Source organism: Pempheris klunzingeri, chromosome 6 (genome assembly GCF_042242105.1).
Source record: "Pempheris klunzingeri isolate RE-2024b chromosome 6, fPemKlu1.hap1, whole genome shotgun sequence".
NCBI classification, from domain to species: domain Eukaryota; kingdom Metazoa; phylum Chordata; class Actinopteri; order Acropomatiformes; family Pempheridae; genus Pempheris; species Pempheris klunzingeri.
Window position 1 is genome coordinate 13,323,242 of NC_092017.1, and position 69,458 is coordinate 13,392,699.

Genomic DNA, 69,458 nt, shown 5'->3' on the forward strand with positions numbered 1-69,458 from the left:
CACACACTATTCATGCATCAATTAGTTTCCTCGTTAAACTGCCGGCACGAGTGTGTAACACAACCTCTTCATGTCACCCTTGAATAGAGAAATAAAATACTGCCTTCCCCAGAGGTACACTTCTCCTACTTCAGTCTTTCTGCGGCTCTTTTATGACCTGACTGTGTCTTTAGTGGGAGACTCGTAAAAGACTGAACTCCCACTGAGGAGCCTTTCTCTCTTACTTCCCTGCCTGGCAAATCTTTTTCCTCCTCTAATGGATTTCTGAATGGGCAATTAAAGCTAAAATCCACTCTGGTGTTTGCTAATTAGGGCTTCCTCTTTAGCTTTCATTCCACGAGTGAAATGTGAAACAAAAATCATGATTGTTGAAACCATGATTCATTAGTTTTTTGTTTTCTCTGGCATTATTTGCTCTCTAGCTGGCTTCAAGGTCTCAGCAGGAATTCCTGAAGGCCCTTTCATGTCCTGATGTGTCTGGACAGAGATGGCAACGAGAGAGAATGGAAACACTCTGATAACAGAGAACACAATGTGATGACTGTCAGTAAAGTCATGAAAAACAAGAGAGGATGGCCTTGCACAGGCAGCAATGCGCAAGGAATACTGTTTTAAGCAAAGAGAAGATAATAACAATATAGCCCCACATCAAAATCAAACCATGATAGTCTTAAAAGTCACCAGAAAACACTCAAGAAGCTGTGAAAATCAGCAGCCCCTTCTCATGTCTCCTGGCTGTGGATGAAACCCCCTCTTTAGCATCAAAGCCACATACTGTACACATATGGTGCAGCTTCTCTGGAACAAGGGGGCCCCCTGCTATGTTGCCCGCCAAAATAGTTATGCTGCATTGTCCTGTGAAACCAAATCCCTGTTTTCCTTTTTCCCAGAATCAGCCTCCTGGGTGAGTCATCAGAATGAACGTTTATCTTGAGGATTTCACCATTTGCGGAGTGTGTGAGAGTGTTTGCACGGCTGCTTAAACATATGTTTACAGGGTTTGTGCTTCACTTTCAGAGAATTCTTGTGAGCGTGACTGACTGCATATTGTTGTTATTTGGGATTTGGATTACACCTGTGACTACACCTGCGTAGACGTCACCTGTAAACACATGCAAATACGGGGAGCCAAGAGGTAAAGAAAAGGACACACATGAGGACACAGATGGAGCTTATTTACAGAGGATTTAAATATTTGCAATCAGGTTTGAAACTTCTTTTAATCAAACTGTCAGAAGTAGTGGCTCTGCACTCTTCTGTATGTTTGCCAGCTCTAGCCGACATCGCTCAGAAGTGCAAACAGAGGAATGTGAAACAAATGTGCAGCCTTTTAGGTTCACAAGTCTCTAGAAGAAAAAAGCAATGACAGGAAAGTGAAAGAATTCATCCCCAGCAGGAAATCTATGTTCCTTCAGCAGTGATCTTTTAATTTCCTCAGCAGGTCTCTGGTCAAAGCCAAAGTTATTTGGAGCACAGAGTGATTGAATCGCATTAAACTGGAACATGTCAGATCTGTATACAGCCCAGTACACCACCAGCAGCCTGTTTGTCTGCTGCACCGTCTACCTGTAGGTGCATTTTGTCAGCCTCAGACTTTCTGCGGTGACGCCAAGCATCACTTGGATGAGTCTGCCTGGGTGTGTCTTATACAGGATATGACATTCTGCCCTGTAGTTTATCACTGAGGGACTCCCTTGGGGTCAAGTACAGTAACTGCAATGAATGCAGAGATGAAGGCTGAGAGCGGATAGGCGTTGCTCTTCTCTCTAATCACTGGGTTGGGCCTGTTGGTCTGGCCATAAGCATCACCTTCCTAACAATCACTGGCACACACATACATAACACACACCTAAACAGACATAAGCATATGTATCCTTAAATGTGTAAGATGAAAGAAACAGCAGACTATATTTACAGAGGGCAAATATAGAGCAGCAGCTGATTACTGAGGACGGCTCAATCATGCAGAAAAGTTGGTTTTCTATGAAGGAAAATGAACCCAAACTTAGCATGAAATCCAATGACCTGTTTGGTTGATTTTTTATGTCGGACCAAAAACAATGATGAGGCAAGGCCATTGTGAACAGAAGGGTTAAAATGTATTGAATATGTTTTTCTACACGGTTGAAGCTGTACCATCTGTGTGTGAAGAGAATCTTTGAGACGTTCTTTAAGAGACCTTAATAAATCTTTAGTTAAATTTTTTTTCAACACGGAACACTGGAAACAACAAAGCCCTCCCTCTGAGTCAAGATCCACGTGTGATCATCCAAATCTAGAAGAAAAATATTTCTGTGGATTAAGCAACAAGGGGTCTGGGTGTGTGTCTGTAAGCAGGGGGGCGGTGCCTCACTCAGAACAGGCAAATGTATATCACGTTTAAAAACATGGAAACTTTATCCTTTCATATCAAACATTATGTGGTAGGAAAGTGAGAGATAACACATTGCACAATAATAACAGTATGATGGAAAAATATATAGGCTATAAGTCAGCCTATTTTGTTTCCTTCAGTTTGGAGAGATAGCAGAGGTGTAACGCATTCTTGCGCAGGTGCTTTGGCACGAGAAATCATCATAAAACTCAGACACATGTGCTCACACACATTTCTCTCATGCCTGTTCCCATCCTACATGTGTCTTTGATTTCTTTGGGGTTACTGAGATTCTTTGGTGCCCCCAAGTGCCACAAAAGGGCTTAACTGCCACCATAAAATATGCACAGAGTGTCTTCACATCTTGTTTTCATTTAACATGAAATGATATGAGGCGGGAACCTACTTTTCTTTGTTTCCTTTACTCTACACTTCCCTTTTGCATGCGAAGAGAGGGCATGGGGCAAGCCAGTGTGGTATCATGAGTGTTGTGCAATCTAATGCGGAGGGGGGGGGGTCACATCTGACCCGGCTGTGAGTGCTGATATTTGAAAAATAAGACACTGATTCAATTTATGATAGAAAACACATCTTGAGCTGGAGAAACTGGGTTTTAAAATGACCAAGTTTGTCATTCTTTAGCTCGCAACATGAAAAGTAGACACTTCATCAGCAGACTGTGTATTTATTGTGTTTTAATTCTTTCATTGTTTCATGGACTCCCTAGTGAGCTGCGCTCATGTAGCAGACCCACAAATTAGTTGGTATAACATATATGATCAGAGAAGGAATGCAACTTGGTCATACTACTTAACTTTGAGGTACTTTTACTTCACTTGAGTATTTCCATGTAGTGACACTTTAAACTCCTTCTTATTAACTCAGAGGTAAATACTGGACTATCTACTGACATTTTACTTTTGGTTTTTTTTACTATTTGACAACTATGGTTACTTTACAAATCCAGATTTTACATAGAGAACTCATGTTAAGCTTACATCAGTACAATCTAACATGTAACAGTATATCACAAACAAGTTTCTGCATTGACACCTCAAGTACATTTTGCTGATAACACTTTTACACAAGTAACACTTTCTATGCAGGACTTTTGCTTATCGGCTTAAATGTCTGATAAAACATTGAACAGAAATTCTTGCTTCTCTTTTCTTGTAATTTTCCTGTAATCTCTTATTTTAAATTCTACCAACCTAATTGGAAGCTGATAGCTGACGCTGTAAATACCATGATAAATCAGACTTCATGCTGAGTCCTGTGCCCTGCAGTGGGTTAGCTTTCCTGTGAGGGAGCTTGTGAATGATTTCCCCTCAGTGATTCAGAGCTGGGACAAAGTTTAAACCCCGCCCTCTCACCTCCAGCCAATCATGTTTGAATATTCAAATGAGCCACCCATAAAGATGACTTGTAGCGGCATCTGTGACAGACCATAAGAAACTTTACTCTTAACCCGCAACTCCATACCACTTTCTGAGTTTTAAAATACACGTCTGGATATACAACTTCTCCACCGACATCCAGAGAGCTTTTTTATTCAGGATATTTTGGGGGAAAACTTCTCAATAATATGGGAAAAGAAAATATCTGCTTTTTGACTGTATGGATAATTTTGGGGAACATCTTTGCAACTTTTTCTTCTGACCCTGAACCCACCACCACCAGCAGCAGCAGCAACAGCACTGCGTTTGGTAAGACGGAGCTCATAGTGAATGTATCTCGTGACAAGCTGGTAGGCAGGATTTGATTTTCATGATTCATCCGCAGCTCTAATAAAGTAAACAAGCAGGTTAGTTAATGCACACTGTTTGACCGGGAGTAACCTCGTCAAACGCCTTCAGAGCTCAGGTCTGCAGGTCCTGCATCCCATATCTCATAGCATTCATGAGAGCATGAAGAAAAGCCGCTGCAGCAGGCCTTTTGTCTGGAGGAAGAAAAGAGGAAACAGAAAACAGTAACAGTGAGGAGCAGAGTATTTTAAATTCAAATAAAATCACATACATCTCGAGGTCAAGACACTCAAACATACCAGGCTTGATTGTTTAATTAGAAAGACGTGACCTCACTTTTAATGGTATGTATCCACTTAAAACCATTTAACCTTATTTGAGATTGAAAAACTGAACTCGCTGAATGAATTAGTTTAGAGGAAGATTTTTATCAAGTTTTTTTTTTTTTAAATCAATGTAACTGAACTGAATGTGAGGAAATCCAGGCTTTAAAACAATATTTAGAGATGTGGCTCAATTTCTGCTGGTAGAAATGCAGCGGAGACAAAAGGGGGCGACACCGTCCTGCTGTATGCCCCAACTGGGCACACTGCTGAGATTAGTGGTCATTTAATGATAAAAATGATAATAATAGAGATGAGCAGCAGTGGTTCATAATATTCATTAAAATGTTGTTGTTTCCCAATGTCAGTGTGTATGCTATCTTCTGCTTGTTTTTTCTTCTTTCTTTCTTTTTATTTTTTATTTTTTATAAAACTTTATATAAAACTTTATAAAACATCTCCCTGATTGTTGTATAGATTCTCAGACTTTGAACGTGTAAAACCAATGTTAGTGTTTTTCCTGCTCAGAATCCCTCATTGTTCACGCACCCCTCTACACTTCTCTTACACCATCATAATCTAATAATCTACTGCACCCTGTTTGTGTGTGTGTTTTAACAGTAAACAGTACCGTCACTGCGACTCCCCTGCTGACCACTACTGAGTGGATCACAGACTACACTGACATCGTGTCCAAGTTCTCCCTGCGCACAGCGGACATCCCAGATGATGACATGTGCTATATTGTGGCCGGCAGGCCAGACACCATCCAAGAGTGCGAATTCAACCGGGAAACACAGAGCTTCATTGTGATACATGGCTGGACGGTATGTCACACCGAATGTATTTCATGTCATCTAGTCATCAGTACGGTTCACTGTGGGAGCACATGTTAAAATCAGAGCAGGGTCTGTTGGCATGAGTGCCTCATTTATTTGTTAAGTATCTATTTCTGAAGTGCGCACGCAGGTAATGTGCACACTTCTTTGAATGTTCTTCTGGCTCTGAGATACTGATGTAGTGAAATTATATCACAAAGACCAGCTGATATAATGCTATAAATGTTATGTTGCTTGGACATACACTGAGTCTTACCAATACTATGTTGAAATAACCAACTCTCTAAATATAAGTTCATATACACAATGTTAAGGCCAAAAAATATTAATAGATACACATTTTAGAGTGAACAGGCTGAGAGCAGTGAGTAAGTTCTGCAGACAGTCCGTGAATCTCCTCCTGTAATCTGATTTAGAGCCAGTCATGCAACAAGATTTGAACCTGATGACACCTTGGCTACTCTCCAGGACACAGAATGAGGGCCAAGGCCACAATATATCACGCTAAACTGCAGCTGACCCCAGACGTGTGTGTTTCTGTGTGTGTGTGTGTGTTAACTACAGGTAACAGGGATGTTTGAGAGCTGGGTGCCCAAGCTGGTGTCTGCTCTGTACGAACGTGTGCCCAGTGCCAATGTGATCGTGGTGGACTGGCTGACCCGCGCCAACCAACACTACCCCACCTCTGCAGCCTACACCAAACTAGTGGGCCGCGACGTTGCCAAGTTTGTTACCTGGATACAAGTGAGTAGTTTCATTGAACAGTGTCCAAGCTGGATGACAGCTGGCCAACAGCTGGATCATTTGTTTCACATCCTCTTTTTTTAACAAGTGGATTTGGCACACTGCTTTTGGATGACCAAATCATCAAAAATTATCAACGCACTCTATGTTAATCTGCCAGCAAAGAAATTATAGCAGACAGTGAATCTGGGACACGTTTGTAGCTGATGAAGTAATATTTTTGTATCCAGTGGTGCTGCTGCGGATATGTTTTCCCTACTTGTTATGATTTTAAATGCCCTATAAAGGTGTTTTATGGCTGTGTTTGTGGCTCACAGCAGCCTCTTATTACAAGGCTCAGTATTTAGTGGAGCAGTCTTTGTTTGCGACATTTCAAGGCAAAGAGGGGTGCTGGCATGAATAACTCTTTCATTTATTTGTCCTTTGTTTATGTGACCCCCGAGTTTAAAGCTAGAAAAGTTTTGGCAAAGCGTAAAATTACAAATTAATCCTTGTCTTGGATTATGTCCCAGACTGCGTTAAGACTTGAACAGAGTGCCGCAGTGCTTTGCCAGGTACATCCTGCTATTAGTTGTAATCCCTCAAACTAGTCCGCAGGATTCACTTCAAGCTGTTTTAAAGAATGTCAACATGTTCTTCTTGCTCTCATCCATCTTCTCCATTTCAGAAAGAGCTGCAGTTGCCCTGGGAGAGGATTCACCTGCTGGGTTACAGTCTGGGAGCACATGTGGCTGGAATCGCCGGAGATCTCACTGACCATAAAATCAGCAGGATCACAGGTGAGAACATTATCTCAACCAATGCATCATCATCATCTGCTTACAGTATATATATATGAACAATATAAGTATTGATATAGTTCACTGGAAAATCCCTCACTTCTTGCAGGTAGAGTCACATTTAAAATGATAAATTAGACAAATCTGCACCTTTTTCACTTATTATTATTGATTTAAGAGCAAAAAACCTTAATTATGACAATGTGGAAGCATTTTAGCTTATGTGATCAATATTTTTAATGTCTCAATTTAGTCTCTGAGACGCTGAATTTCATGCAGGCAAACACGCTATACTGTAATGCAATATATGGGCACTAGTCTCGTAAAAAAAACAACACAGAGCACCAATGAAATATAATCCGTTGGCCGTTGCATTCCAGGCCTGTATTGTATGTGTGCATGTAGCCATTCGTGCCAGTTAGCGGGTTCATTGCCCCTGTTTGTCACTGTGAGGTTTATCCAGCTTTGAAATCTCTCTGACCTGCTTAGAATAATGGTATTTTTTCTGTGATCTGAGGCAGAAGCCCATTAAGAACCCACAATCACTGCCTCACATTGTTCTGAACTTCAGGGGTTCGGCAGAGCTGCACATGGGGGGACGAGGCCAAATGAAACACACCAGCAATGTGCAGTGACATTTTGAGCAGCTATTGCTCAGATGGTGCCTATCTAGTCAAAGGCAAAACAGACAGATGTGGGATCACCACCTCGGGTCCATCTGTGCATGTGCCTGAAACACACACTCAAACATTTTAATTTCCAGGTCTTGATCCTGCTGGTCCCACCTTCGAGCACGCAGATGACCAGAACACCCTGTCCCGAGACGATGCCCAGTTTGTGGACGTCCTGCACACCAACACCAGGGGCTCCCCGGACCGCAGCATCGGCATCCAGAGACCCGTGGGCCACATCGACATTTACCCCAATGGAGGCACTTTTCAGCCGGGATGCGACATCCAGAATACATTGCTGGGGATTGCATTAGAAGGCATCAAGGGCCTCCAAAGTATGTACTCCAAATACTTCTTGTTTGGTTGTTCCTTAAAGCAGTTGATGCTTTGGGTTAGGTTTCACTTTAGTAACTGTCAGTGAGGAGCTGATGCTTCAGCTACATAACATGGATTCTTACTTGCATGTTGGCATGTATCTGCCCTTATTATGAGGCTCCAGTGCTCAGTAAGAGACTCTGTGTTTCTGAAGTGTTTTTCACAGACAATTTTTGCCCTTGGATTTATATTATGTGTTGTGGAACATTTAAAGTTATGTGTACGTGATGATAACTCCATGTTCGAGGGAAAACCTGCTACACCAGTTGCTCAGACCAGTGATACCAGTCTGTGTGCACTATATGCATTATCGTGAAAGATTTGCATCAACAATGTTGTAAATCATCAAGATAGGTTTGAAATATGTTTTCAAATATGGCTTCAGGCATAACAGACACTGCCACAGGTTTACAGTTTGTCACAGTCGTGCTCTGTTTTGTGTGGAGATGAAAGTCTTGCTTGGTGTTTTGCTCGTGCAAAATGCCATCTGGGTCAGCATTTAGTCTGACATGTCAAGAGTTATAAAAGACACACATGAGGAAGACATTATGTCTGTTGCATTACGTCATGTGAGAGAAGACACAGAGGTTTTACAGCTCCTGTATCCTGTGTGCGCTGCAGATATGGACCAGCTCGTCAAATGTTCCCATGAGCGCTCTATCCACCTGTTCATCGACTCTCTGCTGAACACCGAACGGCAGAGCATGGCCTACCGCTGCAACTCCAAAGAGGCTTTCAACAAGGGTCTGTGCCTCAGCTGCAGGAAGAACCGCTGCAACAAGATCGGCTACAACATCAACAAGGTCCGCATGACCCGCAGCACCAAGATGTTCCTCAAGACCCGTGAACTGATGCCATACAAAGGTAAACACTAAGAAATAGGACATGTAGAGGGGCATTTGTAGGCTTTGTGATGTGTGCAATGCAAGAAAAGATAGGAAACGCATTGAACTACTGTAGAAAAATGTGGCTGGGTTTATCCACTTTACTGAGGACTAGTGTGAGTTGAGTTAATTCATGCACATGCCTTGACCGGAATAATCCTCAGTGTATGAGCTACTGTTGTTTAATGTACTTAGTGTGGATGGGGCTGTTTGGAGCTGGAATGAATATTAGTGCAGTCAGTGTTAATACGAAAAGACTACACACACTTTTCTGGGAAACTCATACAGACTTACTGGCAGACATGTACAACAAGGAGGTCACATGCAGAAGAGGTCATGGGTATTTTAGTGGCTTGGGGTATGTTCAGGTAATACGACACCGCTGCATGTTATGCACTAGCAATGGAAAAGTTTAAGAATTAGAATTTGGCACGGTCAGCAGTTTGTCAGATTGTATGAAGCCTGTTTATATGTTAGAGATGCAAAAATGTGTTGAAAGATTAGCGTGTTTTATAAATAGCTACATAGTAATCAACATATATATGCGTGAATGAAACTAAATGAATTTAGCACAAATCTGTGTTTAAATGCACCACTGTGACAGTCACATGAAGACAGAGAGAGAGATCAAGGTTACATAAGGGCTATTCTAGCATTAAACTAACTTTAAGCAGTGGTGTGAGAGTTGCTGGGAACGTGTCAAGCTGTGTTGAGAGTGTCCAAAGTGTGCAGCTGGCCCTCAGTAAACTGTCTGTTTGTTCTCTCGTAGTTTTCCACTATCAAGTGAAGGTGCATTTCTTCAGCACGGACCGACTGAGCTTCACAGAGCAGCCGATGAAGATTTCTCTGTACGGAACCCTAACGGAAAAGGAGGACATTTCCTTCGTCCTGTACGTACATTTAACAGTCCAAACGTCCTGCATTTGAAATCAACAACACATAGATAGGCAGGTGGAAATACAAGAAAAAATAAACAGATGGTCAGCAACGGTGTTTCCATCTATCCTGGCTCTAAATAAAGACCAGAAAGGCTGCATGTGTCACACACATGCATGCACACACATACCACAGACGCCTTTATTGCTTTATGTCCACTCTGAGCAGCTGACCTTTGTATGTTGCCCCTGCAGGCCGGTCCTGAACGGTAACAGCACGCTGTCCTTCCTCGTCACCACCGACGTGGACATTGGAGACCTGATGTTCGTGAAACTGCTCTGGGAGAAGGACACAATCATCAGCTGGTCAGACTGGTGGGGCAGCAGCAAGTTCCACATCCGGAAACTGCGCATCAAGTCTGGGGAGCGCCAGTCCAAGTAAGTTCTTAAACTTAACCACAGCGATATGATTATGGAATAGATTCAGTGGCAGTTATGTACTATGTGTGTGTGTGTGTGTGTATGTATATATATTATATTTTAACTGTTTTTTTTCCCCTTATGTGACTCCAGGGTGATCTTCAGTGCCAAGGAAGGAGAGTTTGCCTACCTGGTCAGGGGAGGAGAAGATGCAATCTTTGTCAGGTCAAAAGAAGACAACATGAGTCGTAAAGAAAAATTGTAAGTCGAGGAGAAATACCTCTATATGGAGCCTGGAGTGTTCCACTTAAATTATTATTTATAAAAATAATGTATAGAGTAACAAATTATGAATTGTGCAAAAATTAGGAAATATTATTACTTAAAGTAACTATTTGTTACAAGGCACACTCCAGACTTCAGACATTTTCTCACATTTATTCACTAACCTTGAATGAATACAGTGATTACAGTGATAGTATTATCAGAAGTAGAAGCCCTCCTGTTCACTGCTGTCTTGTCCTCTGTCTAGGTTGCACAAGCTGAAAATGCAGGGCAGTCTTTTTGGGCAGAACGACGCTTGAAGTTGCACATGAACACACCGTCACCCATCACGCGCATCATCCATCTCTACATACATAGCCAAAGATAGACAGCACACAGCAAACGCTGGGAAAGCCTTTGCAACTAACTGGACTTGTACTGAATGCTGCGTTTTTCAGTGCCTCATGACTTCAACTCCCAGTGCAACAAACACAACCTCATTCACAGTGCTGGAAGTCTGCTCTCTCCTGTCTCTGCAAACTCTGCTGCTAAAAATGTTACAGGTTTCTTTGTGATGATGTGCTCACATTTGACAAACTTTCACTTTCAGTAGCTTTTGCTGTAAATCTTTTGTAATCATTTGTTTATGCTTTTGTAGCCGTTATGTACTGTTTTTACTAATTTTGAAGTGTGTGGAACCCCCAAACAGGTGTGTTTTCTTTGCCTATGTGAACTTGGATTATTGTAAATGTATAAATGATTCAGAGTGATAGGTATAATTTAGGCACATCTTTTGCTTTTTGTTTGTTTTACATTTTTAAAATGTGCAAAATGATAATTTTGTCCCTAAAGTTTGTCTTTACCCAACAACTAATTGCCAACAATCAACAGGGACCAAAGAACTATCTACTGAACAGAGAATCACAGCGGTCTTTGTAAATACCTTTTTTAATCAGTATTATACATATATATATATATATTTTGAATATGAGTCATGTGTTAATATCTGATCTCTTGAAGCCTTGCTTTTTCTTCGATTGCGTTTTGGTTATTGTGTCACTGGTCACTTTAAAAGGCTTTCCGTCCCCTGCAGCCATTTAGATGTTAAGGCCATTGAGATTGCGGTCCAACAGTAATATGCATTCCTCAGTTTTACTAATTTTGTCATGAAACTGAACTGAGGTTACTTTTAAAACGTTCCAGTAATGGCTAGGTGCTCCTTAATTACTTCATGAAAGGGTCAACAGTGTTTCACCTGCAACAATTTACCTCACTCAGCCTACAACATTATTATTTAATTATTATTATTAATTATTTGGAAACCTCAAATAAACACGCAGGCCTTTGTGATGGACTGGCCTACATAATAGCCATAATACATCTAAAGAATACTTCATATTGTATTTATTGAATGTACATTTATATATTTGTATATTAAGCTGTAATATATTTTTGGCAGGCTTCCATTGTCATCTGTATTTTTATAAATGAAGCGTTTAGTGACTTTATGCACGAGGCTTCGGAAAGATCGATCAAATTGGTCTCCATGCCAGCTGTTCAGTGCATTTACTTTTATGAACTGAAATGCAGTGCACTGTATAAATAAAGGGCCCGGGATGGTTTAATAAAGACATGAAAACATATATTTCAATATTTCTGACTGCTCACGTTGCTTTTAGACAATCAATTAAAAAAGACTGTGGACCTGCATTGGAAATGAACTTACTACATCATCCTCATGCAGAAACGTGTTCATTATAAACATGGCCAAGAACTTCCACATATCTCTGTGTCCAACGTCAGTGCAATCAGATACAAAACCTCTGCTTGGTGGCAGCTCAGTGGTTTTAGAAGCAGGTGAAAGTACATTTAAATGTCCTTGATGGCCGCTGGTCCCTCGGTGGGATATAATGCAGCATCCAGTTTACAGCTGCGTGATTGAAGCTGATATTGATGCTGAGGAAATAAGAATAAATGAAAAACAATAACATGACAAATCGTTTTAAACTAAATGTGCTGAATTTTCAACTATAATTCGTACAATGCCAGTTTTGGTAATCAGAATGTATTTATATGTTAATTGTTGAAAAAAATTACTCTTTGTCAATCAGCGTCTACACAAACTTATGTTTTGAACCAATCACAGTATGTAGATGTAGATTTATACAGCTCTTTGGTAACACGGGATCATGTCCCATATTTTATTCTGCTTCTAACTTCTAGCTTCTAACTAATATGTATGGAGGTGAGACATTTTATTGGTAGTATTGTAAAGTCTTCATGAGTTGAATAGAGTAGAATAGAGTAAAGACAGACCTGATTCCAGCTCCTATAAAGAGAGTTTTACAAAGCTATAAATAAGTCCTGCTCTTAAATGGTATATGCAGCATTTCAAACAAACAACACATATAAAATCACATGTAATAAAAACCACACTGAACAGCTTGACACCACCATTCAGAGTTAAAGCTACCCTGTGGAGTTTTATTCTTAACAATCACATGTTTGTTTCTCACCAGAACACAATGTACAGAATGAATTGTGAAACATGTTGAAACATCCATTTCTGTCCTCATGTCACATTTCAAAAGCCTGTTTTTAATTAATTATTCTCACTCCATGCTCACGATGGTTTGCCATCTTTTTCTCACGTAAAATATGTGTTAGTGTTAATGTTTAGCCACACTAGTGTCATGGTCCTAGGGCTGGCATTGTCAATTGGTTCCAGTATGAAATATCATGACAAAGATTGGATTGGCTGTGATTAAATTTGGTACACATCAGCCCATCAACCCTGAAGGGATAAATCTAAATGAGTTGGTATGCTAATATGCCAACAATAGCAGGGGTCCAACCAAAAAAAGCCTGGGCTGATGTTGGACCCTGACAAGCTGAGTCTGAGGTCCAAACTCTACTTTCTGCATCCACATCTGTGTGAACCCCAAAATGTATGACTGCAGGGACAATAAAAGTCTATATCTATATATCAGCCCCTTGATATGTTTAATATCACTACGTCATGGGTCTGTTCATAGCACATGCAGCAGATGGTGAGACGTGTGTGACCTTCACAGCCACACAGATGTGGAAAGTATAATTTGAGGATGAACTCCCCTAATTACAGTCTTTTGTCTGACAGGAACAGACTTTACATTTTTGCCCCCCAGGTGTCAAGGACAGAATATAAAAGAGGGATCAGACTTATCCATTCAACATCCATGTTTTCTGGGGATATTGTAGCTAGATACAATCCAATATAAGAAAACAAATTCAAAACTCATGTTTCATTTACACTTGTGCACTTTGCTGTGACCCAAAGTGTATTTTTCCAGTGTATTTTCCTCAGTTTTAAGCATTTAGATCGATACATAGATAGATTCTTTAATAATCCTTTACTGGAAATTATAGTGACACGGCAGCTTTCAAAGCAGACATACCATCACACATTTCCTCAGGTATCTTTCATACTTACTAAGTTAAAAATACAATAAATAAATAATAAATAACTGCAACAATTGTTGAACACTGCTGCTGCTGCACCGCTGATGTGCAATATATTGAAGCCGCGCATCAATTAAGCGCCACTACTGGTAGAAAGCCCCACAGTGTGTCTTCAAGTAGGTTGTTACTGATATTGTTTGGCTGAACCACATGTCCCTCATGGCTTACAACAGTCAAACACAAAGTTCATTGTAAATCAGTCTGCATCTGAAGCCACTTAAAGCTCACATCCAGCATGGTTTTAATAGAACAGGATTATAGCTGGGTGTTATCACTAAGTCAACTTTGCTAAAAATTCAAAACACATCATGCAACATTGAACCGTTTCACAATATGACTGAGAAAAAAATAATTTATATCTGATTCATCGAGTTTGTGGATTAATTTCTGTGAAAGACATTCCCACTTGGAAAGGCAGGAAAGGGAGTGAGCAACAGTTGGGTTTCAGACAAACTTAATGACCCAACCTACATGACGAGTATCCTGATGTGGCTATCCCTTTTATTTTAGACACATTTTTGACACTTGAAACGCTGATCTTACCCCAGCTGACAGCTGCTGATCAGAACCTCAAGTGATTAAATCCCTACAGAAAAGCATTCAATTAACTGAAGAACTGAAGAATTAATGATGCTTAATCACAGCTTTCAAGAAAGATCTCTCAATGACATTTCTGACACCTATATTCTTTACAAAAGAGCATTTTATGATTTTAAACTTAAACATCAGTTTATTTCCTCTGGCATAAACAACACTGTAACCTTCTTAGAGATCACTGTCACTGGCTTTATACTAACTATAGAAGCAGTAAAAGGTTTTGTTAAACTGGTGCAACCCTATAGTTAGATTTCTATAAAAACGTCCAGTAAGAAAGAACTGGGTCTAACAAATAAGTGTTAAATACAAGCTTACCAAATTGTTTAAAGCTTCTACAACATTATAGGGAGATACAATTGTGAATATTTTGTCATACTTTGATCACCGTGGAAACGTTCCCTAATGACTTTGTGTTGTTAATGCATGGGTGACTTTTAAAACCTGTCCAGTAGCACAGACGTGTCTGTCTCTAACCTGCAGCCTGACTCTGCACTGATTCACAAAAGCTTCTTAGTTTTCAGTTCAGGAATAAAGCAAGAAGAAATCTATATATTGTTTGTTTTTCTGTAAATGTTTTCCTTGATTCAACTCCTTACAGCCTTTATAAGAAATAGCTGTACAAAATACATGAAAAAATGTTGTTTTGAATCGACAAGATGTCTTGACATGTCCAGCATGTGATCATGTGGTATTCTTAGAAATAAACTTAGGAAATAAGTCTTGGAAGTGCACAAGATTCAAGACATTTTGTTGTCTCCAAACTTTTAGGAGGAGCCCGCTCTCCATCTCTGCTGGCATCAACAAATATCTGCTGTGGAGGTCTGGCATCTGTTTCACTCTGGCCTTCATCACCTCCTCATCACCACGACAGAGTATTTCCCCCTGCAGAGGATCTGTACTGCGGTAGCAGCAGAGGGAAAACAAATGCTGTCACTGCTTTTCGAGGAAAATGTTATCATGTTCATAGAAGAATGCTCACAGTGCTCATGAAGCCAGCTGGTCTGCTGTGGAAGCAAAGTCTTGTATGTTTGAATGTGTGTGTGAGAAACAGCTTTCATTACATATGTGGACCATCCTATATCATGTTTTCATGATTTTGTTTTCAGATGAGCCAAGGCTCAGAGGTTTTGCAAGGTTGCAGGTTACTTAAAATCTTTATTGGATGAACGTGAAGACCACTGGAGCCTGCTTGGCTCAAACAGAAACTCATTTCATTCCAATCAGAAGAGGCTTCAGATGCTGCCAGACTGGATGGAAGTATACGGTTGAGGTTGTCCTGTGATTTGTTCACCAGTGTTTGCAACAGGAGGCAACAATTTAAACCTACTGTATATGCAGCAACGTGCATTTATCTTTTACTATGCACTCTACAGGTCTTTGTACACAAGGAGATGGAAATCTTATTTTCCACAACATGGTTGATATTTTCAGAGCTATGCAAGAAAAAGTGCTGTATTCTTCATGTAACAAGATTTACTAATCAACAGCCATGTTAGCTTCTCTGTGAGGCTAACATGCTCACAATGACAATGCTAACATGCTAACATTTGCTAATGAGCCCTAAACACAAAGTACAGCTGAGGCTGATGGGGATTTGATTAGTTTTGCAGGTGTTTTGTCATCAGGTATTGGACAAAGTGACCTGCTGGTGGCGGTAAAGGGAAGGATCACATACGTTGGTGAGGTTTATCCTCTGGGGACAATGAATGTCTGTAGAAAAGTTCATGGACTATACTAATATTTATATGGACTATACTAATATCTAATATTTATTGAAAAATTTCAGTTTAGACCAAAGTCATGGAGCCACAGACTAACACTCACAGGACCATGCCTCTAGCATGACTAAGTATAGATTTAATGTTTTATTAATAAAGCTATTTCTCTACACACTAATTGTGAATAATGCTCTTCTTGCTTAGGAGTCAAGTTGTTTTCTTCAGTGCTTTCAGGCAAGACAGTTACCACATCTGTGTTGAAAAATATTATGGACGTTAGCAAACCTTTAACCGCATGACATAACAAAATGATAGAAATTCAGTTGCCTTTTATGGAGAGTCAGTCAAAGAAATGGACTGCATTTACATCAAAAGGACTTTAATCCAAAACTTATGAAAGACATCTCAATTAATTTTTAACAGTTGGTTCCAATTATGTGTTCGGAGTACATTTTGATCATCAGTCTGGTCGTTGTAAACATCAAGCTCTTCCATTTATTATGCTGGTGTCTCTCTGGTATTGTCACATTGTGAACATTAACATGCCTGTGAACTTTACTGTTCAATTGACCTTCACAGTATCCAGTCTGTAGCTTTTCAACCATCACCTCATCGGTCTCCTGCCCAGTTTATCTTGGCATCTCGTGTCGGAGTTTTGGGCAACAAATCAGCCGTTGTGAAGCCAACTGCGCTTGTCTTAGCACATAATCCCCAGCTGGCATGTAACAACATTTTTACCCAGTTACTGAGTGAAATGCTAAATGCAGTGGGTCAAAGGTCAGAGTTTTGAAGCAATGGAAACTAAAAACTTTTTATAATAGCTGTCTGTGATTTAGTTTCATTGCAAGCCAGCCAAGATATTTATTGACTGCAAATTGTGATACACACCATCCAAATGTTGTTGATGCTTGATACCAGGTATGTTGGTCCAGTCTGCCAAGATGTTTCTATGCCAGGAGTGTGAGCACTGAAACCTGATCAAAGCAGGCCACTTTTACATTAATAATAAGATAACACATTACTGGTATATGATAATACTTTTCACCAATATTGGATATTTGTCAAGATTTTCAACAAAATTAAGATATGACGTAGCTGACATCCCATGATCATGCACAGTATTTTATATATCTAAAGAGAGTTACTATAAAGTAGTAATATAATCTTTCTGAACATGTATATGTACGTGTATGTTAGTATCATTGCTAGTCCAGTTATGTCGCTTTAGCGGAGTTAGCGTTAGCGTCTGTTGGGGCTGAAGACTACAAGTGTGAAAATGAAATAAATCTGGCATCAGAAAGAGGCTCAACCAACCATTGAGCTGCATTATATGTCTGGTTCTGCTTCATCACATTTTTTTCTTTGCTATCCATTGTGAGTTCAGCAAAGTTATTTGATGACCTATAGTCCTGTAATACATAATTAACTTGGCTATATTTCAAAGTAATAAAAGGAGTTAGAATCTGACGCTTGCAAGCAAACCTGAGACAGGTTTGAGTCTCCTCGGTTTTCTCTTTTATCTGATGCCTGAACGAGATCAAGAGCCCATCAGTGAAAAGGGGACCCAAAATGGCCTTCAGAGGCCCCAAACACCCAGACGAGCTGCCTGCATCCTGGAAGGTGTGAAAGAGACGGCCATGTAGGTGAGAGTTAGTTGGTCCTACTTCTCCAGCCTGCATCACACAAAGTGACAGCAAACGACATTCAACCAGAGGTGAACAGCAAAACAAAAATTAATCTTTTACTCTTTTAAATATCTCTTAAATCGTCTACTGTCTCCTTTAAAAATCATTTTTGCTTTGTTTTTGATGTTTTCTTGTTTCTTGTATCTGTCTGTTTTTATATGAAACGTACACTTAAGGTATTGAAGACATGCAGACCTGTGTGCAGTGTGTTATCTGCACATTTTATTCTTTTGTTATCATTACTTCTATGGAAATTAGCCAATGGAGTAATTAAATCAGTAAATGAATCAATCCCAAACAGGAAAACAATTTAAAAATCATCCCAGCATGCAGTAGTATAATTCACTCCTCATGTTGGGCCCTTGGTGTGGTGGAAACTCACATTTAATAAAGTTAGAAACCTAAGTTGTACGTTCTCCTGGCTTTATTGAGAGGCTACACTGCCAGCCAGTGTTGTTACCTCTCCTCATAAAGCAGTCTAATGATTTACTTTACACATATTTTTCCATTCCCCGCCCGGGGGGTCAGCAGCCAATGGCTTGTCAGACGTGCTATTTAAGAAGCGGACAGTTCAAGGTGGTTCAGATATCAGCGCTCTGCGCGCAACAGGACGCACTGAGTCACTCTGAGAGGAATATATCCGCTCTTCTGCTGCGAGATCCGATCGATTTGATTCATCGTTAAAGACATTTTCTCCAGAAGGAAAAAGCTCTTAAAGAAATGAAAGCGTGGAAAGTTCGGTTTCTGTACTTTCTGGTGTTGAATGCAGCTGTGCAGTATGTGACGTCCCTGGAAGAAGAGCTCTCCGATTCTATTTTTGGTGAGTTGCCAGTTTAAGCCTCATCCACATTTACTCTCACACATCAGTTTTTTTGTGCAAAGCTGTAAGTGTGCAGATATTCGCTGTGAAAAAGTCTTGTAGGAGGGACATGTGTGCGTGACTTATGCTTGTGCTTGTGTCTGAGCCATGTATGCGTGTATAATAGCCGTGTGTGTGTGTGTGTGAGTGTGAGTGTAGTTTGAACTGTGACAATAACATTAAAGGTCTCTGTGAGGTATATATATACTGGATAATGTGTCTGTTGCGAGATTTGCGCATAACGTTGTGCTTTCTGGCAACTATCCAACCTCTGCCAACTACTATTGGCTGTGAGAGAAATGTGTGTATTTCAGAGAGCATGACAGGAACAAAGGGGTGAAGCATTGAGGCTCCTAACTGATCTCAACATGAATTGTGTTATACAAGTGCCATTGTGACCATTTATGTTTACAATATGGCCCAAAAGCTGTGGCAATGTAAGTCTTGAACATGTCTGTGTTGTTCCTGCATCCGCCTCCCCACCCCCCACTCTGAAAACCAGCACAACCCCCAGTTCAGTTGAGTCAGCTGACTGTGTCAGGACCACTGAAATTTGGGCAGATTATAGTCGGTGAGGAGACAGGAACAAAGCTGGGAAAAACTTTCTGTGGTTTCTATGGAGCTCAGTCTGACCAAGTGAACCCCTGTAACCCTGAGGACTGATAGTGTCTAAGGTGGAAGCTCATTTACTGAGGGGCCCAGAGGGGCCCAGAGGGGCCGGGGCTTATTGGAACCAGTCACTCAGTTAGCTAGTCAGGCGCCTCGGACCGCCCAGCCAGAACGTTAGATCAGATTTACACGTCTGACAAAAACACCAGCTAGTCACAGGATTTTATTCTTATCTCAAGTATTTGGTCAAGAGAAAAATATGTCTAATTTGTTAAGTTTAATTTATTCTTCTCGTCCAGGAAACTTCCTCGACCCTCTAAAAGACTTGCTCGACCACAAGGCTAACAGCAATCAAAATGGTGCCAAATTCTCCCTCCGCAAACCATCCCATCCCGATGATGACCTGTGCTACATCGTTCCTGGCAAACCTGACTCCCTGGCAGCCTGCACCTTCAACAGCACCTCAAAAACCTTCTTAGTAATCCACGGATGGACGGTGAGCCGCGATACTTTGGCCTGTTGTGACGTGCCCCAATCTTTAAAACACCCAAGGGCTTTGCTGACTTAGCCCTACTTTGGTTTAGAAAAAAAACCACCCGTGACTCATTATTTCACCAAATACCAGGGCTGTAAAGTCTATCCAAATTCACATAACTAGCTCTCTTGACAAGCAACAACATGTTAATGGCGTTAATGACATGGTAGAAAGATGCACTTGACTGGAGGTGGCTCTGAGTTCATAATATGGCCCAATAAACTAATTCTTCCTGAACTTCCTACAATATAAATTAAAGTCACATTCATTCAATGCTAATGACGTTGCTGTACTGTAAGTTTAATGTTTCAACTGTCATTTCAACAGCTGAGTGGTATGTTTGAAAGCTGGGTGGCTAAGCTGGTGTCAGCGCTGTACGAGAGAGAACAGACGGCCAACGTCATCGTGGTGGACTGGCTCACCTTGGCTCAGAACCACTATGTGGTGGCAGCGCAGAACACCAAAGCAGTGGGACAGGAGATCGCTCGCTTCATCGACTGGATCGAGGTCAGTGGGATCAAAATGTCAAAGTTAAAAAAAAAAAAAAAAACTTATTGGGTTATGTTTTGCCAATAAGCAAATACACTTGTATACATATAAACATTGGAGATATTTCATTAACAATTACTAACTTATTGACCCTTTCTTCCAATAGCCCACTGTAGAATAGTACTGTTCTGATACTATAACTAGCTACTAAACACATTGGCCATATTATTCATATTAATCATATTTCTATTAATGTACTTTAAAGGAAACCACCAACATGCCTCTTGAGAACATCCACCTGATTGGCTACAGCCTCGGGGCTCATGTGGCAGGATTTGCTGGAAGCCACGCAACCAATAAAGTTGGAAGAATAACTGGTAAACAAAACAGATCATTCTGACACACAACATTTGAGAGTATATCTCACAATCTTGGAATTTAATTTGGTAAAAGTGAGCTGATTGGGTAATTCATTGTCACCCCTTCCTACAGGTCTGGACCCAGCTGGTCCAGACTTTGAGGGGGAGCACGCCCACAGACGTCTCTCCCCTGACGACGCTCACTTTGTGGACGTCCTTCACACCTTCACACGGGGGTCACTGGGTCTCAGCATCGGGATCCAGCAGCCTGTCGGCCACGTAGACATTTACCCCAACGGTGGCAGCTTCCAGCCAGGCTGCAACCTCAGGGGGGCCCTGGAGAAGATCGCTAACTTTGGGATACTTGGTGAGAACAACTTAAATCAAACTGTAAAATGTAAAAGCTTAAACTTAAAATACTACAGCCAGGGATATATTTGTTGAGTGTAACAGTTTTTTCATTATTCATCCTGTATCATTAAAATTTCGTTTTAGGTTTTATGTAATATTGAGAACACTGAACACAGTCTTAGAGTTATGACTTCACATAATAATGCATTACTCAACATTTCCGCTAAGTATGTAAAACATTCAGTACAGCCAGTATAAACAACCATTAGACAATGATGTATCTGTTACAAGCTGGCTATAGTGCACATTTATGTGGTTATTAGTACATACACACTGAGCAGCTTCAATAACTCTGTAGCTACTTGCTGCTTGTCATTAATCTGTCTTAGCAGTGAACATTGTTACCGACAGTCGCACAATGACCCCATTCACACAGCTCTGAAAATAAACAGAGGGCCCCAAACATGGCTGAGGAAAGGCCAGATACAATATCAGTCTTTTTGGCTGAATAGGTTGATAGGTAAAGTGAATCTATCTAAACTGTGGTCAGTAAAGTTTAATTAAATATCGTTCCCTCTCTCCTCTTCAGCTATCACTGATGCAGTGAAGTGTGAACACGAGCGCTCAGTCCACCTGTTCATCGACTCCCTTCTGAACGAGCAGGAGGCAGTCAAGGCGTACAGATGCGGCAGCAGTGACATGTTTAACCGCGGCATGTGTCTCAGTTGCCGCAAGAGCCGCTGCAACACAGTGGGCTATGACATCAGCAAGGTCCGAAAGGCGCGCAACGTTCAGATGTACACCAAGACACGAGCCTCCATGCCTTTCAGAGGTCAGTGCACTTATTTGTTTAGTTTTTCCAGTTGATAGTTCAGCTATTTTCCCACTTACCCAGATTCAGACATTCTAATAATACAGCTGTTTAAGAAGTGATTAAAATACTTTTCAGTTTCTGGTGACTTTGACATCAGAAGTCTGATCTCTTGGTGCTAAACCGACTAAATCAAAGTTTGAGTTTTCTTACGTTTTCTAAATGATGCTTCGTTGTTGCTCTTTCTTGTAGTTTACCATTATCAGCTGAAGATTCACTTCTCCAGTAAGGTGAACCGTTCAGAGATGGAGCCTTCACTCACTGTCTCACTGTTCGGAACAAAAGGAGAGGCCGAAAACCTGGAGCTTAAACTGTGAGTGAGCCATTTTCTGTAAAAGAGAATTACAGTACCTTGACTTGCATCTTCAAAGTTATATGAGTTGTTTTGCAATGGTCACACAGTAGTCAAACAGCATGTGGTAGAAACCATAAACAATGATGTAACCACAGACTTAACAAAGGCTGCTCCTAATGTGTGTGGTTATACGATGATTCATGGTGCGGAGTTTATGAGGCTAAGCTAAATTAACTCTAACACTTCTCTCTCTTTCTGTCTGGCAGTAAGGAGAAAATTGCGACAAACAAGACGCATTCATTCCTGCTTGTGACAGAGAAAGATATTGGAGATCTGCTGATGTTGAAGTTTAAGTGGGAGGAGAAAAATGGTTGGTCATCCTCCAGCATGTTGAAGATGGTTTCATCTTGGTGGTCCGGTGATTCAGACAGCGCCAACATGGAGGTTCACAAAATTCGCATCCGAACTGGCGAGACCCAACAAAAGTAAATTGTGCAGATATATCTATATATATAAATTCTATGTCCTGTAAATATTTCAACAGTGATAAAAACACTCTATTTTTGCATTATTTCCAGTAGAAGAGGCGGTAAAAGTACCAAATGTCAACCTGTAAATCTTAATCTTGCCATTGCTGAAGCTGCTTAAGCAGATGAATCGCTCATAGAGATCGATTGTATTTTATTCTGTTTCAGGTTGGTCTTCTGTGTAAAAGACCCTGAAGTTCACAGCTTAACACAAGAAGTGACGTTTGTTAAATGTAAAGATGCGTGGAGGACGAACTCGAAACGAACTCCCAAAAGGTGAGTTACCCTCTGCAAGTTCCCTATTTACTATTAACATGACTTTTAAAGCAAATAAATAACAGTAAACTGTTTTTTTTGTCCTTAGACTAACTCTGGACAACCACTGACCATGAAGAAGAGACTCCACTGTTGAACGCCTTCTGTCCATTTCAGCACTTAGTGAATAATTTATGCACCTATAACTTATTTTATTGCTCAAATTATACAAAAATCTCACCGCTTGTATATAGCCGCAAAAGTGTTTATTTAAAACAATTTGTATGTGAATACTGTAAAATATTCTGTCAAGAGCTGCTTTTATGACACTTAACTGTAACTTCATTGTTTGTTTTGTCTTTGGTGTAACTTATGCGTCCAAAGAGGAGGATACTGTTGAAAGTTGAGTCAGAGCCTCACATACTGAGACGTACGACTGGCTGGATTCACCTTGATAGTCCTGGAGGTACTGACGTCCCATTGTGTAAAATACCTCAAGTTGAATTTCATATTTATAGCAGCCACTTTGAAGAATAATGTCTGCAAGGAGGTCTGCAGACTGTTGCCACTTCTCAAAAAGTTGTGGAAAATAACCGTTACGATGAGTTTCTCAAGGTGTTTTATGCAATAGGGTACAGTTTTCTACCTTTATGTCTTATCTAACTACTGCACAACCTAACAGAGCATTCACCACTGTGGCTCTCCGCACTGTACGTGTCTGCGGGACCTGCACCAGTGTGCCTTATTGTAAACCGGTCAACCAGATGTAAGCTGTTGCAAATTGAACTTGTCTTAACTTAGCTCTTTGTTGCTTTGTTTTTCACCTCAGTGTTCTTTATTAATGTTATTCTATGAAACATCTGAACATGCAAATGTGTTGTGTTAAGCACTTGGATCATTTTTACTGCTACACCTCTGCAAGACGTTACTTTGAAGCTGTTACCTCGAAGAGATGCCTGAGATTTTGTCTAACATGGTTCTATTAAAGTGGTTGAATTGAATGAGGTACGTGCTACATGCTCAGTGTGAGGTAGAAGTTAATATCAGTGTTGTCATTTTGTTGTGGCGTCCGTCATTAAATCTTCACTAATACGTCTTCTATTCTTCTATTCATAATCACATTTCCAGTTCTGTGAGCAATATCTAAACCATGGTTCTTTAGAGATCGGTACTGTAATCATTGTGACTTCATTTCCACCTAATTTAAAAATGTGGAAATGTTTTACTTTTGCACTGAAAATGGGAAGAGATTGCTAAGCCAAGTTACTTGTACAGTTATGTAAATAATACAGATGATACGTTTTGTACCTTGGAACACTGTTAGTTATGTGTTTTTACCTCTTGATGAATTAAATCTGTAAAATGTGCATTTCTATAATCTTTTGTACATAAATGTAAATATTCACTGTAAAGTATATATTCCTTAATAAACCAAAACTGCCATCTGAGGGGTCGTGCTGAGCCTGACTTTTCTTTTAGGGTTGTGACAGTGGACAAAAAAAGCCCTGATAATATACTTTGTTTTTTATCCTCACTTTGCTCAGTCATAAAGATGTTTCAGCATTATCAGTCATGCGTCCCAGCTCAAGGTTTCTTTTTAAATGTATTATCAGTAGAAAATGTGTGTTTGACCCAAACATTTTTAACAATTTAAACTTTCGTGTCTGTTTTTGATATAAAAGTGCTAGGAACGGTTAAATTACACAAAATAAGCTTGATGATTTCCTCATGTCCTTGTAGTTGTGACACCATTGTGTTTGGCTGACTATGTCAAAGAGACCCAAAAGATACACTCGATAAGGATTCTCAAAATCTTACCTACGCAAATATGCAGCAGTGTTATCAGTAAAATGTACATATTAAAAGTAGCTTTAACTCCTTATAATCGGCATTTAGTCCCCATTTGGATCAAAGCCTTAAAGGGTCACAAGATGAATTGTGAGCTGATTATTGGTGTTGGACACCAGACAAATTTGTAGTTTAAAAAAAAAGAAATTAAACTTTTTTCTAATATTTGATGTTTTGTGAAAATATTGGATCATTTTACCTCTTTGGACCTCAACAATGAAACCATCTGAGAAGTTCAGGGTAGAAATCTCTCCGATAAAACTGCTATCAACCCATGGACAGCTTTTCATGCAAAATTTTGGTCTTTAATATCAAAAAGTAATTCGTAACTATATATGAATTTCCCTCTAAAGCAAAGTGAAGTGAAAGTAGACTTGTACCTAAGTACAGTACCTGAGTAAATATACTATAGTTACTTTGGTTACTTTACACCACTGTAAATCATAAATAGCATTTTGTTCTTTGAGATGACAAACATGTTTATTATCACCTTATTTCTGTTTCGTAAACACACAATGTACATGACAGAATTTAGGCCAAAGGTCCTGTCGAGAGGACTACCAATTTCCACTTGTCATCTCACCCTCATGACATGACATTAAAGTTGATACAGTCCCACTGTGATGGAAAGCTGGATGGTCACCAAGTTCAAATACAAGAGCAAGGACACTGCAGGGCAAAACAAGGGAGAGTCCCATAAGTCTCTGCAGGGACAGGTGACCTTAGACCACAGTAGGTGTATGATGCGATGTTACAGTGATGTTTTTCTCAACACATGCATCACAGGGGACCCTCAGTGTTTGCTGAAGTGTAAACAGACCGATCACACGAGGAGAAGAAATGGCAGCTGCATAATGACGTACAAAGGTATCAGATAAAAGCAGTGTGAGAGGCGTCGAGCAGGTGTGAGCGCCCTCGCTTGCAGATCACATTCTGTTTGAGATGTGGAACAAAGTTGAACCGAGTCTCTTGAATGTGACTGACACAATCCAAGATGAATGGCTCCTAATGAATTTCACAATGAATCATCACAATGATACTGGTATTCTTAAAATCAGAGGTCACTCCAGGTCAGGGGTGTCCAGGGTGCGGCCACACATGCAGACGGTGCAGCCCATCACTCCAGAGAGAGTCAGGATAGCCAGCAGGATGGCCCACCAATGAGCCTACAGGTGACAAATGAAAGTATTGCATGAATATTACATTTGAGTATGATCTCTAAACATAGCTTCTTTTATTATCTTGCAACAAAGTCTTGGGCAACTCCAATCCAGCTGCTTAAGATTAGTCAAGAAACAATAAAAAAATGCAACAATTGATATTTAGGCAGTCACTTCAATCTGAAAGAGGCTTCAGTGATGATTGCTGTAACAACAGGAGAAATCACAAGAAATGTGACTAAATGTCGAGATAATTAGTTCAAATTCAAATGTGTCAATTAATTGCTTGTTTTGTACAAAAAAAAGTTTTAAAAAGTCTAAAAATGTGTCCGTTACTGTTTCTCAGAAGGAGTCCGATGGAGCATCTTTAGTCCAAAAACATGCTCAGTTGACAATGAGAGAAAACAAATCAGCAAATTATTGCATCTGAGAAGCTTGAACCAGATGATTTATATGATTTTTGCATGAAAAATTACAATCAATTCCTCTCTTGATGGACTAATTCATTAATTTACCAATTGTTGCAGCACTAATTGAAAATTTCAAGACATTATTTTCATGCACAATCATTTCTATGAATTCACAAGGGTCCCCCACATACAGTATGTGCTGTTATCTGAGAGCAGCAAAACACAAGAAAGTTGGCAACAAGTTTAGTTTTGGTTCAAATGAAACTCTAGTGGGAGTATAAATAGACTGATGTCATGTATATGATGTCATGTTCTTGGCTGAACGTATGAACTTGCACTGTTTTGTTCCAGTGAGGTGTAGAAAAACACTTCAGGCTCCAACCAGAGCAGGTTCTTACTTTACAGCTCTGCATGTTAGAAACTGACAGTCAGCGACATAGATATGGTTAAACAACAGAGTGGCTCCTGAGGTGAGGGGTCATTTCTGTCTCCAGTGAAACGGATGGCTGCTCCTTGAGGTGCTCTTCAACCCAACTGGCATTCCTGATTCTCCATGCTGTCATGGGAAACTACAGCTCAAAGGCAGCAGCGACTGAAGCACTGAAGACAGCTGAACGCCTTGGCAGGAAGTTTAACACATGGAGCTCAGGATGTAAACTCTCAACAGCATTTTAACAAAGACAGTCAGCTATAGCTTAAGGTAAATAATAATTTCCGACCACATGACCTGATTGATCAGGCTAAGTCAGTATAGATCTGCAGTCCAGATTTATAAAATCAACACACAAAGACCTGACTGAAGACATGTATGCTAAGACATACTGTGAAATGTCAAAATTCTATTCAATTTGATCTGAGGCACAACCATCTTACTAAAGTATGTGACAATAAAAGGAATTAGATGCATTTTTGAAAAAGTAAAATAGTAAAAGAAAGTTTAGCTGTTTCACTTTTAATGATCATTGAAATCCTCTAACATTTTATATTTGCTGTTATCTTATGTATGTGTTATCAGACAAATTATAGGAAACCTTCACCTTCATCCACTCTGCTATGTCACTGTAGTCATCCAAATTGAGAAAGGAGTTTTTCAGCCTTGCAATGGGGCCGTCTGCATCCAGCAGACGACACACATGGAATTTGTCACAGTATCCCCGGTTCCCTGAACACGGAGCCCCGGACACTAAGGGCAATGTCTTTTTCTGGAAGTGACGGGACAGCACGGAGGAGGCTGTGCTGGCACACGTCTCAGGCTTATCTGCCATTGATACAGAGAAAATTGAATTAAAATATACCACAACACCAGGGGCATAAAAGTACATGAAAATCACAGTTTGGTATGTTTTTGATTCAGCAGGGAAAAAAGGAACTTATAATAAACACAATAATGTTTCTTTTTTCATATTCATATATAAAACAGTGGTTTACCAAGCAAACTATGGGCCTTTCTTTCTTAAATAAAAAGTCTGTCTATACTGCTGCAACATGCGGTAACATACTAATAAAAAGTCAAATTGATTTGAAGGTAATATTAAAAAGTTAATATTCTCTCTAAGAAATTAAAACTATAACAAAATTGATTGATATGTATTAAGCATTTAGAAAATTAACTGCATTTGAACTGTACTGTACTCGTGGACAACTGTAGCTTGTGCTTATTCATGAGGGGCTGGTATGATTTGCTTGCTAAAATGCGAACAAGGGAAGTTTGAGTTTAAAACATGTGTTTAAAACCTGTGTTTCTGACAGCGGAGTATGGTCGCATATCTGCTGCTATACAAGCGGTCTGAAGTGTTAGCAAGAGGCTGCTTAACCATGTTCACACTTGGGTCAGCATACCCAAGCAAAAGATCCATACTGAAAACTTCAGAATATGTGTACATAATTAATTAACACAGTGCATGTACAGTATCTAATTAAAGCCACTACATATAGAGTTTGAAAATGTCTGACTTTGATGCCCTCCAATGGTAGTGTCATTATACACATACTAAACCTCTAGGACTCATGTTATCGTAAAAATGTGATGTTTCACAAAAAGACCTCAGGTTTTATGTTGTGCGCAGACCTTCATGTGTGTTGAAAGCAATAATGTAGAAGGGTAACCTCAGGGCAAATTTACACAGGCTGATGTGTTGGGATACAAATTGTAAACACATTCCTCAGTAGAAGAGGACACATGGGCCTGTAGTTACCAGGCTGCTGGCAGCACATGTGGCATTTCTCTTTCATGGAGTCTCCTGGACAGTCACACTGCTGCAGGCTGTGCTTCACACACACAGACTCAGTACAGACCTGCAGAGAGAACCAGAGACACACATTGAAAAGAAAACTTTATAAGAAATGAAGAAATGCGAATAGCCAAGAAAAACTGAGGGAGAGTAAAGAAATATGCAAGCAAAATTGTAGCCAAACAGCAGCAGGTTAAGAGAGCTGAGTCAAGTCGAGGTTTATTCTCTATACAGGGTATTTGGTTGATACGATGAGCAGGACTTCCTGTATGTTATGTTAAGTAACAAGTAATTGGTGGCTGTTAAGCTCACATGAGTCTGAGGATGAGAAAGTTAAGTTTAGGCCTGCAAAAACCTTTGTGGATGATATGAAAATGTATCCACAGGACTTCAGTCTCCTGAGTTTTGTTGTACAGAACATCAACTGCATCAAGAACACCAACTGGACTATCTCACAACAAAAATGTATTGTTTGAAGAGCTGAAAATCCTATTTTTACTAAACTCCATTGGTTTAACTTCTCACCTTGCTGCTGTGATGTAGATGTGCACTTTTGACCACACACAGGTGAAACAGACATGAAACTTTGGACCAGAGACAAACAGTTAAATGCTGCTTTTCACAGCCCAAGTTAGTCTTTAAGATGTTTATCAGATAAAAATGTCTTTGTGTTTTTGCTTTTGCTTATCTATGATTGTTTATTTTGTATTTCACTGACATTTCGCACAATGCATTCAGCATAGATAAAGGAGACCTCTGGTTTATGGAGCTAAAATTAGATGTATTGTGAAAATTGTTTATGAATTGTTTGCACAGACTTGGAGAACACATTCTGGACAGTTCAATCTTTGTAATGTGACTACTTTGCTTCACACACATGGTTTCACAAATTGTATTTTCTTCCAAAGGGTGAAATAACCATGAAGTTTGAGGAGCTTTGAACTGAACCAAAATTTGACTTTGTTTATTTGCACAGATGAATCAGTTTTCCTGTTTTTGGGTCATTTGATTCTAAGAAGGATTTGAGTTTTCAGTAAAACAAACAATGTGAGTGGTCCTTGATGATTAATCTGAACACAACAACTCAACCTTCTTTTTTCGATCCAATTTCTTGGATTACTACATTCCTGCATCCCCCGAAAACTCTTTTCCAGTTACTGTGTTCCATGTTTCTGGATCAGGTTGTCAGAGGTTAACACAGATTGCATCTCTGGAGAGCAATATATCTACAATGTATGATGAAGCAACTTTCACAGCTGGAATAAATTACTTGCCTCTCCTGCAGGAGAGTGTAACATCAGAAGAAATTGAATAATGGAGGACATTTGGTCAAGATGAAACTTTTTATGAAGTCACACACTGTTAAGAGACATGATTTAAATCAGATCAGATACTATGCTGTAATTGTGGCTTTCTTTAGAAATTAAGTGAATTGTGAGAATACTGGCTGGGCAGTGAATGATCTGATTAAATCCAGCTGGATCAATCCAGCTGAATAACAACACCATGTAAACAATAATCATTGAATGGTGAGAATTCTTTTCTAACCACTTATGTAAAATGACCTTTTTGAAGCTATGGTAAACCAAGACGTGCTTGTATTTATTCCAATTAAGAACCACACAGGGATGTTAACAGGTTTAATCTCAAAAGTCTCACATCACACCTCGGACCACATCAACAACATTATGGCCTGAAGTGTGTTTGTAAACACGCCTAACTGTGGTGTCACAGTGTACCGACACGCTCCGTAGTACAGCTCTACATCACTGCAGCAGGGTGAAAAGTTGAAAATTTAATTGAAAATCAGTTAGCTTGAAACTTGCTTGAATTGTGTAATGCATCAGACTGAACATTAAGTCTGCATTGGTTTGTGTCAGTGTTCATTGTCTTTGGCGGCACCTGTGGTGATAAGCAGTAGTTTCAGGTGTTTTTATGTTTTGTGTGTAAGTGACCTGTAATAAATGGCATCCAACATGTAAAGCCACTGGTATGATCATTTAAATAAAGTTCTCAATTCCCAGTTAAGAAAACTTTACTAGCTCAGCATTTAATCTAAGTCTTTATACTGATCTGAACCTTGAGATAACAAAATTTCCTTGCTCAAATAACAAAGCTAATATCTATTTCAAAGGCGAAGCTTGAAGTTTGAAACTCAAAAATTCAGCCAATATGAACAAGTTTTTCCAAGTGCTCGTGAAATGGAAATATGAGCATCTACAAATCAGGTGATAAGATTGAAAGCTCCAGAGGAGCTACTAACTAGACTTTATGGAGAGATTGTTTCCAAAATCAAGAATAAACTCAACATAGATCATTTTCAAGAGCAGTTTTGCAGCACACATTAGCTTGATGGCCAGTGCAGTTGATCCGTGTTGGGTTGTGTGTGATGGATGTGGCTGCCTCACCCCGTTCAGACAGACACGTGTGCCCTGACTGCAGACTGTGAGGTTTTCCTTGGAGCTTGGCTCAGGACAGACTGGGGAGAAGCCTGAACACACACTCTCTCTCTGACAGTCTGTCTCGTCGTCACAGTTCTGACCCGTCGGCTTAAACCTGCAGTCCTGGCCACAGCACAGGCCCTGACTCGGACTGTCGAATGAAAACATCATACACATTGAGTCAGGGTGACAGATAAACATGACAGCCACATATAAAGAAAACACAGACACACCTAGAGGGTAGAATAAAATAGTTTAGATCAGCGTTTCCCAATCCTGCATGTTTTAGATGGATCCCTGCTCCAACACAATTACTTCAAATGAGTAGGTGGTTATCAGGCTTCTGTGGAGCTTGATGTCCATCTGATCATCAGGTGTGTTGGAGCAGAGAAACATGTAAAACATGCAGGGCAGTGGGGCTCCAGGACCAGGATTGGGAACCACTGGTTTGGATGAATGTGGTGTGGGAAAGTGATAAAAAGCCAAAAAGCCTGTCAAACTAAAACAATGCAAATGTTCTGTAAATGTATGTGTATGTATTGTACCTGCAGACTTTATCAGGTCTGAGGTGACACTGGACCCCTACAGGCTGTGTAGCACTGAAGCAGCAGAGGTCTGTGTCGTTGTGACCGACATCACACTCCTCACCCTCCTCAAGAATCTGGTTTCCACAGATGGGCTGATCACTGACTGGCCAAAAACAAGAGACACACATAAACACGCACTTATTAACAGTGTAAACATTTGGCCTCCGTCTCCGCACGGATCAACAGGCAACATGCAGGCAGACACTGTCGCCTGTCTTCCTGTCTGCCTCCTCACCCACAAAGCAGTCATCCTTCTTCAGATTCAGGATCTTGCTGATGTGTTTGATGCTGCAGGGTGAAAATTTATCTTTGTTTTCACGCACCTCACCGGCGTGAGGGAACATCAGGTACCTGCCTTTACCGCCGGTGGAGCCGAGGTTCCTGCAGTTGGAGCCCTCATCGTGCTGGATCACAGACAAAATACCAGAAATGATTAATAATGATGAACTTTAAAATTCTGTGTTTTTTCTGGATACGTTATCCATCTTCACAGTGATCAAATGGAACAAGCAGATATTTGAGTGCTCAGCTGTAGACAGAAACAGCAGGGGGAACAAATGACTGAGCTGAAACCATTTGTTTCCATCACAATCACAGATGGGAGGATTAAGTCTCTTTATTGCTGATCTCAGTAGCTTTTCATGGGTGCACAGTGAAAGATGGTGCCAGTAACATCTGCTATATTACTGACTACTTCCAAACAGGAGAAAGCAAGTGTTTATGTGACTATTAAAATTATCTTTGTTGTATTTTCAAAGAAAAGTATCCTTTGTGCAGTCAAAAGATCTGATGGCCCTGAAACAGCAGAGGAATGTCGTGTTCCACATGGGAGAGACGGAGGACAGAACAGGGAGCTCCTCCTGCCGTGCTCAGAGATGTATTTGTGAAACATTATCTGGAACTCGTTCTTCTCAGGATGTCAAACTCACTGGTGAATTAAGAGACAAAAGGGTGGGCTTGAAATTAACGTGGACACATGTGGAGGGAACATGTTTTGATGTGGCTGCTTCTGCATCTGTTCTCGGTTAATTCAGTGAGTGCTAATTTTATCATCCTCACTACATCTGTCAATATCTGCAGCTCTGGGGTGAGCAGAACTGTCTGACACAATACTTTTGGTGCAGTTTCTTAAGAATAGTAAATAGATCTTCATTTTTATTGTTATTTATTGGAACTACGTCATCATTTGGTATCTTAAGTTAACATCTTATAGGCTAAAGCCTCAGCCATTCTGCAATATCTCAGCTCAAACATCTGCATACTTTAGACTACAATTAGTGACAAGTTGCTCTGTACACCACCGCTGTAAACCCTATACTGCTGCAGTCATAACGAAAACAACATGGTGGAAAAAGTCTAAGAAAAGGCAGAAGGAAGACTGCAGATTTCCTGCCTGTTTACATCACTTGTAAACTCCTGTAGCTGTAGCTGTAACTTTTCTGTCGCAGAGAAAAAAAATTTCAATCAAGTCTCCTGTAAATCTGATGTCATGGTTTGTACTGTACTTTATGTTGTGTATTTGATCAACAAAACCATGCTTGGAAAAATATTTAGCAATCAATTTATCAATCAATTTGATCATTTTAAAAGCAAAAGTATGGACTTCCATGTGTGAATTTGCTGGATGTATTCATCATATTCAATAGTAAACTGTTAGGCTCTGGGAATATTTTTCAAATTTTCATTATATTAATCTAGTAGTAAAGTAGTAAAGGATAATTGCTCCTTGAATTTCAGTGTTATATGGGTAAAACATTTCACGGCAACATCTAAAGGAAATGAAAGGAAGGAGCAGAACAGCAAAAGAAGTGAAGAAAACAAACAAAACTATTTACAGTATTTCATTTCATCTTTCACTTGAGCAGCAAACTGATCCATAGCACACAGTTTGGAAAGCCACAAGACCAAAGCTGCTCTTTAGCCAGAATTCACTCTAAATCACAGCCCACCCAACTCTCTCCAGAAATCTCAGGTGAGGCCCCTGCTCAGATCTCTTCATGTGCTTTTATAGCCTGTCCGGCCTGGAAACAATGAGACATGCCTGTCACAGGATACAGGACAGCAGGCCGGAGAAACTTAGGGTAGTTTAATTTATAAATGCCTGCAGGGTCTGACATAGCAGAACTAATCTGCTCAGGAACGCCTCAGAAGACTCTTTGGTCTATAGAAGTGTGGATAACAGAAGGCAGGGTGAAAAGAGACTGACGAGCACTGCTGGCATTTTGGGCAGTGGGAGAAAGGTTGCAGGCATCTCACGTGGAGAGAGAGAGGTGCATACATTTGTGTGTATAAATAAGCTGCGTGTTGTTATGGTGGGGGTGGTTGACAGCTGTGTCCTAAGATCATTTCCTTAAGTTAAAGAACGATTACCACAAATAAAACTACTCCATTACAAATTTAAAAGATTTAAAAAAGATTTTTAATACTAATGCTATCAATGTGTAAACAGAAGGATAGTGTTGAAGAAACTCAAGGTGGATCTAGTTTTAACTACTTTTAATTTATATATAGTTAGCCAGTTTAGTCTAGTGTTTCCAAACCACAGAGTCGTGCAAGTTCTGATACGGAAATTAGGACATTTTCTCTGATAAATATTAAATTCTACTCTTTTGGGCCTTGAAGAGTTATTTAAATAATTAATTGAATTAAACTGAGGGATGAGGTTGTAAAGGAACGAATATGAAAATGAACAGAGAATAAATGTGAAGAGAAAGAGAGAAATCAGAGGTCGTCCTCTTCTTGTACTTCAGATTATCCATTGAGGTTGTGCCAAGGGTATCCATGAAACGAGACAGTCAATAAAGGCCAAGGTCTCTAATGCTCACATTAGTGAACCATTCACAGACAATTTGTTCTGGTGCAGTGCAAACAGCCGTGCATGCCTTGTGAGAGTCTGTGAAGTGGGTTTAAAACTCGCTGTCGTGCGCTCAGTGTTTCAGACTTGCACTGAATAGACACAGCAAACATTTTATCACGGTTATGGAAGAACATCACAGGTGTAACTAATAATATAAACAATGGCTTCATTCAATTTGAGTGCAGAGTAAGCCCGTCAATCAAACAAGCTTTCACAATACCAGGATCCTGCAATGTTGTCAATTACACTTGTGAATACACTGCTAAGTTACGTCTGCTCAGAAAAAAAGTCTATAAAGTCCTCCAGTAGCATCTTAAACATCCACAAAAGGACACAAGTTTGTCTTTTTTACATGTGCTATTATATTACTAGTGATGTCTACAAATCATACTAATACTAATCAATTTAAAGGGAAAATCCACCCTAAAACAAGATTTTCATTGTGCAGTTTCAGTGATTTTGGACAATTGTGTGCAATTGTTAGCACTAGTCTATGTGTGCTGGAAAAGTTTTATTTGAAATATGACTTCCAAAATTATAATGCAGGGCATAAGAAGTGGTCATGTACCAGTGAAAGTGAGCAGCTCAAGGATTCGATTAACATGACATCATGACATTTCATGTTCGCATATTTAAACTGAGCTCTGTAAAACCAGAATCAGGATCAGAGGATAAATCGTGTGCAATATTCTTAAGCCAGTTTTGAAGACTCCCACTTTATTCAGTACCAGACAGATGTCGTTTGTACTTTATAAACTCAGTGATGGCGACTGACCGGAGATCCCAGGCTGTGGCCGAGTTCATGAGCGAAGGTCAGCTGGACGAGTCGAGAAGGCAGGAACTGTCCGTAGTTCTGAATTGTGACCAGACCTGTGTTCAAGGTGGAAGTCTGGCCGTTACGCAGGGTGGTCTGCTTTGAGCATACTCCTCCCCAGTTACCTGAAACACAGACATATGAGGGGATACACATGGAGTTTACAGGTTTGGTTTCCATTGAGGTCATGTAGAGTAAATGACAGTTAAAGTAAATATTAGGTAATAAAAAAGCAGCGTTTATGTCATCTAATGTTTCTCCACAGCACTATATGTGGCTTATGTATCATACTGCTTAGTTTACAGTGAGAATTGCACTGTAAGACGGTTATGGAAATATAGGTTTTGAAAAAGCACATAAATTCACCTGCAATAGCTGTGTTGATCCTGCAGATTCAACTGCCCAATCAGAGAAGAGCTGCAGACCCACTGAAAACATCTTGTCACTTTGCAGTGCAGTATGGTTGTATAACAGTCCTTGTGCCACTGGAGATACCTTAAACCAACAATGTTTTGCTACTGAAGCGTTATCGACCGCGGAGGCTCTGGGTTGGGAAGGTGCAGACAGACAGGCCAACAGACCTGCTGAGCGCCTCTAGTTTCACATCAAAGTCTGCAGGGCCATTTGGCCTCCGATGGTCTCCACTGCCTTTGGGTTTACATAATATCCCTGAAAGCCATTCCTACCATTTCAAACAGCTGGCCCTATTCACATGGGTGGATGGCTGGGTTGTGACATCATCTCTGAGCTGAGCCTGTCAGAGGACTAGTTTTACAGAAACCAGTCTGATTGGTCAAACTGAGCACCTACAGTATGATGTGCTTCTTCAGAGAGACTGCTCATATAGCGAAGTCCTTGTCTCAAAACTAAACTTCAAGTGGCTCAACAAAACCACAAACAGGGTTAATCGTTCTTATTGTACATGACGACAATTAGAATAAATTAAATCCTTGGATGCTGCTAACAACCTGTTAGTTGAAGAAATAACAGTTTCTATTGAAAAATTTCCTCATTTATTACTTTCCTGGCACTTATTGCCACTAGCAATTCTTTCAACCAATGTGGGTGTCATTTCCACATGTACATCCTGACTGTTCATTGGTTCCCTCCGTTTGTGCCCCTGTGTGGTTCATGTTGGAGGAAACATGCAGTCACGTGAATTTTATATAACATCTCTTACACAATGTGGTCAGCAGTACCATTTGCAGCAGAATGGCTTGTGAGGTACGTGTCTGTTAAAGATATTCAGTGCCAGTTTCAGAGAAATCTGAGTTCACTTTGTGTCATTGGGGACTGTGGGAACCAGTCGCGGGCATCTGGATCTCACACCGGCATGTTTTTGTTACACAGTGGGCGTAACTGTGACGTCCAGGAATGGTGAGGGACAGTTAGAGGTTGAAAAGTAAAAACAAAAGTGCCCCCTATCTCTGCTGCTGTAGAAACAACGAGAGCACTGTTAGAGTTAGGAGAAAAGGTAAGACACTACCATCATATATCAGGTGAAGCAGGCTGCCAGTGACAACACAGGAACATGAGTCCATTTTATCCCTTGATATTTGATATCACATGATGGCTTTTGCCAGTAATAAGAAAGCACACTGACATTTTTGAGATTTAGTGAAAAACCTGGAGGAAAATGTGAGGAATTATCATTATCAACTGTACACCTCACTGCAAAAAGTGAAAATAGGGCAGTTTTTCCAGGAAAGACTCCCCTGGCCATGTTAATCAAGTATTCTGGATGCATTTCTCCGGCATTCCTCGCTTTTGACCTAAAATGGCCCCCCTGATGGGCTATTCAAGGAGCCGGGTTTCCTAGAAAGAGCTCACTTAGGAGGCCTGCTCTGTGTTTTTTGGCAGCATGAGCGGGGAGGGGGGGCAGCGATTTCGTCCCCCTCCTCCCTCCAGTCTTCGCCACAGAAAGGAGCCGTAATCAAAGACTCCTATTATTAGCTCTCTGGACAAACACGTTTCGGAGAAACAAACGATCCTTCAGGTCACTTAAACACAATGCAGACACTCACCATCAGGAGGAAACAAGCACGCACAGTGAGACACACATGCGCAGAAACAAGAAACACACACGCAGTAACATCCACTTAAAGAAATATTTGCTCATAAAATATCACTTAACATCAGCAAGGACTCTTTCACATGGTTTGACGTGATCAAACACAATAGTGAAGGGGAAGTCTTTCCTTGGATAAACATCCGGAGGGGAGTTGGAGTATCCCAATAACACCTTAACAACAATAACAGACCCGGTGAGCAATTCTAGTAACACTGACCAAAGTTCTCAGAAAACTACAGTGGCTCTACACTGGACATCAAAAAAAAAGTACAGTGAGTAACGTGACTGCATCTGCTGACTTTCCATCACTGCTCTCTTTGTCTCCACAGTTCAATGACCCCCACATTTGAAAGTGCAAATGTTAATAGATTTATTCACTGCATTGTGAGATCAAGTTGACTCTCTGGAATACATCTCAGGTCCTATTCAACCTGGAACTGAGATCTAGTTTTGTGTCTTTGCCTCATTGATATCAAATGTGGTGATATTTTTCTCACTGACTTTGATGTGGTGACAACTTTACAAGCCTCTCCAAATTAATAGTAACAGCTAAACTGCTTACTTAGAGTGACAAACAAAAGCAAATATAAAATGAGAAGTACCGCTGCAAAATCCAGTGGCTGTTTAACAGCTTGGATAATAACATCTTTGCCTTTACTTGAATTGGCTTAAACTGGCTGAAACCAGTCTGATTGTTCTGCTTAATCTAGCAGACTTTGGTGTGAAGCTGACAGAGTCACTACTCCACCTACTACTTCAGGACTACGAAGCATGAGATTAATTCCTTATGTTTTTCAGAATTGGCTTCTCCAGCATTAAAAAGATTATGTTTGGTCTGAATGGGGGACTCATCAGTTTTATTTCTCTGTAAACAAAAGCGCCACCTGACGAGTGAGTGTGGATGTGTATGTGTGTGTGTGTGTGTGTGTGTGTGTGCATACTTGTACAGCTATCTTTGTAAGAACCAATTTCAGTTTTAGACCTTAGGAGTAAGAAGATTTTTGTCACAACTTCAAAGGACTGTTTTAGGGTTAAGACTTGGTTTTCAGGTTAAAGTTAGAATTAGGTTTATGTTAAGGTTAGGGAATGGGGCTTGGGAATGTATTATGTCAATGATGAAGGTCCTCACAAGTATAGGTCTCAGATTCTCTTCATAAAAATCAAACATGTTTATTATAATTGTGCTGGCTAATTGTCTGGAGGAGTGCTTCTGCATGTATGAATAATGTTAAGAAAGGCTTTTTATAAAGTGATTTAAGACTAGAAGTTGGAAAATGAAAAAAAATCTGGGGGGTGTGGATTAAGAAAGAAGTGGGTTCACCAGCCCGGTCCTCAGCTCAGCCTGAGGCTAGTGGCACAAGACTACATTAGCCGCTACGAGCATAACACAGCCTCTCAGCTCTGGCCAAGCTCGCTCTCTTTGGCTTCACTTACACTAAAACGCTGAAAACAGCTTCAATGTCAAAGTGCTGACGATAATAAATCCATCAGTGGTCAAAGAGGTCTTTTTTACAATTCCTTAATTGATCTTTAATGCCTGGATGGATATTTTAGCCATTGTGGGAAATTGAGTCACCAGGTCTTGACAAAGAAGATGCATGCATAGAATAAAGATGGTTAATATCTGTAGCTCTACTGCACTGATTTTGATCATTTTCTAAAACTATCCATTGTGACTCTGACAAGGTGTGCAATCCTAATCAGTGGAGTACTCTTTTAAACACCAAAAATGGGAATGGTTTGCCTACAAATGTTGTTTTGACTTGGTTTGCTTGTTAGACTTGTTAGACAACAATTTAGGATATAACGTTTTAAAAGATTTATTACATTGTTGGTCCTCTAGACTGTTGTACTGTAAAGGTAGGGGGACACTATATATGTAAGGTTTCAGCTGAACACTGCCGTGCATTGTGTGTGGATTATTTTTCAATTTGAATAACTACAATCATGAGAAAACCGTGAGGCTAAATGATCCAAATGTCTATTATAAATTCATATTCAGGTGACTTTCCATAGTGTTGGCAGTAAGGGAAAGACAAAGTAGTAGTGTCCCATGGGCAGAACAGTAGAAGGTAAAAGGTTAATTATAAATCAACCTTTTAAGAATATATATTTAAGGTAAGACTGTTGTTTTATTCTTTATGAGTGTGTAGTCCCAGGAGGAAAATGACATTAATAAACTCCCTCAACAACACTAAACCTTTGTGTAGAAAATTGCTATCTGTGCCTCAATTGTCAAAGGAATTTCACTGGTGAGAAAGCTCGCGTGGCACGAGACGTTTAGGCCCCAACCCCCCATTCAACATTGGCGTATGAGCACACAACTTGGAGAGGTTAGAGGTGAGGTTCTGAGGGATTGATGGGGGCTGTGTGTCAGCGTGTGTGTGTGTGTCAGCGTGTGTGTGTGTGTGTCTGCAGTGACATCAGGGTCTTTGAGTTTATGGTCTCATGGTTTAAGGCCCTCCATTACCCAAGACCAGTAATAAACTGGTGGAAGTGGGTTATGGAGATACTGAGCTAGAGCGTATCTGTTTCTAGAGGCCAAACATTATCCATGTTTAATAGTCTGCTCATTCTTCAGGGCGGTCACATGAGAATGAAAAGTCACAACAAAGTTACTGCCACTATGAATCCACAATGTGTGTGTGTGTGTGTGTGTGTGTGTATACCTCATGTGAGATGTCACCATGGCGATTCATGCTGTGGAATGTAGTCACCAATCCTAACTAAGACGTCTGGTGGTATGTGTTTGTCCTATATGAGTGTGTGTGTGTGTGTGTGTGTGTGTGTGTGTGTGTGTCGAAGGTTCATTGCTCCCTAATCACATGTGATTGTGGTGGTCTGCTCTCACGCCCCTCAGGTTAGCCAATCAAATGCTGCGTACAAGACAATGTCATAGAAACAAGCAGGAAGAACCTCCTGCCACAACATATACGCCCAACTACCTCCAGCACAACAACGACACAACACACAGAGAGTCTGTCAGCGGACTGAGAGACGTGGGTGATGTTAAAATCACATTTCTTGTAATAAAGTTAGGTATTTACGTCAAAAAATATGTCCTACAAATTAAATGCAAGTTGACAAAGTTTGTGCAAAGTTCTTATACAACATTTCAGATGTTAAAGCAGATCATATACATTATTTTGTAGGAAAATGTCAGCTGCCCGTAATAATTAATACCAATTTTAACTGACATTTTGTGACTGTAATTTGCTTTTTTTGTAAATGTGATATATGGTTGTTATTTTATGTAAACAATAAGAATAAGAAAATAATATTTTAACAAAGTAGTGAAATATGTCCATGGTGTTGTGGTGTCTAACAGCAGAGGGTAAGGCAGCTTTACATGCAAATCACCAGGGATAGTTAATTGAGGAGTCCGCTCAGGTTTTGTTTTTGGTCTCTCAAACCAAAACAAGCCTGAAATGGGAGCCTGCAACTCTATAAGCCACTGCATCATTTTGATCCAGGAAAACAAGCTCAAGCTTAAATACATTTTTCCTGCTGTTTGGACAAATTACAACTCTTTAATAGACCATAGCTAATTATCGAGACAGGTAGTAGGTAATTCAGTATTTATACCTTTTTTATGCTTAATTTCCACTTTTCCCTGTGCAAATTTGATTCCTTTTCCAGAAACCTCCTCCTTTTATAATCAGTATTCGTGCAGTTGCAGTTCAAGCTGATTCAACAAAATCCATCACCTCTGGTTCACCTCCTTCACGGGTCAAATAATTCAAACTGATCTGGAAACTGTGAGTATGTGTAGAAGTGCTGAACGTGGCCTCTGGCAAGCGTGTATCATGTGGAGGCCAGGGAGTCCTGGGAGCCAGAGAAGGAGCGGATTGATGCATCAACAGAGATTCATGCAGAGATTCAAACAGAGAGGCAGAGCAGGAAAACACTATTTCACGTTCCAAGTCTCATACTTTTCTACATGGGCTTACTATTATCTGTTTCAGGTCTCTGGTCAGCCCGCTATATGTTCTTCACAAAAACTTTCAAATTCCTCTCTACTTTACTTTTTCTTTTTTTATTTGTAGTATCATTCATCTGTTTAATGTAGTGCAATGTACATTAACTCTGTGATATCATCCTACAAAAAGTAATAGTGTTTGCTATTTCTCTTGTTCATCTTTACAATGAAATTCACCACACCTTCCATTGTAATATTTTTGTAAAAAGTAAAGTAAAGTTTGACAAAAGTTGGGTTCAGGATCAGTTTAAGTTAAGGTTTTGGTGACAATTTAACCCACTAATTTGCATTTTCCCCATTTTGTTTCCCCTTTAAGTTAAAATGATCTTTTTCCAAAACGTCTAAAAGCTATATAATGTTTACACAATAAAACCCCAGACTCCATGTATTCTATGTCTACATCATTCATTCAAATGAAAATAAACATGCCTTGTGTACTATTGTACTGTTTTAACAATGTTTGGATGTGCAGACGGAGTTTGTTTTTAAATGATAAAGGCAGAGAGAGTCAATATGTCAGATTGAAGCTTAAGTGAACAAATAACAAGCTACTTTACTATATCAACTTGCTGTTTTGTGGCATCACCATTGAAGCAAAATTAAGTTAAGGACACTTTATGATTCTCACTTCTCTCAGTGCTCTCAGACAAATATTCAAAGCATTAACCCACTGTATATGTGTGTGTGTTACTTGTGTGAGCACATATGTTTGTGATTTCACGTGCGTCACAGTGAGTCCTACTCACCAGCCTTGCCCTCCCAGGCGAGCCCCAGCACTCCGCTGTAGTCTCTGTTGGTGAGCAGATAGGACAGACAGAAGTTGCCCCAGTTGTTCTCAGAGTACAGACTCAACAGTTTCTCAGGCCCGATGTAAAGAGGATACAGAGGACTTTTCTTATCCTCCTCTGTCACCACCTGCAGAGAGACAGCCAGACTCACTGTTGAATCAAATATCTGTGGAGGAGCTCCTTTTACAGGCAAGGATACAAACAATTAGACACTCCTCCACAGCTGAGAGTCTGTCCCAGTTTGATTCTCAGTTGTAGAAGAAGACATCTGGGCACCGCCTTGCACTGATGCATTAAGCCTATTATCTCAGTCAAAGGCTCTTTCCAAAATGTTCCATTCACTCTAAAAAAAAGGAGGTCATGACATGTTTGTGTGAAATGTGTGAAAGCCAGGATTACTGGTCGTATGGAGTTATCAGAGACCTGCATGTGAAGTGCGTCACTCTCAGATTTGGGGACAATCGTGTCATTGTTTGAAAGCAGAAGGATCTTACAGTGAGAGATTTCACTTTGAAGTTGATCAGCTTTATTCCATCAAAGTCCACCTTGTCGTAGATGTCGTTCACAGCTCGCATGTAGGAGGCGACCTGAGAAAAACATTTATTTATGTGAGAAAATAACATCTCTTGTTTCCGATCGATTGAGGTTTAAGAGGCCCTAAGAGCTCAACCCACTGCATCTTGAAAACACATGCAACTAGACAAAACACAAGCAAATGCAGAACACGATATCCTGTCCAACTTGCAGCAAAGCGAAACACGCACATAAAATCAAAAACAGAAAACACTGCAAGTAGCACATAATCAAATGGAACATAAGTTGCAAAACAAACCATGCCAGGGGACCTAAAAACTGATGAAGATGCTCAGACACATGAGTTGTTGCCATGGTTTGTGGCTCATTTGTGACATACTGATAGTTACTGAAGTTTTCTGTATTCGGTTGTTTGTTCTTATTTGCAAGATTCACAATTCAAGATTTTATTTGTCACATACTCATGTTTCTCAACGTGTGTAGTGCAATGCCTGGGTGGTATACAATGCAGGGTGTGCTGTAAAAGTGCGCCGTAAAAATGATAATAATATTTAGAACTGTGTCTGCTTTGCAGTTTTGAGTGGCAACACAAACAGTTTCTGTCTGGGAAATGACTGTACAGTCACCACAGGGGAGATAATATTAGCTGCTATGAAGATTGTCACAACCTCCACAGACTCACTGATGTTTTCTGACAAATTAGTTGAATTATTACTATTTCTATCTGTTGTGTTGCATGTATTTGATTGTGTTTTACTTAAATTGCGGTGCATTGAGCTTTCAGGGCCACTGTAGGCATTGACTCCACAGGATAATAAAATGACAATCAGAAAACAGTGTCTCATAGTAGATTTTGCATTTTATCCTTTTGACAATATATTTGGCTCTTTCTGAACTTGACCAAGTCTGGATCATGATTCATAAACGGACCATGTGATCTGTGAAGTGAGGCTATTCACAGGGTGTTTTCGGTCACACAGAGAGGCACGTGCAAATAAGTCACATGTGAGGGTCTGAGACTTTACAGTACAGGAGGAGATGAGCGTACACCACAGCCTGCTGGAAATTTCCATAAATGTAAATATTGACACCTTGGGTGCATGAGAAACTAAACCCAGGTCAGCAGTGATTGCCAACAGCATTTTGTCTACTTACACGCAAAGATCACACCATGGCATCGCTTACAGTATATTTTCTCACCCGGTGCATCAAAGGTCTGGCACTGAACCAAGGACAACAAGTGTGTGTGTTTAAGGTGGAAAGAATCTGATGTGATGAGAGGACGAACAGCAGGAGAAAGACCAGAAAGAATAACAGTGTGGCCACAAAAAACAAAAGGACGGACTGTCGTACTCATTAAATGACCTTGCTTTGACCACAAAAAAATTTGATTAAAAAAAGCCTAGATGCAACTTGTGCCAAACTGAACCTGGATCAGATGCTGAGAATATTAATCTAAAATAATATGATAAAATTAAACATCTGCTTTTACAATATTCTATCAAATATGGAATATAATAACAACATGTTGTTTATTGGTTTTAATTTGAAATACGGTTCTTCTGTTCAAGTAATGTCACTGGATTCTCACATCAGTATGAGGCTGATCTCAATAACAGGAAAGCATGTCAGGTGACCTCTGACCCCAGTGACAGTTTGTTCAGATAGGGAAACTTACAAAAAAATAAATGAAATAAATCACTTCTATCGTTCTCATTGTACTGAGGCAATATAGCCACGCTAGCAGGCTGTCACTCAAATCTGAGTTCATTGCAGGGCAGGCAACACGGATAATCAAAAAAGCACTATTTTTTATCAACTTTGTACCTGTAAATTCAAGTTTGTGTCCCACAAGCTGAAAAAACACATTCCTCTGAATATCATGCTAGTGCTTCTATTCACCCACTGGCCACACCTCAGTGAAGCTCAGAGGCAGAAATGTTGCTGCTCTAATAAGGTCACGGGTCAAAAGCACAGGGTAAAGGGTTTGAAATGTTTTAAACAACAAGAGGGAGGTCTTTACATTTTCAAAACTTCTACCATCTGTGCTACTACACTGCAGCTTGCCCTTCATAAGCTGCACCTATAGAGTTGCTACTTACTACACTACACTATACTACACATGCCAGAGCTGCAGAGTACAGCTGAGGGGAAGAGAAGGAGATACCGATGCTTCTTGCTCTATCATATGCATTTAGCCATATGCCGACAAGGTTCACAACCTCCTCCCTACTGCTGCCATGTGCAACGCCACAACATTTGTATGAGTTTATGCAGATCCTGGCATGTGGCCATTAGATGGTTAGTCATTAGATGATGGCCATTATAGGAAAGCCAGCCCAAAAAGTAAAAATAAAAATAAGTAAATATATTTCACAGAGATGTTGGAGACTGATATCACAGTGTCTTTGATATATTTCAACCTGGCGTCAAAAACCAAGCACTGAAATGGCCCTGCCCACAGTAACTGTTCTTATGCATGCAGATATAGAGGAATATTCCATTTTAGTTTTACTTGACTTATCGGGTGCCTCTGACACTATTGAACACTGAATGGTTTTCCACATGCCTGTCTGACATACACCTCAATGTTCACATTAACAGTCACGTATCCTCTGCTCCTCTCCACTGTGGAGTTCCACAAGGGTCGATCCTCAGACCTATTCTGTTTTCATTATACGTATATGTTACCTCTGGACCATCTGCTAAGCTTCTCCAATGATAGCTGTTACCACTGCTATGCTGATGATGCACAGCTTTACTTTTTGGTCAAACCTAATAACTTCAATAACCTCATCGCCTTTCACAACTATCTATAGTTTCTGCTGCAAATTGGATGTCTCATAACATACTTCATCTCACTTCTGACAAAACTAAGACCACCTCTGAGAATCTTTCTGACCAACGTTTGAACTTTGAACCTCATATTACTAAGCTTGTTTGCTGGTCCCACATTTCTTCAATCCCCCCGTTCATTGGCCTTAAAAAAAGATAAAGATTTGATAATTTTATTAATAACCTAAAAGAACAGATTATCAGATTAAGGCTTTCATCTGTTCCCTGTTCTGATTTTAAAGCCAGTGGGAATCATACATTTGCGACTGTAGCTCCCAAAATTTAAAACAGCCTTCCCCTTCCAATCAGATCTGCTCAATCTATGGTTTGTTTTAAACAGCTGCTTTGTGTTTATTTTGCTGATGTGGTTTAACCTTTCTCTATGCGTGTGTGTGTGTGTGTGTGTGCATGTATGTATGTATGTATGTAAGGGCTAAGTAAAATCATTATACTTATCACAGACTTATCATATTAGGTGAGTTAAGTTAAATCAAGGGAAATTCAGCACAAAAACAAATGCAGTGTTTTGAAACAAGTCAAAATAATAAAGATTACTGATGTAGTGCTAAATGATGTGATATCCTTTTAAAATCGATCTAGTTTTGGGGAAATAAGTTTATTACTTGGGACTGAGAACTAGATCAAGTGAACTTTGATTGCTGCACCATGTACCCAAAATCCAGGACACTGGATTTGGGGACAGACTTGTAAACAAAGCATGCTCAGCACAGCCAACAGTCTGAGAAATCTGTTTGTGTTTTGTTGCTCTTATTGGATATTGCAGTACCCAATAAACGATCTAGTGTACTTTGTGTTCTCTAAGGCCCGAAACATCAGGCAGCTCAGGTATCAGCTGCATGGAAATGCGTCACTGTGAAGAGGTTAACAGTCTTTAAAATAGGGCAAAGACTCAGAGCTTTAAACCACCACTGAGCTCTTTTTGTTGTTTTTTTTAGCTAAAACAGGTATTTCACATTTAGGGTGTTGAATCTTTTGCAACTGACAGAAGCATTGATGCTTAAAAACTGGCGTGTGTTTTCTGTTTTTCATTACATATCATGTCTTGTCAAAGTCAAACCAAGATAAATGATGTTTATAGACAGCAGACTTGAGCTAATCACCTGAGCCACAACAGCCTCCACAGACTTGAACTTCTTGTAGTAGAGGTGGTCAGCATAGAGGTGGAGCAGGCAGCTGGTCTTCGACTCATCGACTATTCTCCTCAACCGGCTCGCTGGTGCCTCCTGTGGATGAAATTGTACAGAAGAATTATTTATGAACAGATAAGGGGACACAAGCCAGGAAGCAGATTTGAATAATGTATGTCTGCTAAATGATAAGCTCGTGTTTGGACCTCTCCTTAGAAACAGAGAGTAATTTGTCCTTTCTTTGTAAATCCATGAAAACAACTCAAAACATGATGTCACTTCAATTTGGACTATAATTGGAACATGTCCCAGTGGGAGAGGGGACGGGTAACTTGGCTCCACTGGGAACATCTGTTTAGACTATTTCTTGTCCTAGCAGTGGAAATGATCTCCACCGGCAGGTATGTTGTTATAAATGGATCTATATCAAGGTCCCAACATCCATTGTTGACAAAGAACACCGGGACCTTGGGATAAATAGAGCACCCAAGGGAGAGATTAGCTGAATAGATTTGACAGATGTTTATTCTATTCATTCTACCTGGTCTTATAATCACTTTATAACACAATCAAATTTGTCTGGTGGGTTTGGATCTGCAGCAGCTCCTGTAAATATAGTTTACGCCTGTAAAGAAGCAGCTTTCTTAAGTAATCTTAAACTTTGTCTTTGTTACTGTCAAGGCATCCTGCTGGATGTAAACCATGTCATTTGCTCTTGGTGACTCATCTGGCTAAATAATAGTGACCTAATAAATGAGTGCACTCCTAAATAAAGGTCAGTTATTACAGATGATTCAGACACACTGGTGAATTCCCTGGTTTGGACATAATTGGCCATAAATGATATTGCAGAGGAGGACGTCTTGTCAGTGTTTTTGTGTGTGCGTTCTCTGAGGTGATGTCTGGACTGTCCTACCTCATTGGGCCTGAAGCTTTGGGCAAGGACGTTTAAATGTTCTGCACCACAGAATTCATCAGGGCCACTTCTCATGGAGGGTAGGACTACACAATACAAAAACAGACACTTTGATAACATGCAGTATAAAAGCATAGGTGTAGGTGTGAATGATGTACATATTACTTGTGCACTCTTTTGTCTCAACTACCTTGTCTTCTGTCTCTCTTTCAGTCAACAAAAACAAGAAAGCAGACAGGAACACACTAAGCAAACACTGTCACCAATCATTTTGTCCTTGAACATGTTCCTTCAGTTAGTGAACTTTTTATTACCCGTCAATGACTCATTTTAACGTGGGTGTACAGTGTCAAAGTAAAACTACAGCTATTATAAAGTTTGCTTCAACCCACTACTGCTCATTTATTGGAGCAGGCAGGAAATTGTGTAAGACAAATAAACACACTATGATGTGGACCAGTTTGATCTTTGGAAACTTATTTGTTTGTATGGAATGATTAATGAAAATGTGTTGTGTTAACCTGGAGCAACTGGAGCCCTGAACATGCAAGGAATTATATTATTATTGTTATTATTATTGTTGTTGTTATTATTAGAATTTATTACTAGAATTTCAAGAAGTGTCCATGCACTTTAATAAAATTTTGGTAATATTTAGCAAATAGAATCATTATTAGATAGGAGACTATGAAAATCCAACAAATGGATTTTAATCAAGCGCATTAGTGTTTTATTCTGATGTTTCCTGATGATCCTCAAGGTCATACAAACATATTAAGTCGAAGTTTGAAACAAAGGGGGTCATATGACTTCTCTGGTTTACTCAACAGATATATAAGGTCAGAATTATTACTTTACAACCCCAGTCATAGAGGAGACGAAAGGTTAGTTTCCTGGAGGCTAAGTTTACTGCAGGATTTAAGACACCAAAGTTCATGTTGTTTATTCAAAACTCACAAGGAACAATACAAACATGAACTATGTACTTACTATGTAAGCTGATACAGCTTTGTTGGTGTATTACTTGTGGTCTCATGTGACTCACATTCTGGAAACATGCACGGTGATCTCACATTTAAACCATGAGTTACATTTTAACCTTTCTTGTACAGAACAATTTCAAACAATGCCTGCATAAATCTATAGAAATTGACTCCTTAGTGACGAACACATCAAGCAGCTAACATGGGCAGAAGCACCCTCACATTCTCAGACATTTTATAAATAGAGGACCCACATTTAGCAATCAGCGCTGTGGCCTTGACTTGAAGTCATGGTGCTGCCTGTGGAAAACTTTGTGCTAGGTGTGTGGTTTGATTTCATTAAAACAACATCATTGTCTACGATTTGCAACACCTCTGGGATGGCTGCATCTTTCAGACTGATGCAATGATAATGGGGTTGCAGTCAAGGGAGGCATTTCATTTGCATAAATTGGTTCATCTTGTTGCACTGGCAGAAATACAGAATTCCACAAAAATGTGATGAGCCAAAAGGACATCATTGCAACAGATTGTGTTAGGTTTATGGTCAAAGACTGTGGGGAATCTGCATATGTATGTGGGGGAGAGAATATAATGTAAAGTATACTGCTGCAAAATGTTTCGTAATAATGCAAAATAATCAAAACAATAGCTTTCAATGGGATTATTCAAAACCTGTGGTTATAGCATGAACAAAACAAGCTATTCCAGCTACATTAATGTTGACAAAAGTGGCTTTGAATTCCACAGCATACAGTCGAGTCACGTGATATAACAATGTCCATATGTCGTTTGCAGAACTTCAAGGGGGTATTGAAGTGTGTGAATGTGTATGCATGTCCGTGTGAAACACAGTGCAACATCTCCCTGAATCAGACATGGGCCTATAGTGAGGGACAGGCAAAACACATGATTGGATCACACCATCCTACGAAACTCTTCCGGCCAATCACAAACCTGTAGTTCATTCTATGTATGGCATGAGTGGAGGTGGGCGGTGGGGGTGGAGGTGGATGATGTGGAGGACTAAATGCCAAAAAGGCGTCGACCTGACCACTGACAGAATTATTTCCAGATCTTTCTACTTGCTCATCTCTCTCTTCCTTTCTCCCTCTCTCAGTATGTTTCTGTGTCACTTCCTTCTCCATCATACTGTGCGAGATAAATGTTCCTGAACTGTGTTGTCAAAGTTGCCAAAGATTATAATTTATTTCATTGTTTTGCCAATTAAAAACCAAATAAAATATTTGACTGAATTTGGTCAATCACAAAATGCTGAACTATATCAGTGCAAAACCTGCCTGGAGAAGAAAACAATTTCCCAAATGCAAAGTCTGTGTCACATTTCAATCAAGACTCACATTCTCAGCATCTGTGGGAAACTAGCTCTACTCTTGAGAGTAATGTAAAAAAGCTTCTTGAATGTCACTCCAGCTTTGAGTATATAACAGTTACAGTGTGTTTGAGCAACATGCCAACAATCACAATCAGAATATTGCAACACAATCGCACAGACATTTTCAACCATTATTTCAAGCTCTTATAATAATATACAGGCCTATATCTATATTACTGAATTATGGTTAGGGGGTATGGTGTCTTGAGACCAGGGACAACACTGGCCTAAAAAAAAACATATAGTGTTGAGATGTCGTTTTTAAACCAGGATATGTCTGTACTGCAACGAGACAGTTCCATTGTTTAAATCACGACCCAATGAATGACCCTCTGGTCAAACCAAGTGTCCTCCAAGTGCCTTCAACTGGCCCATTTGTTAGCTCAAGAGCCAAATGACCATAAACCTGAATTTACATTCTAAATTAGTTTACACAAAAGTTTTTCTTCCTCTTTCCCATTAGAGAGCTCACTCTCTGAGAGGCAGAGCTCCTCTCCTGTGGAACCTTCTTCCAGTTTGGGACCAGGAGGCAAACACCCTCTCTATGCTTAAGAGTGGGATCAAAACGTCCTTTTTGATGAAGTCAGTAGTTGGGGGTGACTCAGGCCTGCATTGGATCAGCCCCTCTACATCCCCATCTGTATGCATCATGTCCTTTTAATGTATGTTACTAACTTGGCATCTACTGTGGAGCTTTTGTGCTTTCTCCTCTCACAGGTTCCTGTGGATTGCTGCTGAAGAGTCATTAAGTCATTAAGTCATTAACCATTATTAGCCTTATTATCCCTTATTAGCTGATGATTCCTTGAATCATTGTGTCTCTCTGAAGAGTTTGTTATTGACCTGCTCTATATGAAGTGTGTTGAGGTAATGTTTGTAATGAATTGATGCTATATAGATAAAGAGTGACTGATTTAAACCTCCAATCTATCGGTTATTCGGTGGACTTTCTGAACACAAGGCCAAAGGGTTCTTACAAATAACTTGATTTGCACGCCTGGTGGGAGATTTTTTGTCTTGGCCAGATTTTTTGCCTCATGTAGTCCAGATATCCTATATGAGCTCACATCCTCCCCATTGATGCAATTGATGAAACCTCTATGCATCTGAAGCTTCATGCAGCTTTTGTATGATGCTGTCAGACCGATCTGTTAGGAACGGTCACGCTCTCTTCCAAATGTATTTCATTACAATGTTATTTATGTAGAAGCCTTTCATGGATTTATCAGAATGCCACTGATCAGCAGCGCATGCAACAACTGTAACAGCTGTTTCTTCAGCACTCACGCAAAAGACTGATGGCCTTAAGACATTGCTGCAACACAGGGAGTTCAGCCAGTGTTCCACAGAGACATTTCTCAAATCCTCCATGCTTGTATAATACAATTTTGTAATAAATATTATCAAGAAATATATTTTTGACTAATCATTTAAGTAATTGCTAAACTGAAGATGTGACAGATTTATGTGTGTGGAATATCAATTCGTTGTTGAGAAGGTTTCTGTGCGACAAACTCAGAGAGATCACGTGAAACTTCACTCTCAGTTTGAAACAATAATTAATAACTCAAGAGTTACACATTAAGAGATGGTGTTTAAAGTATGTGTCTTACTCTTGATTTATCTAAAGGTATGTTAATAGCTACTCATCTTTCACAATGATATAAAACTTATGAATGAAAAATACTTCAATCATTATTACTGTTTATTTTTTAATATGTAGAATGATGCCTGTAAAAAGTTTGATCTTCAACCAGACCAAGCAGGTGGTGATTGTGACCACGTGTCCTGATATCATTGGAGCTGGGCCACGGCCTGTGTCCCAGATCTGAGAAATCTCATGATCCTTCATCCAGGAGACAGCAAGCTAATTATATACCCTTTGTTGCCCCCAGACGACAACCACAGGAAGTGGAAATACACACAGGAGTGGACACATTATGTCAGCCCTTCGTGTCTTAATTTACCGCTTGTATTGAAGAATTGATTGTTTATTGAAATATCATGTACCAAATCTTTAACAGTTTCCTGCAGATATGAAGGCCGGTGAATGAAAGAACAGGATGTTGTCAGCTGCAACGCTATCTAATGTAAACGTTGCTAAAGTCGTGAGAGGGGTTGAAGAAATGGCGGGAGGCATGGGGGGGGGGAGGCAGCCACAGAGTCTGTGTAGACTTACGGACAAACATGAGGGGGGGTCTGGCAAGATCTGCGTGTTTCCAGTAAAATACTTTTTTGGAAATAATCTTTCACTGATTCATCTTATACAGCTCTCAGTTATGACTACCAGCTGGCCAAATCATAATCCGACATGATTACCCAACTAAGATTTTGTTTTAATCTGTTGTCGTAGAAACTGTCTCCATAGCCTTCAAACCCTGCAAGATCCTCTACATGCTCTTCTCTCCTTACCCTTTAGAAACTAAAGTGCAATAGTAGTGTAGCCTTTCCTCCTCCTCTTTCACCTTCATACCTTCCTCGGTACTTCAGCCCCCATCTCTCCTCCTCCTCCTTCAAAAGTCACCCCATCTTCGGTTTATCTTTTCTTTGGCATGTGCCCAGAAAGGGCCTCAACACCCCCTCAGAGCCCTAAATAGGTTCTACTGTTACACTACAACTCTACTCTTACTATGAGTTAAGGGTACAGATAGTTCATTAGCCCCTAATAACCTTTGCTCGTACTAGAGCTTGAGGCTGCAGATACTATAAAGATACCATATGAGAGCAGAGTGATGAGGATTAGTAACAGGGAGGAGATGCATTTTGCTGCAGTTATTTGTCTTTCTGTGAGACTGCCAAGAGGGACATTAATCAAATTGGTGGGGGAGATCTGCTGTAGCGAAGAAATTATTTTGTGCTCTTGCCATCATCATGAAATGGCCAGGAAAAGCAGCTGAGGTTATTGGAGTGTGTCAGTTGGACAATTTCAGTGTGCAGAAGCACAAGCTTCAGTTTATTTTTTTATTCTGGACACAACAGGTCGGTTACTACCTATTACCTATAAACTTTTTTCCTAAAATGGAAAATTAATGGTAGTCTTACCCATATCGTCCTCATGGTAGATTATAGAATGGTGATCTGTTTGGCTTCTGGTATATCTATGTGCTGGTTCTATGTGATACGTCCTGTTGTCTGTATGGATGGTTCCCTCAAACTGACCCTGTAACACAGAGCCATGGCAGACTGAGCCATTTTCCCCTGCAAAACCAAGTCAAGGGAAAGAATGTTTCAGGGCGAGGGAGGTGAAAACGAACAGATATAAGAGCCAAATGAGAAACAGACAGACAGACAGACAGACAGAATAACTAGATAAGATACTGAGAGAAGCTTAAAGATTAGAGGCAATGTTCAGACATAAGTGAGATACAGGAGCTGAGATATGAGGCAAGAGACACAATGAATGGACTCTCATTCATTCCACACAGCTCAGTAAGTTTAGATAATTAGGAATGTTTTGCCATGAACAGATGTTTATCCAAATGCTTGCCCAGATGTTTCACCATTTACTATAAATGACTGTTGATATTAGGTGATTAAAAGCTTTGATGCCGGTAAATTCACTTGAACTTGAATAGCAGGTAAACAGTCCCCAGTAGGCCAGATATTCTTGCCATACCCACCCTCTAGTGTTCCTGAATATATATGGGAGAGGTCAACTGATGTGGAACCATTTTCACCGATCACCATGAAATTTTTGGTAAATGATGCTGCATTGTGTTTCAAATGCAGGCGGAAAGTTCTGGAGGGAACAAAAACACAAACAGTTCACAGATGTGGCTAAAGCTTTGTAGTGTAGTGAAAGATTTGTAGATCTATCAGCGGCAGGCAAATGTGGACAATTAATGGTTGACATTTGTTGCTGGTTTAGGAATGGGAATAGGGTGTTCAAACAGAAAAGAATGAGGTACCTGTGGAAAGCAGTAAAGTCCAGCTGCAGCATGTATTCCTGAGGTTGTGTAGCTCTCCTGGCCCTCATGTGCTGCCTATGAAGATCTTCCCTGTCATATGACAAGCCCTCATAATGCTTTATATATGGACTGATGCCACTCACAGCCCCTGCCAAAAAGGAAGACATTACAGTCATGTCACAGGGCTTCACACTTTGCAGGGAAACCCAACAGGGATGCCCACTCTCATCTCCTATGTTCATCTTCAGGAAACTAAATGCTGTTGCACCTCACATCATAAAATAAGCCCTTATTGTTATATTTACAAGATCTTAACAAGCACTTTTCCATTAAACAAGAAAGTGAAACATAAATACTCCTCTCTGAAGATGCTTGGGATTAATAAGCACAGCATTAAGTCAGGCTTTCGTGATTGGGCAAATAAAACCACAGGTTTAGGAAACACTGAGAACAATGGAAATACTAAGACAATTTATTAAGCTATTTATCGTTTACTACTATTTTGTTGACGTTCAGAAAATTATTAAGTTAAGAAGGATATTGTAAAATGTGAAAACAAGACAAATTGATTTGTTTGATAATTGACTAATAGATTTCAGTTCCAATAACTTCCTATATTTACTACAAACAAGCTATTTTTGTCTCTCACCTTTATATCTCAAAACACACCTTTTTTATGGAATTTGATGAGGATATTCATCCTACCAATGGAAACCAATAAAACCAACAGTCTTATGTGATTTTACCCCCGTTAGACCAAATCTTGACTACACTTACATTGTGTGACTTCCAACTATTGAGTGTTGACTGTGAATGTGCTGACAAACCAGAGAAAGCTTTGGGAGAGGCTTGCACCTCCCTGTAAAAGGTGTCATTGCTTACTTACTGTTGCCCCTTCTTAAGAGAAAAGCACTTACCTAAACCCTTAATAAAAGGGTGTACTCCATTAATCACAACTAAGAAAGCCAAACATTATGTCTACATCACTAGGAGGTCATGTGGGCTTCTGTTGGCAGCATTCCTGAGAGGACAGGTTGAGACATGTCTGAGCCCAGAGAAGGAAAGTCTCCCACATTAGCCAAAAACTCATATTACATATTAGTACACACACACTCACACACCCTACACACCCAAGCTGATACTCATATAACAACTACACAACCACTAACAAACAAATAGTTGGGGTGCTTTATGAGTAAATACCTCTTATTCAGATAACTTTCCACACACAGACACTAATCTGCACATTCCACCACCACAGTACCTGTAATCCATTTACACCAGACGACCAATAACAGCAGCAGCCAGTAGTGTTGAAATCCCATTGTCTCCTTATTGGTGTTTTTGTTTTCCTTCCCTTTCACAGTTTTTTCTTTCTCCTCCTTCGCTCAAATCCGTTCTTTTTCATCTTTTCTGACTTTACATCTCTGTAGTCAACAGCCTCGTACTTGTGGTCTTCTCACACTGGAATGTGACTAGTTAGGAAGTTCAAGCCAGAACTCAGCATGGAGATACCAACACTGACATTGCAGAGGCATATTCAGACTTGTTTGCTAGCGTTATCTGCACAGTTAAAGGAGGGCTTTGAAATATAGTTATAGGATGATAACTGAAATAGTAAGATTGGTGTTGTGAAGATGAAAAGTGTTATGAACACAATCGTAGTTGTAACCTCTAGTTCCACTTGGAGTTTAACTTGCTGCCATGCCATGCTCCAAGTGTGTATAAAAAGATCTTGCATTAGGATGTCCTTGATTATAAATACCAAACTTTGAACTTCCTAATTCCCTAACAAAAGAACAGCCCTCCCACAGGTTTTATTCTAGACCCATGTGGTTAAAGAAAGCGCTGAAATTAGTCCAAATATGAGAAGGAAGTTATCATTTATATGACTCACACTGTGTCAGAGGTACTTTGTGGGCTCATTCTAAACAAAGTGTGACATTTTTAGGTAATTTTGAGCAACAGTGAGACACCATTTGACCTAGAAATTACGTAAATTAAAACAAAGGTTTTGCAACTCAAAATAAAAGCACCTCATTGATGTACACTATGTACTTCTGCATGTGCATGAGTTTGCTGAAAATTAAATTATATAGAGGATATCACATTTCACGTTTCTCTTTATCTACATAAGTGTGTTTCCATCTCACTGTAAAATAATCTCTGCTGTGTTTCATAAAAAATAGACAACAGCTGAGAAATGTATGCATTTCCTGCATAGAATAATGTGCTACAGCAGTTCACTGGCCCCATAACATATTTTTCAGATAACTACAGCCAGCGGAAAAGAAATCTCACTGAGCTGCACCAAATGAGTGCAGCTTCTCCTGAAAATGATCAAAATCATAAAAACTGAAGCAGTTGTCTCAGATGAATAGCCTTAAAAACTTTTATGCTACTGTCAATGTCAAGATAAAAGGCTTGGCAGCGATCTTTACAGAGTAAAGACCGGGGCATATCATGTGTTAACAAGCACCAAACCAGTACCAAATGTCTTTCACTTGTAAATGTCATTTAGGCTTCTCTCAATGCTATGTCCAAAAAGAAAGAAAGCAGTGGGTGCTGATAGTTTCAGACTATGTGCTGCAAATTATTTATGCTACCAGTAAACCACACTGACTGTATGTGCACAGATTAAAAGAAAACCTAAATTCTACGATGGTATTTTATGATAACAGATATGCAATAACTATAAAAGTTCAGGAAAAAACGTAAACTACAAACTGGAATTCAATTTGAAGCCCTGAAAACTCACTAGAACACCTACAACTTTATGCAATATACAATGGGTGAAAAAAATTGGTCTTAGTTTACATAATTAAGAATTAATAATTGTTTGGTTTCTTTTGAAAAGGTTTGAGATCAGTCCCTGATCTTGAAGAACTGATGTCACCCGACTATCGTTCAATCAATGACATAACACCTGCACCTATTACAGTTCTTCTCGTGTCTTGGCAAGTTCACATCCAGCTGTATAAATCTGATAGCTGCAGACACGTTCTTGGACTGAGACGCTACTACAGACAGCATACTACACTACTAACTTTCTCCCACAGGTCAATGTTTTACAGCCTGGTTCAGAGCTTAACCTCTCCCATCCTTTAATCATCCACTGACCGCCTCCCCCGCAAACCTCCTGCTTCACACCGATTGGCCAAGACTGGATCACCCGGATCCAAGCCATGACATCACTGATTTTACGCACCCATGAGTACAGGCTTGCACAAATGCACACACACACCCACATTCCCATATGGAGGCTGTCTACTTGCTAGTGCACTCTTAATCAAAGGAAGTGTAACCGAATACCTCACATGTTCCTCAGGTTGGAATAATGAGCCCCAGTGAACAAAGTTTTAAGCATTTTCATGAAATCTTGCACATTAAATCATCTAAAAAAGGAAAAAAACAACAACAAATGTCTAAAGAGCAATTGGACATTGAACTGTTCCACAACTGTTACTCCTCCTTGTGTAATTTATCCTGTAATTACCTTTGTTTTGAAGTGGGAAGAGGTTACTCTGGGATGTTGACTTTAGACGGCAAGGTCACTGAAACACAAGCTTTTATCTTATGAAGTCTTATTTGATCTCAGCATTTCATTTCAAACTCAAAGTTGCTCTGTCTCACTTTTACTTACACTCATTTTAAAGAGCTAAAATACCAGAATCTTGACACAGAGTATTAGAAGTTAAATCTATGCTTGTTTCCCAAAATCTTGGATTTGAAGTCCTGGATTTGAAACTCTTACATGTACGCTTGCAAAGAATAACAAAAAAAAAAATCACTTTCAGGCTGCATTAGTGTAACTGATCCTGTCAGATCTGGGAACGCATCCACATATAAATTCTCTGCTCTGCATTCAAGATTCATTTTCACTTCTCCTTTTGGGCTTTGCAGGATGTGAAGTTCTCATGAGGTTTGCTCACTGCTTGGCTGAAATGTTTTCACGGGGTTTCTTTTGCCTTTGAGGTTAATTCAAACCAACACTACACATGACATCCAATCTGACCCTACAAATGTCTGGTATTTAATGCCACACAAAGGCTCATGGGATAATTGGAGCGACTGCAGGCTCTTAACAGGTTTCTTTGGTTCTCTGAGGGTTCATAGGCTATGGGAATTATCAAATCACATCATTCTGCTGACATAGCCAACTGTTAACCCCTTCACAGACCTGACCCACTTCACAAAGGGCCACAGCCTTCCTTTTCTTCATGCCCAGGCTCTGCACAATATCCAGTCTGTGTCACACTCCATAATGAGTGCATTGTATTCAAGGCGTTGACATAGATCTGAGCTGAGCAGATAGGCAACCTGTCATCCATCTCTGTCTCTTTAGTGATGCATCCAGTGCCTTCGCCTGGACTCTGATAGCTGATACTGTCAGAATCCAGAAGACCAACTGTCATCATGATAATCAGTTTCTTTCACTTTAAATACATAACAGTGTGCTTGAAATAATACAGTTATTGAAAAGCACATTGTCAGAACATCTCAACATGGCCCAACATCGTAGTTCAAGGAATAAATATCAGTTATGTTATTATGAACAAGATGCTTGAGAAATATAGCCTTAGGCATATCAATAGTTGGAAGTGCGTGACATGCTAATTGGTTGTTGCAGCTATCAAAGGAGAGACCGGAAATCATTTACATTCAAGTTTACCATATTTGCCTCAGTAGACCTCACACAGGTTCAATCTCTCAGCGCAGGAGGAGACAGGAGTCCTGCTGAAGTGCAATGCAATGCTTCCCCCTAGAGAAAGCTTTTGAAAATGAACCATGAAGACCACAATGCTGCATGGATTTCATAGCTGTTAGTTGTACACATCTTCACAAGGATGTTGTTTCCTTTTCCTTTTTGAAAACTGTCCCAATTATGAGTTTTTGTTTAATAATAATAAGACAGTATAATTCACTGCTGTCACAAACACTCATTTTACCTTTCAAAATCAAAAGTGAATGAGGTCAGGATGAATTGGGAAACAGTGACAAGCGCTGACTAATGAATGAACAGTAGGTTCTGGTTATGACTGAGTGCAAATATTTGCCTGCTGTAGTAATGTTTGTTTATTGACATTGAGAAGAACTTTCAAATGCTGCATACAGCACTGTTTCAAATCTCTGACAATCTCACTAGACTGAGAAGACTAACGAAAGATTTTAAAGGCCAAGCACCCCGTTCTTGTGTAAATCTTCTTCTCTGCCATCTTGGGCCAAAGGTCATGACAACAGCTCCCAAACAAACAGGTTGGGTCAACAGATAAGGTCTTTTGGACAGAAGATTAAAGACTAAGCACAGGGACTATCAGCAGAGATAGGAACAGTCTCTGCCCTTTCACAAGCAGGACAAACTTTATTTGGTATGGCTCTGGAGTAAAAACAGAGTGATTTCACTAAAACATGTCCTTTAACCTTGAAACATTTGGGAATGCAGTCAGTGAAAAATTTAACCTTATGTTACAGTTTGTTGTTCCGATTCCTTCCACTGTTCCCAAATTAAAATACACAACTTTTACTTTTTAAGAAATCAGGTCAATACAAGTGATATATGCCTCACAAGGTTTACTTTCCACAAAAAACAGTAATAGTATAGTAAAGTGAACAATATTGACATGCGTGCAGTAATTTGGCCTATTTGTCTGTTTACAGAAGAAAGAAACATAGTTTGCCATTATGCAATATAGCATCTAGCACAAAAGGCCATTCGGTGTCAATGATACACTGATCAGTAAACTGATGCAAAAGTCAAGGGAACTTTCTTTTTGAAGGGAGATGTGTTTACTGCATTCTGCCACTACCATATCAACCATATTATTTTGCTGTTTTGTTGAGTTTGTATCGACAGAAAGCAACACTTGAACACACTGATTTTTACTGTAATTGTTTCACTTATCTACTAACAATGTCTGACAGTAGAATGATTTCAAAGATGTCATAATTACAAAGAACATTTTTTATTTAATCGAAGCATTACTTGTCATTATATGTAAGGGAACAAGGCAGACCAAGTGGGAAAATAGACAAAATACCTCCACTAACAAGTGTTGTTTTAAACCTGATGTAGTTTAATTGTCCTCATACAGAAAGAATTAAACAGAAGTGTATCTGATTGAAAAACTAAATGTTAACAATATAAGGTGCTGCCGCTGTGGTTTACAACAAAAACTGAAGCATGTCAACTCAAGCAAATTCCCACTTGCTGTGTTAATTTTGTATATGTTAAATGGCCTAATAAGAAATGTAATGAGGAACAATAAGTTGGTTAAGTGTGTGTGTCACCTGTTGATTGCTGATGGGAAACAGTTCTAGTGTCTAGTGAAGTGATTTACTGTAGGCCTTTTTCCCAGCAGACATTTTGACTTGTTGTAGTAGGAAGCAGCTACATGGAATTCAACCAATATTCATTTCGTCAGGCCACCAAGTGCAAACTATACTTTAATATTTTCAGAGAATGCAAATGATTGATAAATTGGTGGTGCAGTAATGAATTACAACATTGTTTTTAAAGAGATCAGTGCATCTTCGTCATATTGAGGGTTGAACATTTCTCATATGTGTATCTTCCTCTGGTTTTATCTATGATACAGCTGATGCAGACTTTAAATACATGTTTTTGATTTTAGACCATGAAATGACAGAAATGCCTAAAGTAATCTGATGGCTAAAATTCGGAGGGGTTTTAGTTTAATTAAGATGCTGAGATGGTGCGAGAGATTTCAGACCTTGCTGGGATCTTGTTGCTCATTTCTATAGTTTCTAAGTGGACTGATTTTGTATCTGTATTCATACATGAAATCCACTTGCAAGTAAAGAGGCAGAATATTCAGGACCAGTTTGGTCTCTTGACACTTGTGATACACTGCTAGCCCAGAAGAGGGAGCTGCTCACACATTTTTATGAAAAAGACAACACTTTTTGAGGAGCAGTGAAAAAAAAAGGGGGGGGACCCCACCACAAATGGAAACCAGTAATATTTTCTACAAGGAACAGAGGGAGAATGGGTGAGACTCAGCAAGAACAGAAAAAGTTTGCTGACACGGAATAAAACTGTAAAACTGATTTTGAGAGAGTTTGGGAAGCCACAAAGCCTTGAACAGGAGAACAGAGATATTATTGTAACAGCCAGCATAACATAACCCTAACATACACACGTCTGTGAAGACGTCTGTGTGTGTGTCTGTGTGTGTGTGTGTGTGTGTGTGTGTCCTCATTTGTTTGCAATGCTGATGACAAATGACCCCCTTCCATTAGTCTCTAAATGAAGCCATATGTTCAGCAGTATGTGGGCGAGGCAAAAAGACACAGACCTGTTCACAGCCACCACACACACACACACACACACACACACACATACACACACACACACACACACACACACACACACAGACATACTATGGTCAGCAGTGCCACCCATCATATTATTCTGTCAAGACAGATCCTGAGGCCTTTTTACCATATGGAGAACTGCAAAAGACTGTGTCATCTAAAGTCTGTAATACTCAAAGGTCATACAATATACATGGTGTTATATGATTAAAGTGTGAATCAGGTGATTCATGTAATGTTAAACAATGTGTAAAGTGTTTTCATGTCAGATTGCTCCTTTAAAAAATGTTAAAATGTTAACATTTACTTACTTCTGATGTCTAGTTTAACAGCTACCAGTTCTGCAGTGGCTCAGATCACAGAAACCAAAGTGCAGGGATGTATCAATATTTATGTGACGTTGGTATGTGACACAGAGATCCTAAATAAGTGAAAAATGAACACACGGGTATGATAATTAGTCCAGGAGGAAGATGTTGAAATGGCGTGTGTGATTTTACAGACATACAAAGGTGCAGTAGAGAGAGGAACAAGCTTTCAGATTGCAAAATAAGTTCGGGAGTGACCATTGTGTGCTGATGTGGGTGGGAAGTTCTGTCCCACATTGGGAAACCAGGAGGGAGAACATTTCAGGCGAGGCTAGTGTCCAGGCTACCGCAGGACAGGAAGAGCTGGCAGCCAGCAGCTACAAATGGAGCCCATGCAGCGCTACAGAGAGGAAGGCTGAGCTGGTCTGCATGATTCGGGGAGTTCCTTCAGCATCAGGGTTTTAGACTTAAATGTGAGCAGCCAGTGGAGGGAGCACGGGAGGGGGGTGAGAAGAGAGAATTTTGGGGAGGTTAAAGTCGAGGCAGACAGCACTGTTTTACATGAGGTGCTGAGGTTGGAGAGAGTGAAGTTCGGGCAAGAGGGAGTTAAAGTAAGACTAGAGTCTGGTTAAGGAGCTTGATTCCAAATGTGAATGTGAAACAGCTGCTTGATTTGATCCATTTCATGTGAGATTTAGCAGCAGCATTCAGCAGAGATGGTTCTCACACATATGTTTCCCTCCCAACCTCTGCTCCCTTTTTGTTTTATTTCTAATCCAGGAAGGGTGTTGATCACTCATACTGTGGTATTGGACTGCTAATTACCATATTGGCAGCAGTAGTACCTCATGGCTCACATGGCTGGCCTGTGCTGGCAGCTATCAGCAGCATATCAGCAGAATGGCTCTGGGATAACGTCATACATTCTTCCTGCATGGGCTCTTAAATGTGGCACCTAGATAACCTCTGCAATATGGTTTTGTTAAAATGCAAACAGCGTTGTCCTTGGATATATTTATACACAGCTTTGTGGAGTTTGCAGCATGTAATGTACTTTAAAAGCTTTTGAAAAATGGGTCCTTTGACTATATATAATGTGAAAGGGGTCACTTTTTATTTGTTACCCACCTCCGCAGTTCCCCTCAGCTTTATAGCTTGGTTTAGCTAAACCAGGACCTGCCTGCAACTTTACTGTTTGGTTCACTCTCACTGCTCTCATCAATGTTACTTTCCAGCCGCAGCAGGCAGATATTTTAAAATATTCAAAACAGAGCTAAAAGGAGAGCGACTATTGGACTGACAGTCGTTGGATCATGGGAAACAAACAGAGAGACTTTAAATGAATACTTATGTTTTTCTGCATCTGCCGCATGTGTGAACATGAACTTTAAAAGGCCATATTATGTCAAATGTTCAGCAATATATAAATGTTTGCATCTGACTACCAATTTGATAAATATTATTATATTTCTATGAGAATAGTTGTGTCTGATGATCAAATGCATGGATCTGAAATGTCGTGTAAATGGCCCCTGGCTTTTGTGGTGCTATAGGAGTGTATGAGCTCACTGAGTTAACATAAGCTTTGCAAATATCTATGTATTGAGTTCTAATGAGATCAGAGGTAATTCAGAATACACTATTTATGAACTTTATACCAAGTTCGTAGTGAGATGAAACATTCAAAACTGTTTCCCTTTTTTCCTCAGTTTCTCACCTCTGTCCGCCGCTACCAGAGAGGGTCTACTGTATATTTCACCTCCTCTCTCCCTCCCAGCCCCTCTCTCATGAATGACTATGATGAGGTGATAAACGCTCTGAATAAGTGGTGCAAGACAGGCTTTCATTACAGCCATTCAACCGCAGGGATCTTTATTTACACATCCTCTGTGAGCAATGACAAAGAGGCAAATGTTCAGCCAGATAACAGAGGGCAAGATGAGGCAGCGCCAAAGCAGACACACACACACACACAGTATTTGGTAATGGTGAAAGGAAATAAAAGGAACCAAAGGTTGAGTTAACATGTTGTCATGGTCTTGCCAGGGCAACCCTGGGAGCAGGGAACGTACGCACTCACATACACATATGCATATGCACAAATACATGTCTCAACTGGCAAAACACAGATAAAAACACAACACAAGTTTTTCTATTTGGCTATTGTCTGCAAAAACAACATCAGGAATATCACAGATGTTACAGAACAGGTTATGAGAGATACTAAACAATCCACAGGTGGCAAATTAGCGGCAAATAAATCCCCTGTACAGACATTTCATGCTCATATATACACACACACACACACACACACACATACATACACATGATCTAACTGATGCCAAGTGAAAATCTTTTGTTCTAATGTACCAAAAGAGATAATAACCTAAAGTTTGGAACTTGCGTGCATTTCTCTTGACGACACGCAACAATTTCCATTATCTCTTTGTTTATGGATGCATGTTTTGTTTATAGTTGCTTTAAACTGCAGATCATTTTTCCACGGGAAAGAAATGCATGGGATCTATTTCCCACACTCGTCTTCAATTAATATGACTCAGACAGACAACATGCATGTCTGTCATCTCTGTGCAGCAGGTTACAGACTTTGCCATAAAGATACAGTCATGACTAGAGCTAATGTGTGGCTTCAGTCACAAGTATTCCGATAGTAAAATGCTATGAAAATGTGACTTATAACTAATGCCATTGTAGGAAAATACCTACACACTTTCTGCATGATTAATTTACAAAGAGATGAAAATGCTCAGAGAGACTTTCCTCCTTATAAGTTTTGTCTCTGATTAAAAGTATTTTACATTTATTCTGCTAAACTTTTCATGAAGTCTTTCCACACTCACAGGCCTCCACCCTGCTTTCCCTGCTCTCTCTGTAGCTTTAAATGTGACTATATCTTAGCTCTATTCCCTAGTGAGAAGAGTTTTGGGGAGTTTTTTACCTTAAAAGGCCATGTGGAGTGGAGTGCTGGTTTCCTGTGGGAGGGCTTTCCTCTCTCTGACTCTGGAGCTGGAGGCCGGGCCCATCCTCATCCTCTCCTACCATGACTGCTTCGGCCCCTCCCACCACACACACACACACACACACACACACACACACACACACACACACACACACACACACACACACACGCCTTCCTTTCTACACTCCCAGCAAACTGAAATCCAGCTATAGCCAGATGTGTGTGTGAGTGTGTGATCCACACTGACCTCCTTGCTTAACAGGAGGTGAACACGCGGTCATACAGGAAAACAAAGGGACAAAAGTAAGGACAGCTGGCAAGAGGAGGAAGTAAGAAAGAGAGGAAAAGGCTGGGATAAGACAGGAAGAAAATGAGAGGCACTACAAACAGGGAAGAAGTGTGGAGTGGTGATAATGAACACAACTTTATAGGACTGCAGATCATTTGAGGTTGAAGCTACTGAGTGCTTCAGCTCGCTGCATCCTCTCCCTCAACAGGCAGCTTGTCAGCTAGCCTGTCAGTCAGCTAGACAGTAGAAGAGTAAGAGGGATGTTGACCTTATAAGGTCAGTGCTGAAGACCAGGCTGCACTGCTGAACTGTGGGCCGGAGCTCCAGCTGCTGATGTGTCACCACCATGCTAGCATGACGTCATAACCTTTTGTCTGTGTTTGTGACTATAAACCCAGCCTCATTTTCATAGGTCTTAGTGTGCTATCATCATGTCTCTGTTTCTGTAGGTCTGTCTCAACTTAATTAATTTAATTTCAGAGCCATACTACACCAAGATCATGTGGTCTATTGCCTAATATTTCTGGGATTTTGAAGGATTAAATGATATGAAGAGGAGTTTATATTATACAGTTGTGCAACATAATACACATGTTTAATGCTAATTTTGATATTTCATATTATTCTAGACAAAGGGTAAAATAAAATGAAAGAGATTTAAATGTAGAAATTACAATGAAAGAACATTTAGAAGATAAAATAGGAAGATAGAATTTAAATAAAATGCAGGTTTACAGTTACATGAATAAAGAAAAGGTAAAATCGTATTTTTAAACACACATCTGCATGTGCAAAAAAAGCATCTGCAAATGGCTCGTATTGACTGGATTAAAGCACTGACAATGGCCTTCTCCCAAATACTGAACAGAAATATTTAGGGCGGACTACACCACCATCTCCTAATGGTCAAACAAGGTCAGCAGCAAAGGCTTTCAGGACGTTGAATCACATCTTCTGGAATAAATTAGCTGGCAGGATTTCTAATGGAAATCAAACTCTGATACCAGCAAACCTGAATGGCAACCATGTTGTTACTACTAATGTTACTACTATTAGTTATTATTACTACTATGTTTTATTGATTTCTTGTTTTATTTTTTGTTTTTGATAGTATATGTTTAAAAGGCTGGAAAGTGGTTTTGACACTGAGTTTACTGCTGATTAATGTACATTGTGAGCAACAAATTACAAATACGAATTACAAACTAATTTCCCTATCAGCGTCTGTACCTGTTTTTGTCTCCACATGTATTTCATGTGTCATTCATGAATGAGTCTGGAATGTTCTCGCTTGTTCAACACAGAGGAAGTTGTTGCATAACCTGAAATTCACTGATGGTGGCTCATAGCCTGTTGTGTAAAAACACTTTCATTAATCATAGACACTAGTCAATAGCTACAAGACAAAACCAGATATTTAAATTATTAAAACCAGGGAATGTAGGCCAGCGGAGCACCTAACCACTTGCCACAGCCACTTCTCCAAGCCCATTTTCTGATATGGCCATGCCTGTAACTTTAGTAGCTGACCTACTTTTGCTGTGTTGCATTATTACCTGTGCGTTATTGTGTGCAGTCCGTGTATAGAATTGCTGTCATGAACATAACATCGTCCTCCATCGTCATTATAACAAGTGTGATAACTGGTGAAATATTAGCCTTCGTCATCCTCAGCCTCATCTGCCACCTATGATTAAACCAATAATCAGACCTGCAAACTTGTCTTAGATCCCAGTGTTTCTGTCAGAGAGAAAGTGAAGTCAGACATGTGGTACACAGTAAATCATGTGAGCAATCAGAATCCTTTTAATTCTCACCATCTAAACCTGAACTACAGGTTTCTGTGTCCAGGTGGCTCTACAACAATTCTCTGTCAGCACACTGACTTATTGTTCGTTGATTACAGACATATTGAGCAGTAGGATTTTGTAGACATGGTGGAAATAATTGGGACCAATCAGAACCTGACAGGCTTGTTGATTTGACCAAGATTCATTACATTCCCACAGAGCGTTTGGTTCATCGCACACGTACTGATACACATTTTCTGAAAATTGTGAAATTGTGAAACAGTCAAATGTGCACCATTTGACGTCACATCATGCAGCCGTTTGTGGATGTTTGTAATTTCACCTCCTTCAATACTACTAACAATGACGTACTGTACTTGCCCCAAAGCAAAGTGAAGTTCAGACATGTAAACTCTCTTCTGATTGGTTTGCTATGAGTCAAACATCTGTGAAATGCCTGAAGAGGTGTGCGGGTGTGTGTGTGGGTGTGGGTGAGTTGGTGAGTGAGAAGGTGGTTAGAAGGATGTCGTTGCAGGCAACACGGAAGCTCATCGTCATACAGGAAACATGAATGTCTGCCTGTACAAACACAATGTTAGAGAGAAGATGCACCTCACCGTCTGTGTGTGTGTGAGTATGTGTGTGTCACCAGAGTCCAGGTGGTGTCCTGTCCAGGTGAGTCACGAGGTATGTTTCCTCCTCAGGGCCATGGGAGGTCACACATGCACACACATAGAAAGAGTAGCTCTGGAGAGACTGAAGCTCCAACTATGCAAAAACTACGATAGCTTTCTGTTTAGCTTTCTTGTTCAGGACACCAGTCCTTCCCTCACACCCCGTGTGCCTTGTTCTACATCGTGAAATTCAAAACACACACTTTCATTGGCCACTCAGCTTGAATTTGCAAAATATCTTCATCTTTAGTCTGGACCCAGCGTCTGCAGCATTTCTGTGGCTGAGCAGCAGTGAAAGAAAGCATACTTGGGACATTGGGAGAGGATATTGAAAACACTAAATTACACTCTTGAATTACTTACTGAGAGGTTGGGTGGAACATGGCAGCATTCATACCGCATGTGCTGGAGACTTACAGCCGCAGCCTCACAAATCAGAGCACAAGACTGCTGCTAGAACTGTGGCGTTCACATTTAGGACATTTAGAGTAGCGCTCAGGGGCAACAGATTCAATATTATTCAACAATATTTATCATAGAAACAGGACCCCTAAGAAGACCACTACTTTACATCCATGCTGTAAAATACACACACTCAGCTCACTTCACTGGTGTTCGCGTTATTAGTTGCATTGTCTCTTTATGCGTTGCTTGCATGACTTTAGTGATCACAGTGTTGGACTGTCTGTCCAGCTGATTCCAGTGTTATCGGCCCAGGAAATGGCCATTATCAGCTGTCGTCAGGAGTATAAATATGAGGTAGCATGGCCTTACTCTACCTGTCACTTGGCTCAGTGGGCTGGCTTCATCTATTGATATGTTGGAACAAACCATATTTAGGCAGGACAGTCAAGTGGCTGCAGTAATTATGACAGGAGTAAAGAGAAGGGGGAAGTTAGGTGACATAATATAAAGAGCAATAAAAACCGTGTTGGCAGGAGGCTGGGGTGGTCAGATGGATTAGTAGTAGTCGTATGATTTTCACCCAGGACACTGGGGTTTGTGTAATGTTTGAAAGAAAAAGTCAACACTGACTTATTTTACGGACTTAAATTAAATCACGTACATAATGTAGCTTTACTTGTTGAAGTATTGTAGTTATTTTGACAGAAACCTTGATGTTTGTTCTAAGCCTAACCAAGTAGTTTTGGTGCCCAAACCTAATCAACCATGCAACTATTTCACAACATAAACCGCATGTTTAACATTGTTACCGTCTTGACAAAGGTAGATGCAGTTGGCCCCGTCTGAAGCGTTCATGTGACCAAATACCTGGTACCTGTAAAATTTTAAGTATATATTATGCTAGGTCTGGATTTCTTTCTACTGCACTATTTTTTACAAATAGGTTTTGTCCTCCAACTGCAGCTCATTAATCAAATAATGACAACACTCACATCAGACTCAGTTGTACTTTGTATTTAATTAGTAAATGTTTGCATGCTAAGATGCTAGACTGAGGTGGTGAACCCAGTAAGCACTACCTGCTAATCCACATCATGTTAGCATTGTCATAGAGTATCTAGCTTGGCTGTGGACTTCAGTCTTATATCCAAACTTCATTTTAACCCCCATCACAAAACAGATAAAGATTCTGACATAAAGCTGTTTCGGCTGGCCTCTTCTACATCCATAAATCTAATTTGTTATTTGTTGCACAACATAAATCTAAACCTCAACAATTCACGCCGCTTTAGTTAATTCATACCAAATCATCCAAGATTAACAATGAATAACATGAAGCTGAACCACACCACAGTTAAAACTAGTCAGTTATGATTGTGGATCACACCACTTTGAAACCCTTGCTCATGTTTGCATTGTTAAGCACGTTGAAACCCCAACAGCTTCCAGCAGTCAAGCAACAGCAATATAAAGCCCTCCTTCTCACTTAACATTGTTGTTCAAACTGCAGTCACCTTGAAACGCTGCCAGACACCACAGCAACAGTTGATTAGGGACCATTTACAAACAGATAATTTGTCCCAGAAAAGAGCAGATGATTTGCATTGTTATGTATATTACATGTATTTTTATACGTTTTTAAATATATTTTTCCCTGGGCGTCTCTCCTGCTTCACAGAAGAAGAGACAGTTTGGTTGTGAGTCAGTTTTTCGGCTCCTCCACCGACAGCTGGTGCTCACATCAGCGGCTCAAAACAGGAGAAGTGCAGTTTCAGGGTTTTTCTTTGTACTGTACAACACATTACTCCTAATAATAAAACCCGATTG

At 40.0% G+C, this 69,458-nt stretch overlaps 3 protein-coding genes across 3 annotated transcripts; 2 read left to right on the plus strand and 1 right to left on the minus strand.

Annotated features, from left to right (window-relative positions):
- The first annotated feature begins 3,830 nt into the window (after positions 1–3,830).
- lpla (lipoprotein lipase a) lies at positions 3,831–11,936 on the plus strand. Its single transcript, XM_070831671.1, has 10 exons — positions 3,831–4,080; positions 5,064–5,269; positions 5,846–6,025; positions 6,693–6,804; positions 7,568–7,810; positions 8,472–8,714; positions 9,504–9,624; positions 9,865–10,047; positions 10,183–10,290; positions 10,562–11,936. The coding sequence occupies exons 1-10, from the start codon at positions 3,960–3,962 to the stop codon at positions 10,611–10,613; spliced, it is 1,569 nt and encodes a 522-aa protein (XP_070687772.1). The 5' UTR covers positions 3,831–3,959; the 3' UTR covers positions 10,614–11,936.
- Positions 11,937–18,387: 6,451 nt separating this feature from the next.
- Positions 18,388–24,392, plus strand: LOC139202248 (lipoprotein lipase). The gene is made up of 10 exons (XM_070831632.1): positions 18,388–18,614; positions 19,562–19,758; positions 20,125–20,304; positions 20,552–20,663; positions 20,779–21,012; positions 21,586–21,828; positions 22,060–22,180; positions 22,429–22,647; positions 22,858–22,965; positions 23,054–24,392. Exons 1-10 carry the CDS (start codon positions 18,515–18,517, stop codon positions 23,073–23,075), a joined length of 1,536 nt encoding a protein of 511 aa, XP_070687733.1. The 5' UTR covers positions 18,388–18,514; the 3' UTR covers positions 23,076–24,392.
- Positions 24,393–25,267: 875 nt separating this feature from the next.
- Positions 25,268–53,951, minus strand: LOC139202882 (disintegrin and metalloproteinase domain-containing protein 10). The gene is made up of 14 exons (XM_070832478.1): positions 53,851–53,951; positions 53,563–53,681; positions 52,985–53,140; positions 47,564–47,649; positions 46,621–46,743; positions 42,625–42,717; positions 42,089–42,257; positions 35,254–35,417; positions 31,857–32,025; positions 31,580–31,724; positions 31,002–31,185; positions 28,558–28,657; positions 27,400–27,620; positions 25,268–25,958 (listed from the first exon to the last, which is right to left on the minus strand). The coding sequence occupies exons 1-14, from the start codon at positions 53,916–53,918 to the stop codon at positions 25,854–25,856; spliced, it is 1,902 nt and encodes a 633-aa protein (XP_070688579.1). The 5' UTR covers positions 53,919–53,951; the 3' UTR covers positions 25,268–25,853.
- Between the last annotated feature and the right edge of the window lie 15,507 nt (positions 53,952–69,458).

What these genes read in the sequence shown, in the direction of transcription:
- LOC139202882 (XM_070832478.1), bottom strand. Translation starts at nt 53,918, where the DNA reads ATGAGGGCCAGGAGAGCTACACAACCTCAGGAATACATGCTGCAGCTG. An exon ending in TCAAAGTGAAATCTCTCACT is followed by an intron (nt 42,258 to 42,624) that starts GTAAGATCCTTC and finishes GTCTCTCTGCAG; the next exon opens with GTGGTGACAGAGGAGGATAA. An exon ending in CATGTGCTGCCAGCAGCCTG is followed by an intron (nt 27,621 to 28,557) that starts GTAACTACAGGC and finishes TATCAATGGCAG; the next exon opens with ATAAGCCTGAGACGTGTGCC.
- LOC139202248 (XM_070831632.1), top strand. Translation starts at nt 18,515, where the DNA reads ATGAAAGCGTGGAAAGTTCGGTTTCTGTACTTTCTGGTGTTGAATGCA. An exon ending in GAAAACCTGGAGCTTAAACT is followed by an intron (nt 22,181 to 22,428) that starts GTGAGTGAGCCA and finishes TCTGTCTGGCAG; the next exon opens with TAAGGAGAAAATTGCGACAA. An exon ending in ACTGGCGAGACCCAACAAAA is followed by an intron (nt 22,648 to 22,857) that starts GTAAATTGTGCA and finishes ATTCTGTTTCAG; the next exon opens with GTTGGTCTTCTGTGTAAAAG.
- lpla (XM_070831671.1), top strand. Translation starts at nt 3,960, where the DNA reads ATGGGAAAAGAAAATATCTGCTTTTTGACTGTATGGATAATTTTGGGG. An exon ending in AGTTTGTTACCTGGATACAA is followed by an intron (nt 6,026 to 6,692) that starts GTGAGTAGTTTC and finishes TCTCCATTTCAG; the next exon opens with AAAGAGCTGCAGTTGCCCTG. An exon ending in TCTGGGGAGCGCCAGTCCAA is followed by an intron (nt 10,048 to 10,182) that starts GTAAGTTCTTAA and finishes ATGTGACTCCAG; the next exon opens with GGTGATCTTCAGTGCCAAGG.